The sequence below is a fragment of the Apium graveolens genome, chromosome 4 (genome assembly GCF_009905375.1).
Source record: "Apium graveolens cultivar Ventura chromosome 4, ASM990537v1, whole genome shotgun sequence".
Lineage (NCBI taxonomy): Eukaryota > Viridiplantae > Streptophyta > Magnoliopsida > Apiales > Apiaceae > Apium > Apium graveolens.
The window spans coordinates 241,611,084-241,683,172 of NC_133650.1; the positions used below are offsets into that span (position 1 = coordinate 241,611,084).

Below are 72,089 nucleotides of genomic sequence, written 5' to 3' on the forward strand. Positions count from 1 at the left end.
GCCATATAGTTTTTATATATAGCTTTATTTGTTTGTCATATCATATAGCTCATGCATATACCATGATCCCTTTTGCAATGATTTATCGACTGAATTGTGATATTGATGCGAGTGTAGTGATAGCATTAAAGTGATATTAAGTTGTGTAGGTTGATATGCATGCTAGGAGCACTTGTATTTTCACTAAGTCTTAGAGAATGCTTAAGGACTAGATTGTTGTTATGATCTGATTATTTTCGAGGATAATCTATTTATTATGCTTAGAATTTGATAATAGGTTCTTAGTGGTAAAGGCATGAAAAAGAAAAAAAAATGGAGTAAAAATGGAATTTGTTGCTAGTTGTGGCTAGGCGTCAAATGGCTAGTAGTCGGCTCGCATGTTATGCGAGTAGTCTAGGGTTGAGCAAGATGGAGCGAAACGCACTTGCTCAGAGAAAAAAAAAAGAGTTAAAAAAAAAAAAAAAAAATTGCGTAATTGATCAAGATTGGGCTCTTTGGTATTCGAGTTATTAAGTTCTTAGGGGACTTTGTGCCTAGTGACCTAAGGCTTTTAGAGTCTGGGATCCGCTAACCTAACGCTCGTTACATGGATACCATTGTATAAGTCTTTTGTGGACCTCACTCATTGCACGGTCAAATAAGCATTTGAGTTGTAAATAAAAAGCACGATTCCGTAGTAAGCTCCAGAGTTCTTGTAATGTTGTATATTACTTTGTGCCTAGAATTTTTATTCTTTGTATAATCGTAGGATTGCCTTGAGGATAGTCTAGTCATAGTAATTGGTCTAGTTTCGAAGCATATCTGTTAAGCATTTGCACACACCACGTTTCTGGCGGTATGTCCGTTTGCATGAGTTTCTTGATCTTTAGTGTCTAACTGCATTCGTTGAGACGTGACAATTTGGTTGGTTAATTGTAGTAAGGGGGATCGTTGCATTTTCATATAGATTACATTCATGCATATTTTTATTTGTTTTTGAGTCTGTGACGCTTGAGGACAAGCATCGATTTAAGTTTGGGGGTGTGATAAGTGGCATTTTATACCACTTAGAACGTCTTAAAATGGCTTAAATTGGTGTCTTGAAATCAAGTATTTTGTGTATTTGATGCGTTTTTCTAGTGTTTATGCATTTCAGGGTATTAGTTGCATTTCGGAGGAGGAATCATCAAGAATAAGCCTTGGCATGTGTTCACCATTGCGAGAGGAAAAGAACGGGCAGATTACAGCGAAGAAACGGAGCAAACCTGGAAATTTTCCAGTAGGGTCCTGCGCGCCCGCGCAGCAATGCTGAGCGGCCGCGCAGCAGCCTTGCGCGCCCGCACAGAAATGCTGAGCGGCCGCGCAGGGTCGGGGAAAAAGATATATTATTTTAGACTTCTACTTATGTTTGGCTTCCAACTTCTATGTAATCTGAGTTTTATGGGACTATTATATAAGTAGATTTGAGACGTTTTTCACAGAGAATTAAGAGGGGATTATGTTTTAGATTGTGTTTTGCAAGAAGCGAAGGAGATAAGGAAGAAGACCGATTTAGCACACAGCAACGAAGAGGAAGCATATATTCTTGTGATTCTTGTTTCTTTGTAACGTTGGATGCTAGTTTTCTCGCTTTGACTTATTACTCTTGTGACGTACTCTGTTTTAATATAATTAGTTTAGTTGTTATTTTCTTGTGTTTGTTTATCATGATTTCATATGAACCCATGATGGCGATAAGTTCTATTATGGGCTAATCGTGATCATGGGGTTGCAACGGATTTATTATGAAATTCTTTAGTTAATTTTTTAATACTTTAGTATGTGATGATTGCATGATATCTAGTATTGGTTGTGCGTATTCGTCTTATGTGCGTCGCGAACATATAAGATAAGGTGTTAATCTCTTGTGAAGCAACGGTGGATCTTGAGATTTAGAACTTGCCATGCTAGCATAGGTTCATGTACGTTGTGCATGATTAGTGGGTAACTCTAACAGTTTTATTTGCCCTATGTAATCAAAAGGAATAACTTGTGCTTAAATCGTTGTGTTGTCAATTTCTGTAGACATATAGGAACTCAACATAATTGATGACTATTCAACTTCTATCTTAATTGTGGATGTTTGATAGAATGGTATTAGTACAATGAAAGTTGGCTTTTATCAGTTTTGTGTTATTCGATTAATATCATCACTGTTACATGCTAAAGGTAATAACAATGGCTATAGAAGGAAGTAATAATGAAGTTGTGATCTCATGAGTGTTTTATTATTGATAAATTGAAGTGTTAGTTAAGTGGTTAATTAAGTAATTAATTATAGTTAATATTTAATCAATAATTTTAAGTATTATTATCTTAACATTGAGAAGTAATCATACATTGGTGAGTGAGTTTAATTAGACAATAACTTAGTCTGAGTCTCTGAGGGAACGAACTAGAAAGTATTCTATATTACTTGCGAACGCATATACTTGCGTGAATATTAGTGCGTGATTTCGCCCTAACAGCAGGTGGGTAAGACAGGTGAGGGAAGGGGTGAACATAAAAGAAACCCTAAGGATAAGGATGAAAAGGTGAGTGGTTCACAGCCTAGCCACACTGCAATTTCCCAACAAACTGCAGTGCTTAAAAAGGATAATAGCTCATTTCTAGCTGCATCCTCCCAAAAGGATGTAGTTATTGAACAAAGCTTTCAACCAAGAGCACAGGCCAAGAGGGTTAGGGACACAAGCTCACCCCAAACTTATGCCAGAAAGAAGAAATCTAAAACTCTTGGGGATGCACAGGGTACACACACTGTGCAAACTGGTGCTAAAGACACAGTCACTGCACCTTCACAAATTCAGCTTGATATGACTCCAATAAATGTGGAGTCATAGCCAAAATCTCTAGTATTAGAAGCACCTCAAACACCAAACTCACCCACAAACTCACTTGATGTGGATATGATAAACACATCAATTCCTGATTCCCCTTGTTTAACTTTGTTGGGGAAGCCAAAATCTAGTGCAAGTGAGCATCATCTTTTAGATGATTAGTTGGCTCACTTGCCAATTCTTTTAGGAACTGTTGAATCATCTGTGCCCAAAATATCTTCAATCAGCACAGAGTCCACAATAGTTTCTATTCCTAGTTCATTGATTTCTACTATCTCGATGGATATTGTTCATCCGTCGAGTAGTGATTGTATCCCGACGGATAAGCTTAACAGTAGTTATCCGTCGAATAGCCAAACCACTCACCCGATGGATATCACTCATCCGTCGAGTACCTCTGCACAGCTTCAAACTTCATTTATCTCTAGTGCAGAAGATTTAGTGGTTGCACAGTCACTATTAGGATTGAGAGAGAAGAGTGTTTTGAGTGAGAGTCTGGGTTGCTCCCAGGAAAAAGGAGAGGAAATGAGTGAAATTATGCAATCCACTTCTTCAGGATTGGCAAAAAAAAGTGAGAGGAGTCCCACCTTAGATGGTGAAGGTGAGGGTATGAGGGTGGGGAGCCAGGGAGAGACCCTGATACAACAAAAGAGAGAAAACGAGAGAAATGCAGGTACTGGAGCTATAAGGATGGATGTCATTGTTAGTGAATCAATGAATGTCCAGGATGTAGACAGGGAGGGACTATCTCAGCAACCTCAAGCTGTTATAGATTCCATCTCCCTTGATGCTGAGGCATTTACTCATCATGTCCCAGCTTATCAACTTCTAGCTGAACAGGGCAATGACAATGCAGAAAGGATGCTCAATTTGGTGCATACCACACAGTCTATGCTAAGAGCTAAGGATGCCATCATAGCTTTTCCCTCTACAGCCGGTGATGTGGATTATGAGACTGGTGGTTCAGCTGATTTCTTTGGTAATGGAAGTGGGGATAGTGAAGATGAAGCAATGGACATAGGGGGAGAAGTAGGTTCCAGTTCAAGATCAGGTATGCCATCATGGGCATTTTCAAAGCACTGTGATGAGCACTACTTTAAGACAACCCTAATCCAACTAATCAATCAAACAAACACTGCTCTTCAAACCACTACAAATGCCAGCACCAAGAAGCTCCTTCAGGCACATCTAGCCTCCCTACAACTTCAACAAATTCAAGGCTTCCAACATGCTAGGGATGTAAACACCATCAAGGGTGATATTGATGAGATGAAGAAGGCCACTTCAGACAAGATGGATTCTAAGCTTCCAGAAGCCACAATGCTTGATATCAAAAGGAAATTAAGGAAAAATTCTGATCTTGCAACCAAGATAGATGCCTTGGATACAAGAATGTCAGCCATGGAAGCACCTTTAACAGCCATCCATCTTCATCAATCCCAACAGACATATTTACTTCAAAAATTGGTGGCTGCTCAAACCCCCTCCTCTATTCAACTTGATGATAACAAAAAGGGGGAGAAAGGACCAAGTGAGGGGGAGAAGCTTCAAATTCATATCAGTAAAGTAATTGTGCCTTCAATTACTATCTCAAATCCACTAGTTACAAACAGTATAGATCTGATAAATGCAGCAGCAGCCAACTTTTGAGCAGCTGAAAAGAAGAAGTTGAGTCCACTCAACTGGGAGAAGACTGATGAGGATATACAAAAGAAGTCTGAACTAGTCAAGGAGTCAGTAAAGTCAGCCATCCATCATTCTCAAGTCAAGCAAATTTCTGTGAATGAGATGAGCATGAACTATCTGGAAAGAGGACAGTCATCCTGCATCAAATCTCCAAAGGCTGAAATAATTCTGAAAACAAGGGTGAATTATCCAAAATCATCATTGAAGAACCCTTTAGATACTATGTATGAGACACCTAAGCCTGATGAAATGAAGCTTCTGTCAATGTCAATTACTTTCTACAAAGATCCAGCTGATTCAGCTTTGAAAAAGAGAATTGCTAAAGTTTTCAGGAATGGGAAAGAAATTTGTGTGGTGGCTGGTCATCCTCAATTTGCTCAAGCAAAGAGAGAAGAAAAGGCTAGATTGAAACAGGAAAAGAAGCAAGTTGTTCTAGATGCCAAAAAGGCTAAACAAAAGAAAGAGCATATTTCTATCTTGGCCAAGCTACATGCTGTAAATTCATCACAACAAATCTCTGCTCAGCCATCTGAAATTATTGAATCTCAAGCTCCAAAAAAGCAAGTTGAACAACAGAAGAAAGCTCCAAAAATCAAGGAATTGGCTAAAAGAACCAAAAGGAAACTAGACATTATTGATAAGGAATTGGAGAATCAGTTTTCCAAGAAATCCACTCCAACTACAACTCAAGCATCAAAGCCCTCTGTGGTATTTGAAGATATCAAGGTGGTGGATCCCTACAGGAACATTCATGGTGAACCTATTGTGCCCAAGGATGAGCCAATAGAATGGGAGAACTTACCAATTCCTGACTTCAATTTACCAATCCTTAGCAAGCCAAAAAGGATAAAGTCGAGAGCAGTCAAGAAAGTGAAGCTGTCACCTCTCAAATCCAAATCTCTAGTCAAAGCTCAATCTAAAGCCAATAAGGGAGATTACCTGTACTTATGTGATATCAAGGAGTTTTCTGATTTAAACCTCTATCTGGATGAACTAGATGATGTGAGAGGAATTGATGCATACAGAATCCTACCTGAAAGGTTAGTGTTCAAGTACAAGGGAGGAAGGGAGATTTAGTGGCCACTTCACAGGATCCTTCAAGAAAGCCAAGCTGTACTGATCAAGGTTTATTCATCTTTCAAAAAGAACTTTGGGTTCAATGTTACTGCAAGAAGATTGGTACTGAAGAAGATTGAAGAACTAAGGAGTGTTAGAGCTAAAGATGCACTCCCAAAGACTCTAATTATCCCCTACACAGGGAGAAGAGTGCATCTAAGGCCCTACTGGCTGATGGAGTTCATGGATGACAAATGAGTGAGAAGATTTTTCAGATTAGAAGACCAATTGAGCATCTCTAGCAATGAGACTCTCTTGGAAATGCAAGAAAAGCTAGATCTCTCAGAATCTGATGAACTGGAATTCCACAGGCAGCTCCAAAATCATATTGAAGAAAATAACAGAAAGCTTGGAAAGAGATCCAGACCTTCAAGGAAGTAGATAAATCTGCTCAGGCTAGAGGAGCATCTTGAAAATGACTGTGAGCTAAACTTTATACATTTTGTTATTTGAAGCACTTTTCAGTATTATCTACTTTCCCTCAAAGTTGTATTTTTAGGGTGTTTTGTTATCATCAAGTTTCTCTTAATTTATGGCTACAATTCCAGTAGACATAAATTGGGGGAGATTGTTGTGTATATGTTGTGTACTTGATAATTTCATGAACAAAACACCTTGGTAGATTTTACTTAGTGAAAATGTAGCACTCGACGGATAAGGTTAATAGTCCCGACGGATAACTCATTTTAGTCCCGACGGATGATGATTTATTATCCATCGAGTGAGTAGCTTATGTAACAATAAGTCTGTAGCACATTTCTGCATACACATTGTTTAGAATCTGTATTAGTACTTAAGTCATGTTGACTGTAACTAGATATGCAGAATAAGTTGATTAATTGTACATAGATGATGTCTTGTAATTCTGCATAAATGAAATGGAGTCAAGTGTCTGATTGCTACCCGACGAATGAACAATAATTGATTCGACGGATGATCAACAACTCGACGGATGATCATAAACCCGACGGATAAAGAATTCAAATATCTGTTGACAGTGACAACACAGTCATATGTGTCGAGTGTATGCAAATGAAATGTGGTAGCCTATTCAACTGGGTTTTCGAAACAAAGAAGCATTGTCATATCCCTGCTATTATAAAGATATTCAAAGATGCTGGAATAGAGTAATGAAGTAGCATTATATTAGACTTGATAGTTTTTGTTTTATTATCTTGTTTAATTACTTTGTAATCTTGATGATATATAAACCAAGAAGCAGCAAATAGAATAGTAACTAAGAAACCTAGCAACCAAGAGAGAAACATTTGTAAGATGTATTCTTAGCATTTCTCTCGTTCTTAGTTGTTATCATTTTATAAGCAGCTGTGAGCTTTTTGCACACAGAATTCTCTCGATATATATTATATATCTCTGGTGGAATCATTCAAATCCACTAGAAAGTTTTTAAAGACTCTTGTTTTTAATTACTTGTGTTTTGATTCATTTCAAGTAATTATTCCGCATTCTGCTAATCAATTCACACATATATATATATATATAATTGAGTCAGAACAATTTTTATTCAAGAAAAAATTTCAAGAATTTCATTCAACCCCCCTTCTTAATTCTTGTTACATTGGTAAGGGACTAACAATATTGATTTTGGGTTAAAATAAAATTAAAGTCTACTAATTCATTGATAGGTATTATCTAGGTTTTGAAGAGTGGCATAACTAAGATCCGAATCTAATAGCCAAAATATTAATGTTTGACAGTTGATTTGTATGTACAATATTTGGGTTTATATAATTACTGGTTTTCTAAATTTTTATAATATACATAATATGTTAATAAAACGAAAATAGAGATGATTCCTTAGCCTTTATAATAAAGTCGGACTAAAATAAATTAATATATACTATTCATTTGAGGTAAAAAAATTATATAATTGATTCATGATAAATTAAAATTAAAATTGAATATTATGGAAATTGAAAAAAACCATAATTATATGAACCCAAACATTTTACACAAGATATGCAATCAAACTCTTGGGTCGGATCCCAGTTATCACACAATCCTAAATCTACATTATACCTAACAACCCTTTAGTTTGAATTTAATTTCAGTTTTAGCATAGATCAATAATATACATTTTGTTTCAGCCTTAGACCCGTTATATTAACCATCTAATTACATTTAGTATGTTTTTAATATTATTTTAGCTCTGGTTAAATATTATTTTGTTTTAAATCAAATAGATAATATATTTTGTTTTATTCTGATAACATTATATCGACAAACACATAATGTTGTAGCCCGGTTTAATAAAATATTTTTTTAGCTAGATCAGTAGTATTTATTATATTGTTTTTTTCGTTAGCAAATCTTGGTTTTAGTCTTAAACCAGTTATGTCAACCAAATCCAGCTAATTATATTTAGTTTTTTGTTTAATTTCATTTTTAGCCCGGAATGAATATTATTATATTTTACACCGAATTGATAATATGTATAATTTTATTTTAATCTGATGACATTATATTTTCCAATTGAATTTACTTTTAATTTATTTTGTTTGAGCTCGTTAATTTTTTTGTTTTAGCATGATGACATTATATCGACCAAACGAATTTGCTTTCAAATTTTTATCAGTATTTATTATTTTATTTTAATCTAAGACTGCATATCCAACTAATTGTACGTAATTTATTTTTATTTTTTATTTAGGATTGGATCAATAGTATAATTTTATTTAATGTTATATATTATTTTGATTAAATCAAAACCGCTAGACATATTACAATTCTATTTGTATTTATATAATTATATTGTGAATAGTAATCTATTTATGAACGAATTTAATTTTAATTTATTTTGTTTGAGCTCGTTTATTTTTATCAGTCTTTATTATTTTATTTTAATCCGAAACTGCAAATCCAACTAGTTGCACGTAATTTATTTTTATTTTTTATTTGGCATTGGATCAATAGTATAATTTTATTTAATATTATATATTAATTTGTTTAAATCAAAACCGTTAGATATATACAATTTTATTTGTATTTATATAATTATATTGTTTCATTTTTAATATAATAGTATAGATTATCAAATCTTGTTATTAAAATTTCAAATAAATAAGTTTTATTGCAAAATTTTCACTTAAAATTAAATTTAAAAAATTATTTAAAATTTCAAATAAATAAGTTTCATTCCAATTTTAGGACTAGTATAATATATAATTAGTATTATACAAGTTGATGTCACATACGTATCACCAAATTAACAAGTGCAAAGATATATTTGCAGTATTAAATAACATGCTACATAACGTACAGTGTTTTATTGACAAATTTATATGCGGATTAGATAACATAAATAACACGAACAAATAAGGAAGCAGATGTATATTGAGAAGCATTTTTTCATCACCAGTCGAAACTGATGGATTCAAACTGCAGATTCTTTGTCAAACCAGACGAACATATTTTGGCAACTTCATGCCTCATCTTTCTCGGCCCGCACACCAACACCCCCACATCTGATTCTTTACATCCGAACAATATACCTATACACATTCATAATTTTTCATGCAATAAATTTAGTTAAGCAACACAAGTCGAAAAAACAAGATTTTGGTATTACTATATGTTACTACTTACTTTTGAGATCAGGCCTTGCACCGAAATGCACTTGAGTAGCTTCAACAATGGACTGATGGGAAAGGCTTTCAACCTCTATACCTTCATCATTTATACATGATCCTCCAGGTGATGTTGGACTGGACATCTCCAAGCTCTGGATTTGCTTCCCTTCCTTGGCATTTCGTCTCTTCTGCAACACGAAAAATACACTGCTGCATACTAACACACTCACGCATACCAAAAACATGTCCCACAATATTCTGTAACTGTAATGGTACACCACTAGATCAGCGTAATGATCAAATGGGTAAATGTAGTATCTAGTAACAAAGGCCAGGAGAAGAAGGAACATGATAAAAGAAGACGTAATGATGGCGCTAAGCCAGAGCCAGCTGTTTGGGCCAAGCACTGCAGTGACTGGGGTGGCGGATGGATTAGGCTTAAAACTTATGGTTTGGAGGAGATTTTGGGATTCTTCTCTGGTATTCTCGTTCTCCTGAGTGATGTAAGCTTCTATTTGTAGCTGGATTTTTGAAGTGTCTAATGGGGTTGCAGATAATGGCAGTAAAAGGTTTAGCATGCTGAGTTGAGATGAGTGCTTGAATGCACAAACAAGGATAAGCTTTGGGACTCTGCTGTTGTGTGTGCTTTGATAAATCACTTCCCGGATAATGGAAATAAAAGGAGTGATCCCACTACCTCCACTGATCATCACTAGAGCCTCACGCCTATAACAACAGCACAACTCTAACTCTAAGCTTGGAACAAGAAATTATAATCTTATCTACAAAATTTTGACAATGATTTTGTAATTGATCCAAAGGTTCAAAGCAAGCCTGGAGCTGATAATTTTTCATTTATCTTCTAAAAATAAAAGAATTACCTAAGAAAATGAGATGAAGTAGGACCATATGGTCCTTCCACGGATATGTCGAGATGCTCTAGTGGAGAAGAAAGCTCTCGATAAAGCTTCTGAGACCAACTTCCTTCGCTTTTGATAACAATACTGAGAGTATTAGGCTCCAGATTGGAGTTGGAAGTGATAGTAAACGGGTGCCACTGCAGCTTCGAAATGCTAGGCACATTCACGGACATTATGCTAGTGGGCTTATAATCCAATCCTGGGTAAGCACAAATAACGAAAAATGTTAGAAAGACATACCCGTAGTGAAGGGAGAGTATAATTTGCAAGTGTAATTTGACATAACTGCAAAGCTGGTTGAAAGGCAATGTAGTCGGTTATGTTTTGATTATTACCTGGGCTCTTGCAGAAGTTGAGTTCAATGGTGTCGCAAGGTAATAGGCGTGCTGAAATCAACATAGCATTATCTCGTGACTGTAAGTATCTTAAATATCGATCAATGAGGAATAGGAAAATTCCGGGTAGAATCAAGCAGAGGTAGGCAACTCCAACATGTAGCATGTAGAAGATGAGGTAGATGATGTAAAGATGGTGCGAGTAATAGAATATCTCATACATCTTCCTCCTATAATGCGGAAAGCTTAATACCCACATGACTAGGGACACTACAAATGCAATCACTCCGGCAACATTGGATAGGTAAGTCCTGCTCCATTCTAGTGCCTGGATTATAAGTAAACTGTATTTAATAATTTTACATTTAGGAAACAAGAGAGTACTTATTATGATCTTTTCTTTTTCTTTTTTTTCCCCATTAATATTTAAAGCTTTTGATATAATCAAACAAAAAATTTAATCAACACTGTCTTTCATCAACAAAGACAACCATTTGCAAAGAAAGATTGGTGGTGACATGAATCATGGCATACCTCAACCATTTGATTAGTCATGGCCCAGAAGATGAAGAACCCAACGCTATGTGCAAAGAACAAGATATTGGAGAGATGACCAAGCCAAATATGGTATTTGATACTAGACTCTGATGTGAGGCCAACAAGAGGCAGAATAGAAGAACCCCGAGTGACTGGAAAGAACAAGAACGCCCAGCACGTATTACCTATGTATCCAAGTCTCAACGACACACTACGAAACTTGGCTTCCCAACTGCCAGTTACAAGGAAAACAGGCAGCTTAGAACAAACATATGAAAGTAGAAACAAGATATGCATAGAACTATTGTAACAGCCCGCACTTCCGGACTATTAGTTCTAAATCGAAAACTAAAAATAAAATATATTATTACTCGATAATTCTAATAGATCACGAAATTCAAAGCAGCGGTCAAACTCAATAATCAAAATCATAAAAATAGAGACGCAGCTCCACAAATCCGATAATAATTGTCTAACAGATAATTAAATTTATTCTCTAAAAACAAAATATTTATTCTAATTCAAATAGCACAAAACGAAGCAGCACAGATCTCCACATAGTTCTCATTCCTTAATCTTAATATGCTCCAAATTCCGAACCTGAAATGTTAAAAGGGGTGAGCTACACAGCTCAGCAAGTACAAATTGACTAACTTTTAAACAGAAAAACAATGGGTGTTTTGATAAAACGATTTTTCTTAAAACAATAATAATTTTGTAAAACATTTTCTAAAATAAATCCAACCCAAAGTTTTATATTTTATAAGTCAGAGTTTAAAACAGAACAGAGCAGAATTTATAACAATACAGATTTTATAACAGATCTGAACAGAATAAAACAGAACGAAACGATAATTCTTATAAATACCACAGTCTTGATCTACGGCCACACTTTGCCAGTAGCCGGCATCTAATTCTTATTCTTATTCTTTATACCACACTTTGCCAGTGGTCGGCATCTAAAGTTCAATAATTACGCGCCCTTAATAGGTATCTAAAGTTGCACACTTGTGCGACTACTAAGGGTATCTAAGGCTAGTTCCGGAACTATAGCGTAAATTACGAACGGGTTCGAAAACGTAGAGACTGGGTTCTAAAATTCACAAATACTTATATCTTATAATTTCAAAATCAAAATTCTTATATCTTATACGAAATTAAAAACAGAACTGAAATATTTTTTTCGAAAATTAAAAGTAAGTCAAAAGTACTTACCTCAAAGCCTGACCAGATCTGAATTTACTATTTTTGACCCTCTAAACGATATTTTCTTGAAAAACACGAAACACGAAAGCTGAAGATAACGAAAAGACCTTTCTGAAAAGTCCAGAATCACTGAATTCTGACTTACGATGAATTTTCTACGAATTTTACAAGACAGCTGATTTTTGCTGAGAAAGTCTTACGAATTTTAATGATAAAAACAAGGAATACGAATATGGTGTATTTATAACGATACAAAACCCTATATCTCAACTAGGAAATAATAATATTTCCTCCTAAAGATTTACAACCTCTCCAAGTAAATTCCATAAATAAAATATTTGATACACACAATTACCTAAACTAAAAAATTTCGATTTTCTAAATTATTCTTACACTTATTTCCACAAATAACAAATCTTTTCACAAATCAACTACCTTGCACAAAATGTTTTCAGAATATTCTAATTTTAAAATATTTATCTAGACAAATTAATATCTAATTTCTAATAAATAAATTAAAAATAAAATTACGAATTTTACAACTATCTTCATACATTTGCGAGATACTACAAAGCAGCAGCATAAGCAGTAACAGATGCAAAGACTTACACTTTCACCCCAGCTCCACTCATATGAAGGTGACCAAAGCTGGTATACAAATAATTTGCAAGAGACCAGATCAAAAGCACAACAAACATGAGTGCAAATATGAGCTCCGTCATGCTGACTATCCCAATAGGAGCCATCACAAGTACTGGACGTTTCAAGAAGGCCAGACGGCTGTTGTTCTGGGCACTGCGTGTCAGTAGAAAACAGTGTATAATTAAAAACACAATTACTAAGCATGTCAGACACAGAGGCAACTCGACTTCTTGAGTCCTATACTAACCTTTCATGGCTATATTTCTTAGATATCTTGTTATAATGAATAAAAATTCCTCCAAAAGCAGCCAAGAACATTACCGGGAATGTGAACAGCAGAAGATTTCTACCTGAAACATATTTGAGATTGTCCCTGACTTAAAAACTAACAACAATTAAAAATAACAATATAAAATGCTAGTAAATAGATGCAAGACAGAGTAGTAACCTTGCTCTCTAAAGTATGTAGAGTTAAGGTTGGTGTTAAGCTTGGGAGTCCATGTGTTTTTGTAAAGCTTAGTTGGAAGCATAACCCAAGCAAAGAGCCATCCCAGAAACATAAGAAAGAACAACATCCTCATCGTTGATGTTGCAAGTTTCAACATTATTCTTTGTTTTAGAAATTATAAACAAGCTCTTCCAACACTTGCAAAATCAAAAGCATCAAGTTTTCCAAATGCTGTTGATACCCGCAACTGTTTCCTATATTTATAACATGAAAAATCATGATACCACAACTTACCCACTTCATTTACTTGATTATTATTTAGCTTACCAAAATTTATTATGCGACTCCTACTTAATTACAAGTTACTCTGCCACCACTACATTTTGTATTTAATTTAATTCCGTCAATAGCTACTTTGTACATCTTCATTTACAAATACATTTGCTTGCATTTTTCAACTTACATTAGAATGCAAGTTGTATTTTAGCATCAGAACATAATAACAAATAAGTCATATAATAACAAATTAACAATTTGTTGTAAGCTTGTAACCACTTTACATTAAACATTGGACTTACCCGTAGATTATGTTTGTTTCTCGGGAATTTTAATCTTTGGATAATTTAGTGTAGTTATATATTGGCTTGATACTCCCAAGTTAACTTAGAATGATTGGTTAGTTTTTTTACATGAATGCATGTGAGCAAGGACCGAGCCAGAAATCGGTAATTGGGGTGGCAAAATTTTTTTCGGAATAACTGATATATATTTTTTATTTTTTATATATTAAATAAATTAATAAATAATATTTTTTAACAACTTTGATGTGGATAATATGCTTCAATTCGTATATCTAAATTCATAACTATTGTAAACATCATTAATTTTAGTACTATATTCATAAAATTTATATATTTTTGAGGGGGATAAAATTAAAAATAATTTTTTTTTACTATTAAAATATAAATATATAATTTTTTTCATAAATTATAATACTAATTTCACGATTATATCGGAGTTTGGGGTGCGCACCCGCTGGCCACCCCTGCCTCAATCCCTGCATGTGAGGTATTGTTGTAATTAAATAATTTATTTAAAAGATTACAACTCTTCCATCAAAATATACTATACACTCAAATAAGTCTCCTAAATAGGCATTTTAATCTTAAATATTTATTTTTGTTAGAAAGAATTAATAAATTAAACATGACATTCAAAAATTTAAAGGGTTATAATTGTTTTTCTATATGTGATATCATGAAACAAAAATGGTTCAGGAAAAAATTATATAATGCCCATTTGAGAAATCTTAAAATAAGTAAATTATAACTTAAATTGAATAAATGACTTATAAGTGGTAATTATTTATAAGTTATATAAATGTTTAGATAATTTTACTTATAATTCAGATTTTTTAATTTAAATGAACTAAAATAAATAATTTTTAAATATAATTATCTTAATTCATGAATTTTAAATTGAATTAATATTTTAAAACATATTTTTTAAACTAAATTTAATAAAAAAAAATCAAAAAGTCAAAATAAGTTCAAAAAAAAAGTAAATCTTTGTTAACATTCAACTTATCAGTTTATAAATTATAAATTCGAATTATAAATTCGATCAACAAACACTCCCTCGTAAATTGTTATGGGCTTACTAATATCAACTTATAACTTATAACTTATAAGTTATAAATTTTACTTATAAATTGGATCGACAAAAGCTGTTCACCACTGCCAAATAGGCCCATAAAATCAGTGACCCGTAACTGCACATAGAGATGTACAAAAGAGCCGGCCCGATCCGGTCAAGCCTAGCTCGGTCCAGTCCCGGGTTTCGGGCCTGACCCGGGTTTCGGGCCTTGATGGGCCTTATATTTTTAGGCAAAGCCCGGTTAAAAGCCCGGGTTTCGACCAGACCCGGTTAAAAGCCCGAAAAAACTCGGTTATAATCTGATTATTCTAATATATTTTCTTATATATTTATAAATTCACATTTACTATAAATATAAATAATACTTTAAACACATATATATATTTACATATTTGTGATTAGTAATATTATTTATATATTTCGTTGCATAAATAATAAAAAAAGATATAATAAGTATGTATATATTTGGATATTATTGTTATCATAACAATGATAAAACATATTATTCTATAAATATGTTTATTTTTTGCCGAATTTAAATGTTTTCAACGAAATAATGTTTTAATAAAATATTACATGTAAACTAATACATTTTTACGATAATCTAGTTGCTAACACATGCATTCTTCGAAATCTCTAATAATACTCGATCCGATTTAAATTAAAAAAAAAACCCGGTCCGATCCGATCCGGCCCGAAAAAAAACCCGATTAGGCCCGCCTCGAGTACACAAACGGGCTCTGATATTTTCGGAAAGTCCGGGCCAGCCCAGCCCGGTAAAAGTCAAAACCCGAAAAATCCGGCCCGATGGGCCTTTTGTGCTTCTCTAACTGCACATGAAGCAGCATATTTTATTACAGAAATATCATAATTCACATGATAAATCTGTATAGTAAAAAGTACTAGGTAAAAAGATATCCGAATGTAGTACAGAAATTGCAAAGGCTTACAATACCAGTACAGTTGACCTCTAGTTTAAAAAGTCAAGTACACTACACAATGAAGTACATTTTACATAGTACAGTACAAACTGCATTCCATAGACTCTAAGCTACTATGTTGTTTGAGTTCTTCGATTGTATATGTTCACAATAATTTATCCCCCCCCCCTTCCCGCAGAACATAACTCCTGGACCCCCTTGAAAATCTTAATATAATACATATCATAAAATTATCCAAGCGAAATATTATACATATTGTTTCATCATTTACATGTAGTACCAAAAACTCCAAAGATTCCAACCAGAACTTCTGGGACAACTAAAGATCCCTACCCTTTTGGAGCCATTCTGCATTCTGTTGCAGAGCCAACGCTTTTAGCGTTGGATGCCGACAGTAATAGTTGTAGGTCCAACCTGAAGTACTTTCTTAATCCAGCGACAACAAGTTCGTGAACATACTTGAATAAATGCAGACGAAGATGCATTCCAGATGAACATACTTGAATAAATGCAGACAGAGATGCTAGGTGCTGTGTTGATGACATTCCAGATGCTACCACACGCACCAACCACAGCCAAAAAAAACTACTTGTGAACAAATGAGGCTTATGAATCAATGTGCATTAACAACAAACAAAATGCAATCTAATTAATTTCAAATGTTTCGACTTAATCCAGTCAAGATTCTAATGTCAGAACTAATCTCAGAATTTTACTCTGGCACGGAAGTTTGTACAGAAAAATCATCTAAGGAATAGAATTCCTAAACGTTCTTTCAGTATAAGTCACAGAGTGATAAAAGTTTAATGTACACAGAATGGTACAGTAAAAATAAAACTTTTCTGATCATTAGCAATGAGTTGCAAGCTTTGATGGATGTATTCATAGAATGAGAGGGTAATATCAATATGCTAATACCAAATGCCTCTTGGTCTAGCATCGCTCCCTTAATGAAAGGTCGAGTATTCAAACCTAAGAAAAAGGATATGCTAAAGAATGACTGTGAACAACTCATCACACTAAAACAAAAACAAATAATGAAAGATATGAAAGTCGTCGCCAAATAAAAAATTAAAATAATGTGCTACATAAACATTCTGAGCTCACATAGCTAGTGTGCATGTTCATTGCTAGTAAAAGTATTAGCTTATGTCAGTAATAAAGTTGACATCTCATTAGGTGCATAAATAATATACAGATAACTATTAAAAAGATAATGATCAGAGTAAACTGCCGCAAGAATGTCAAAATCATATTGCTGACATCCAGCTTTTAGTCATACTAATTTTAATTCAAAGAATGTGATTAATAAATCAAATAATGGAAACAAATTGATAAACATTCAGGAATCTCTCCAAGTTCCTAATCATTAATACTTAACGTATAACTGTAAGGCTGTAACGTCATCTAACAGCCTGTGGAAAGAGGTTAGTGGGAAAGAGAATATAGATTGTTTATTATTAGACCTATAACAACTATTTTTTTCAAATAGTATGAACAAATGTATTGATAGAAATACACAATTGCATTTATGTCAGTAGTCTAAAAAACCAAATTAAGTAAAAGGTTTGAACAATCAGGGAAAGATACATAATATATAATAATCCCTCCATTCTAATAAAATGATCTCTGGTGTATTTAGTGCAATTCATTAGCAAAATTTAAATGGGTTAAATATCATAGTGGTCATTCAACTGAACGCCATATATCATTTTAATCATCAAAGTTAACGGGGTATCATTTGAATCACTAAAGTCATAATAAATATCATACGTATACCTCAAAATATGTGTTCGAGAATTAAATTTTATTTTATGGAGTTTTATATATTTTTCTTGAATCCTATTACAACCAAATGAAAATGTATGAATTCTAGTATTTTCTATAATATAATAAGATTTTTTAAAATTTATCTACTATTTATTTTTAATTTTATAGTCATTTGCTTTATTTAAATAAAAATAATTAGTAGATAAATTTTAAAAATCTCAAAAAATCATCTAAAATACTATGAATTCATAACTTTTCATTTGGTTGTAATAAGATTTTAAAAAAATGTTTAGAACTCCATAAAATAAATTTTAATTCTTGAGCACAAATTTTGAGGTATCTGTTTGATATTTATTATTACTTTAGTGATCCAAATGATACCCCGTTAAGTTTGATGATTAAACTGATATATGACCTTCGGTTGAGTGACCACTTTGATATTTAACCCAAATTTAAATTGAGATGTATATAAATTTTATCAGTCCGTTGAGCAGAAAAATTGCAACCAGGAATAAATTTTGCTAATTTGCAAAGTTGATGTATGCATGTCAGAATAAAGATTTCTTGAGAAAATGTTTATTGAACCAACAAATGGTAATAGTTGAACAAAGGAAATAAAAAACAGTACCTGCATCAACAGCATCACAGGTGCAATGTAAGCAAATTTGTAGGACACAAAGTTGCGAGAATCACAAGCAATAGTTTTTTGGTCCATCAGAAGAGCTTTCCTAATTCAAGGATTACAAGCTGTTGATCAGTTACTTTAACAAAAGCAAACACGAAGATGATAGGTGCTGCGTTCATGACATTCCAGATTCTTCCACTTACACGTACCAAATATTATTCTTCCTAATGCACCAGTGAGGCATATGAACCAGCATGCAAAAACACCAGAAAAAATGCCATCAAATTTAGCTACAAAAATAACTTCCTCCAGCAAGAATTCTAATTTTAGAAATTTAATCTAGCAGAGAAATCATTTAATTCAATCATTAGGTAGATAGTAGCAGTTAAATAATGGGGCGACGACAAAAGCCATTTCGAACAAAGTTAGAAGTAATTTTCATTGTAAAAACATGAAGGTTGTGAAGGCATAAGTCATAGGGTAATACAAAAATTAAATGTAAACGTAATGGTCAGGTACAGAAAAAACTTTTCTGATTTTATTGATTCAGGCAGCAAGCTTAAATGGATCTGTTCATGGAATGAGAGGGTAAATATGCTCAAACCAAATACCTCTTGGTCTAGTGTTATCTCTCCCGCTCCCAAAACGGGAGGTTGAGTTTTAAAACATAAAACAAAAGGATATGATAATGCCTACAACAAAAATACCTTGTGCCTATATAATGACTTTTAAAACCCATCACGCTGAAACAAAAACAAAAAAATGATATGAAAGTCGTTGGCTAATAGAAAATTAAGACAATGTGCTACCTAAATATTATGAGCTCATATAGCTGTTGTGCATGTCCATTGCTGGTGAAGTTTTTTGCTCTTGATAGTCCCTAGATAAAGTTGACATCTCATTAGGTGCACTGCTTTTCTGATATACAAAAATAACTACCAAAGATTTAATGATTAAATAAAATTGTGGCAACAATGTCATAATCATATCAGCTCAGTCAAACAAGCAAATTGATAACAACGTTCAAAGTTCTCCATGAGTTCCTAATCATTAATACTTTACCTATAATGCTGTAAAACTCATCAAACATCCTGTATTCATAGAATGAGAGGGTAATATCAATATGCTAATACCAAATGCCTCTTGGTCTAGCGATATATCTCTCGCTCCCTTTATGGAAGGTCGAGTATTTAAACCTAAGAAAAAGGTTATGCTAAAGATTGACTGTGAACAACTCATCACACTAAAACAAAAACAAATAATGAAAGATATGAAAGTCGTCGCCAAATAAAAAATTATAATAATGTGCTACATAAACATTATGAGCTCACATAGCTAGTGTGCATGTTCATTGCTAGTGAAAGTATTAGCTTATGTCAGTAATAAAGTTGACATCTCATTAGGTGCATAATTATTTACAGATAACTATTAAAAAGATAATGATCAAAGTAAACTGCCGCAAGAATGTCAAAATCATATTGCTGACATCCAGCTTTTAGTCATACTAATTTCAAATTCAAAGAATGTGATTAATAAATCAAATAATGGAAACAAATTGATAAACGTTCAAGAATCTCTCCAAGTTCCTAATCATTAATACTTAACGTGTAACTGTAAAGCTGTAACGTCCTCTAACAGCCCGTGGAAAGAGGTTAGCGGGGAAGAGAATATAGATTGTTTATTATTAGACGGATAACAACTATTTTTTTCAAATACTATGAACAAATGTATTGAAAGACAAACACAATTGCATTTATGTCAGAAGTCTAAAAATTCATATTAAGTAAAAGGTTTAAACAATAAGGGAAAGACACATAATATATAATAATCCCTCCATTCTACTAAAATGATATCTGGTGTATTTAGTGCAATTCATTAGCAAAATTTAAATTGAGATGTATAAAAATTTCATCAGTCTGTTGAGTAGGAAAATTGCAACCAGGAATAACTTTTGCTAATTTGCAAAGTTGATGTATGCATGTCAGAATAAAGATTTCTTGAGAACATTTTTATTAAAAACTCCAACAAATGGTACTAGTTGAACAAAGGAAATAAAAAATAGTACCTGCATCAACACTGCAACAATAGCATCACAGGTGCAATGTAAGCAAAATTTGTAGGCCACAAAGTTGCGAGCTATGTTACTCTGACTCGGGTACAGACAAACTCGGGTACGGAGTGTCGGATATGACAAATATCCAAGTGTCGGACTTTAGAAGTCTAAAAATTGGGGACACGGGGACACTGTCCTATTTTTGGACACGGGTACGGGGACACAGCATATTTTACTAATAAACAAGTATGTTAAGTCAGACATCTAAGAATAAAGTAACAACATAACTTAGATTAAAGTTAATTTTCTAAAGGACTTTAAGAATTTGGGATCCTCAACTTTTATCTCATTATAGCTTCTTTCATTCTTCTTACATATTTATTTTGAATATTAAGTGTGACTAATATTTGCTCAATAAATTGGTCAAAGTGTCCATGTTTCAGTCAAAGGATCCGACAGAGAATAAGTGTCGTGTCCGAGTGTCCAAGTGACCGACACGGTTACGGAAATCTAAACAGAAGAGTCGGAGTAACTTAGGTTGCGAGAATCACAAGCAATAGTTTTTTGGTCCAATCAGAAGAGCTTTCCTAATTCAAGGATTACAAGCTGTTGATCAGTTACTTTAACAAAAGCAAACACGAAGATGCTAGGTGCTGCGTTCATGACATTCCAGATTCTTCCACTTACACGTACCACAAATTATTTTTCCTAATGTACAAGTGAGGCATATGAACCAGCATGCAAAAACACCAGAAAAAATGCCATCAAATTAGCTACAGAAATAACTTCCTCCAGCAAGAATTCTAATTTCAGAAATTTAATCTAGCAGAAAAATCTAATTCAATCATTAGGTAGATAGCAGCAGTTAAATAATGGGGCGACGACAAAAGCCATTTCGAACAAATTTAGAAGTTTTCATTGTAAAAACATGAAGGTTGTGAAGGCATAAGTCATAGGGTAATAAAAAAATTAAATGTAAACATAATGGTCAGGTACAGAAAAAACTTTTCTGATTTTATTGATTCAGGCAACAAGCTTAAATGGATCTGTTTATGGAATGAGAGGGTAAATATGCTCAAACCAAATGCCTCTTGGTTTAGTGGTATCTCTCCCACTCCCGAAATGGGAGATTGAGTTTTAAAACATAAAACAAAAGGTTATGCCAATGCCTACAAGAAAAATACCTTGTGCCTATATAATGACTTTTAAAACCCATCACGCTGAAACAAAAACAAAAAATGATATGAAAGTCGTTGGCTAATAGAAAATTAAGAAAATGTGCTACCTAAATATTATGAGCTCATATAGCTGGTGTGCATGTCCATTGCTGGTGAAGTTATTTGCTCTTGATAGTCCCTAGATAAAGTTGACATCTCATTAGGTGCACTGCTTTTCTGATATACAAAAATAACTATCACAGATTTAATGATTAAATAAAAATGCGGCAAGAATGTCATAATCATATTGCTGACATCCACAGCTCAGTCAAACAAGCAAATTGATAACAACGTTCAAAGTTCTCCATGAGTTCCTAATCATTAATACTTTACCTATAATGCTGTAAAACTCATCAACCATCCTGTAAAGCCTAATGAAAGCTTTCCTACTCCAAGGATTACAAGCTGTTGAACAGCTACTTCAATCAATGCAAACAAGAAGATGGTAGGTGCTGTGTTGATTTCATTCTAGATGCTACCACTTGCGCCGAATACGGAAAAAAATACCAACTTGTGTAAAAATGAGGCATATACAGTTGGAGAAAAAAATGAGGCATACGCACCAATGTGCATAAACATCAGACATACTGCCATCCAATTAGCTACCAAGAAATTAAATTCATCTAGTCAAAATTCTAATATCAGAATTTTAATCGTGCAAAGATATCACTTTAATTAATCATACAGTACATGGCGGCAGTTAATAGAGCGGTGACGACAAAAGCCATTTAGAACAAACTTTGAAGTAATTTCTTATGTAAAAACATAAAGTTTGTTCAGAAAAATTCCTCCAGGAAATATAATTCCCAAAAGTTCATTTGGCAGTAGTCATAGGGTAATAAGAAGTTTAATGTACACATAACGGTCAGGCACAATACAAATAAAACTATACTAATCTAATATTTTATTAAGCAATAGGTAGCAAGCATTCATGGATCTATTCATAGAATGAGAGGGTAAATATGTTAATACCAAATGACACTTGGTGAAGCGTATCTCTCTTACTCCATTTATGGGAGGTCAAGTTTCCAACATAAAGAAAAAGGATACAATAATGCTTACACCATAATTACCCTTTACGTCAATAGAATGACTTTCAACAACCCACTACACTGAAACAAAAACACATTATTCGATAACTTATGATGTAAAAGTTGCCACTCGCCACATAATAGAAAATTAGAATTATGTGGTACGTAAACTATATGGGCTCATATAACTGTAGTGCATGTTCATTGCTAGTGAGATTATTTGCTCTTGACAATCCCTACAAACTTGACATCTCATTAGGTGCACTGTTTCCCCGACAAAACACACATACAACTATCAAAGAGATAATGTTTAAAGTAAATTGCGGCAAGAATGTTGTAATCATATTGCTGACATCCATTGCTTAGTTATACTAATATTTAAATGCTATAATAAATCAAACAATGGAAACAGAGTGATACGAAGGTTCAAGGTTCTCCGTAAGTTCGTAATCATTACTACTTTACCTGTAAAGCTGTAATGGTCATCTAACAGCCTGTGAAAAGGGGTTGGGGGAAGAGGATATAAAATTGTTTATTCTAGACCCATAACAACTATTTTGTTAAAACAAAATTAACAACTATTTTGATAGCAATCACAACTACCAATTATACCAAAATATAAAAAAAATAGTGAAAGATTTGAATAATCAGGAAAGACATATACTATAAAACCCGCTCTGTTCCAAGAAAATGATCGCATACATATGTAGTACAATTCATTCGAATATCTTTAAATTGAGATGTATGATAATTTTATCGGTCTGAGAAACGGAAAAATTGCAATCAAAAATAAATTTTGTTTATTTGCAAATTTGATATATGCATGTCATAAATCAAGATTTCAGGAAAACATATTTAATGACAACTTAAACAAATGGTACTAGTTGAACAGAGGGAATGAAAATGGTAGTTGCATCAACACGACAGCAATAGCATCACTGGCAGGTGCAATGTAAGCAAAATGTTGTTAGTATTCTAACAATTTTCTTATTTTTATTGTTGTCCTACATCAAAGTGGTATCAAGAGGTTAGATTTTTACATCGATTACTTAATTGGTAAGAGATCAAGGGTTTTGCAAAAAAAAGTTGTTCATCAGCACTATTCACCGAGACTATTCACATTAATATTCATCTTGAAAAAAGCCATACATGTTCTTGATGATATGACGGTAACCGCCTCTAGAATTTAGGGGGATCTTAAGAGTAGACTTGCTATAGTTGATGACTTCGTAGTAAATGGGGTGGAGAAAAAGTGCCAAGAGAACCTAGAAATAGTAGACACCAGAAGGATATAAAATCACATATTGAACATGTAATGGTTAAAGAAAATCATATAGTTAAACCTCCTAAGATGCAGTATTTTAACATAACAAGAGAAGAGGCAGTGAAGACATTTTTTAGGGTTTTAACATTAAGAAGGTAGAGGTAGAGGAGGCGTCTAAACTTAAAGAAGGAAGTTTTGAAGGAGAACGTCATCATAGTGGAACATATTGAATATTTAGGCGTTGACAATATAGAATCAAAACATACTGTTCTTTTGATGTTGCGTTTGAAGACATTGTTAATGGGTTTGAAATTTGAGCCTTCGAGTTCAGCATCATACTTATATTTCTATAACAAAAGCATTGTTCCTCACACATCATACTACACCGGTGAATCAGCCTACATCACCCATTAAATCTTTACCCTATTATTTTCTCTCAGAATTTACATCAAACACTTGGCAAACGTATACAATAAATCTCCATCTGATCTCTGTTCCAGCCCACTTATTTCAACACCGTAGCCCTGGCCTCATTTTGACATTCCTGCCTATATAAAAACCATAGATCTGCGAACTTGGTGCCTCTTTTTACCCTGATGGTCTTGGTCTTCTCCTCAGTTACTATACCTCTAGCTCTTTCAGTTTTTGCCTAAGATTTTCGCCTAAGATAAGGGCTACATACAGTTCTCGCTACCGTGACCTAGCAGCGCTTCCCTCGCCAAATAGCATATCTCTTGTTTGTATTCTCATTTAGCCGAGAGTGTTTGCATTAAGGTAGTAAATTTTGAAAGCTGCAGAAGTTAATGCAATACTCAAAGAACATATTCAAGAATAATAGGAGAAGAATGCAAAGTTTAAACTCTCAACCGATGAGTTAAAAGAGCATATTAGTACTATGATTAGGCAAGGAAAGTCATGAATCAATTACTTGGTCGTGAACGAGAAAAAGAGCCGCCTAAACAACAAAGGATTCCCGCAAATGAGCCTTTGGATCAAGTTAGAGGTTCCTGAATTTAATGGAGATACTCGTGAGATGTTTTCCTTAATTGGATACATAGTAAGGAAAGTTTCTTTCATTGGCACAACATGAGTGATTCAGGAAAAACTTATTTTGGTGAGGCTAAACTACGAGGTACAACTCGCATGTGGTGGGAACAATCATCGTGTTGCTAGAGGAGAAATATTGTTGTCGAACGAGAAGAAAGCTTCCAACATCATTTTTTGCCGGCTAACTACAAGCAACAAAATTATATCAGGTTCATCCAATTGAGGCAAGATGATCTTCTGTGGCTGATTATACTAGTAAGTTTTATCACTTTTCCACTCGTTTAGATTTCAATCTTGATGAAAGTAGCTTAGTTAGCATGTATCGATCTGGCTTGAATAATTGTTAAGAGAATGTTTGGCAATCTTTATAACTCTCTTACTGATATAATGCAAACTGCTCAATAAATTGAGAAAGAGTTGTTTAGTAATTTCAGGGAAAATCTTGTCTCGAGTTATAAGCCGCCTGGCCCATTCAGTGGCCCGTTTAGTATTATTCAGAAACGAGTTTCGCCACCGCCCCAGAATTCGTATAACAAAATCAACAAAGCTCAGCCTTAAAAGGATCTTAAATGCTTAAACTGCAACGGGACATGTCATAATTATTTTGAGTGTCCTCCAAGAACGCCAAACCTAGGGAAAAGAGCAACAATTGTTGAAAAGGAAGAAGAATGCCCTCCAAATGGTTATAACGAAAACAAAGAGTGTGTGATGAGTTGAAAAATTGTCTTGGAGCTTTACATTCATCACCCTTTGCAACAACACCAAACTTGTCCGAGCACATGAACGTCAACGGATATTTCAGAATAGAGCTACATGTTTTGGTAAAATTTTCTCTGTGATCGTTGGCACTGGTATTTGTGCGAATGTGGTATCTAGTGATGTAGTTCAACGGTTGGGTTCAAAGGTGGAGCCTCATCTTCAGCCTTATGACATTGCATGGGTTGATAATAGAAAGCTGCTAGAAGAATTCTAGAATTATTTAATTATATTAATAATGATTTATTAAATTAAAAATATCAATCTTTTATAGTTCTATTCATATTAGGGAATATTGTATTACCCGAATGGTTTAAAAAAACTAAATGAACAAAATTTAATTATCATAATATTTATGATTAATTTTTATTACATTTATTTAACATAATATGATTTGTTCAAAAAATTAAATCAACTTGTTTAAACAATTATATTAGATGTTAAATATTATACAATTATATCTAAAAAATATAATTATGACTAAACATGTTATAATAATTCTAAAATTCTACAACAAACGGGAGATCATAATCATATAAAAAGATTACAACACTAGAATAAAAGCATTTAAAAATGATATGAATGGCAGAATAACTCGCTCAATAATTTCCGACCGGTGTTGAATGAAAGTAATTATCAAGTAGTGTATGAGCTATTAGGTTTAGATAAGGTCATTGAAAATAATCTAGTTTCTCACTTGAATGGCCTATACAGCCTTTGTTAGATATGTGATATAAATAACCAATAAGTACATATAGAAGTGCAAAGTAAAGGGTATAAATTCATACAGCATAGTCTTCTTCAGTGCTGACAAAGGAGAAAGTGAGGGGGGGGGGGGGGGACGTACGTACCCAAAACATACTTGAAAGTGAGAAGGCAGATCACCGGTTTTCATCTTCATCTATGATAACCAAAGAGGCCGCCGGAGGAATTCACGAGAGACGAGAAGGAAAAGACTACAAACTGCTTGTAGATAATAAGCCCAAATACTGGATTTTTGTTTACACTACAACTCTCTTTTTGTCTGAGAAGTGAGAACTGAGAAATCAACCAAAATGTAGCCATCTCACTAAAAAAAAATGTTCAAAATATCACTCTTTGAAAAAGGGCTAAAAACTCTCTTTTTTTTATTATAAATAACCCAAGACCATGTAGTGTTGCCGTAGTTTATGATTTATTTTTATTTTTAATTATTTTTTGCTTGTTATGGTGTCTCATTTTGAGGTTTTAAAATATTATTTAATATAACGGTTTTAATATTTATTTTTAAATTAAAATTTTTAAATTTAATGATGTACTCTAATTTAATAAATTTTAATTTTTTAGGGTTCAATAGTTCCCTTTTGTGTTTTAAAAATATTGAAAAATTGAATAAAAGATACATTTAATTTAATAATTTTTAAAATTTTAGAGTTCAACAATTCATTTTTGGGTTTTAAAAATATTTAAAATTAAAACTAAATTTTTAATAATGAATTCTAAATTAAACAATTTACTTTTTTAGAATTCAATAATTTCTTATTTGGGTTTAAAAATATTTTTTATAAATAAATAATATGTGCAAAACGCTAAATGGACCAAAACACTACTTGATACAGATGTTTTGCACATTTTAATTTTTTTTTAAAAAGAAGTAAAAAGTGTATAAATCTACACGATGTAGTGTTTTGGACATTTTACCTAAACATATTTATTGAATAAATAGTGATATATATATATAAACTAAACTCTTTTTAATAAATATGTTGGGTATATGTACTTACGGTATAAATCTTTTAATCCTTTCTAATACATTAATTTATTTGGAGTAGAATATGATTTAACTAATATAATTTATTTTTAATTATAAATATATTTAAATTCGAATTGTTAATTAAAATATTATATATTTAAATAAAAACATATTTGCATATCATTATTTATTAAATTATTTTTATTAAATTAGCATTAACAATATCTAAACTTTTTTTGATAAAAAATATTGAAAACCCCGATTACAAACAGGATTTCTATTTCCCGTTTGGGGTGGAATTGGTAATTGCCATAATCTCCTTTATGGGATCGGGGTGGGTTCACGGAATGGGGTCGGGTTGACGGATCGGGGGTGGGGATAACACTCCCCGATCTCGATATCGGGGGTGGGGGTAACACTCCCCGATCTCGATATCAGGGGTGGGTTTCAAGGAATGCACAAAATCAAAATGTTGGATCACGATGGCTGAGAAATGGGGTGGATGTAGGACATAGCTGGTCGTCGAAAGCTGAAGAAACGTCGTCGACCACCGTGCAAGGGGATCAACAGAATGCAGCTAAGTTCATGGAGATTGATGGTAGAGTGAGCGAGATTTTAGACAATGATGGAATTGTTTGTTATAACCAGCGACATCAAAGGGATAGGGTACAAGCTGAAATGGCAGAAAACAAGGGAGAGGATTTGATGGGCGGGAAACAATTTGAAATCTTATCAGTAGTGACAGATACGAAACGCAAAAGATTAAATGAGGAGATAAATATGAAAGGGGGATAAAGATATGGCAAATCATGGGCTGGAGGATGTAACAGAATCTTCAAAAAATGTTGGGCCAAAAAACTTGATAGAGGCGGGACCTGTGATACAGGCCCGCCTAACCCAATAAGTCTGTTAGCTTGGAATTGTCGTGGGTTGGGTAGACCACGTACAATTCGTTTTATTAGAGAACTTACCCAGCAAATAAAACCTAATATAATATTTTTGTCCGAAACTTTAGTTAAGAAAAATAAAGCGGTTGAGTTATGTAAGGTATTGAATTTTGCAGATTGTTTTGTTATTGAGGCTCAGGGGCATAGTGGGGGCTTAGCACTTTTATGAAAGTACGATGGGGGATGTGATATTAAAGGGAGTGGGAATCATTATATAGATTTTGAAGTGGAAAATGAACAGGTAGGGAGGTGGAGATACACGGGGTTCTATGGGTGCCCGGAGAGGGGGAGGAGACGTGAATCTTGGGGTATATTGAGAGAGTTGGCAGCGAGATCGAGTATGCCGTGGTGTGTAATTGGGGATTTTAATGATATGATGTGCTCAACGGAGAAAAGAGGGGGTAGGGATCAGCCTAGTAGTCTGCTACGAGGCTTCTCAGTAACGGTCTTGGAGTGTGGGTTGAAGGATTTGGGTTATATAGGGGAGAAGTATACATGGGAGAAGTCGAGGGGAAAATATAATTGGGTTCAAGAAAGGTTGGATAGAGGCCTAGCGAATCAAGGTTGGTGTCAGTTGTTCCCTTTAGCAGAAGTAAAGGTGCTCGAGGTAGCCACGTCTGACCATCTTCCTTTGTTTTTACAAATTAATAAGCAAGTTTATAGGCCTAAAGAGAAGAGGTTCAGGTTTGAGAATGTTTGGTTAAGAGAGAAGGAGTGTATGCAGGTGGTGAAGAATGGGTGGGAGGAGGCGGGGGATAGGAGTCTATTAGAAAAGATTGAATTTTGTGGGGTTAAACTGCAAGAGTGGGGAGGTGGTTTGAGTAATGAGTATAAGAAGCAGAGTTTGGAGCTTAGAACAAGATTGAGGAAGCTACGTTCAAGAAGGGATGTTCAGGGTGTTCAACTGTATAATGAAGTTAGGTGGAAATACTTAAATTTATTGGAGAAGCAGGAGATCTACTGGAAGCAAAGATCTAAGAATTTTTGGCTGCGTGAAGGGGATAGGAACACACGTTTCTTCCACAATTATGCATCAACTAGACGAAAAAATAATTTGTTGCAGCGTATTCAGAATCATGATGGTGAATGGAAAGATACGCCTGGAGAGATTCAAGAGGTGATTGAAAGGTACTTCACACAGCTTTTTAGCTCAACAAATATGAATGGAAGTTTGTCTGGGAGGGATACGGTGAAACAAGTGTCAGATGAGGATAATATTGAACTTGTTAAAGACGTTACTGAGGTTGAAGTAAAAGAGGCCGTGTTCTCAATGCATCCGGATAAATCACCACGTCCGGATGAATTGAATCCTGCGTTTTTTCAGTCCTTTTAGAGTGTGGTGAGGCATGATGTGATTTTATTTTGCCAAATGTTTCTGAGTACAGGTGCGCTGCCTGAGGGTGTTAATAAAGCTCTAGTATGTCTAATACCTAAAGTTAAGGAGCCTGTAACAATGGCTGATCTTAGGCCAATATCCCTGTGTAATGTGTTGGTACGTATTCTCTCAAAGGTCATGACGAATAGACTAAAAATGTGTTTGAAGTCAATTATTTCAGAAAATCAGAGTGCGTTTATTGAAGGACGTTTGCTTACTGATAATGCAATGGTGGCGTTCGAGATAAACCACTATATGAAGATGCATACTCAGGGGAATAAGGGGATAGCAGCTTTGAAAATTGACATATCGAAAGCCTATGATAGGTTGGAGTGGAGTTTCATTCGTAATATGATGGAGAGATTTGGGTTTAATGGGATTTGGATTGATAGAGTGATGAAGTTTATTACCTCTGTTTCGTACACTTTTCTACATAATGGTGAGGAGTTTGGTAGGGTTGTGCCCCAACGTGGTGTGCGACAAGGCGACCCTATATCACCATATATATATATTATGTGTGTTTGAGCGCCATAATTCGGAGGAATGAGGAAGTGGGTCTGTTACATGGATGCAGGATAGCTAAAGGAGCTCCTATCATTTCACATCTGTTGTTCGCGGACGATTGTTACCTGTTTTTTCATGCAACAGAGGCAGAAGCAAGTGTGATGAAGAGAGTGCTTAATCGTTATGAGGATATATTTGGGCAGATGGTTAATTATAATAAGTCGTTGGTTACTTTCTCTCCTAATACGGCTACAGATGCTAGAATAAATGTGTGTGCTCAGCTGGGAGTGAAAGAGGCTAATGCACCTGGTCGTTACTTGGGTTTACCAATGTCTATAGGGAGGAATAAGGCTGCGCAGTTTGGTTTCTTACTTGAACGAATTGAACAAAAGTTGGATGGATGGACTAATCATACAATATCGAAGGCGGGTAAGGTTACGTTGCTTAAATCAGCAGCTCAATCTATACCTAATTTTTGGATGAACTTGATGCTAATCCCTAATGTGATTTGTGAGAAGATTGAGAGGAAGATGAACTCCTTTTGGTGGGGTAATGGTAGGCCAAATAACGGAGGTATAAGGTGGATGTCGGGGGAGCGTTTGTGCAATGTTAAGGAGGCGGGAGGATTGGGTTTTAAAAGATTGAAGGAGTTTAATATTGCCATGTAGGCTAAGCAGGCTTGGCGTCTGATTAATGGTAGTAATCAACTGGTTACTAAATTAATAAAAGCCATGTATTACCCTGATTCAGATTTCCTGAGTGCAAAATTAGGTCATAATCCGAGTTATGTATGGCGGAGTATACTCGAAGCTCAGGCTGTGATGAAGCAAGGGTGTCGAAAACGTATTGGCAATGGGGAGGATACTAAGGTATGGAAGGTCCCTTGGCTACCTTGTGTGGAGAACGGTTTCTTGACGTCTACAATGTATCACGAGTTAGAGAATGTAAATGTGCAGAGTCTCATGGATGAGAGTAAAAGTAAGTGGGATGAGGAGATTTTAGCTGATTTGTGTAATGAACGGGATAGTGGCCTGATTAAACAAATTCCAATTCCATTACATCATAAAAAGGACTCATGGTATTGGATGTTGGAAGATAGAGGTGACTTCTCGGTTAAGAGCTGCTACAGATTTTTAAGAGGGGAAGTGGAGTGTTTAGATAAAGTTTTCTGGAAAAAGTTATGGGCAATGAAACTGCCAGGTAAAGTTATTAATCTGGTATGGCGTGCAGCAAGGGATGTGCTTCCTACAGCAGTAGCGTTGCGGTATAAACAGGTTGATATTGATGCCAATTGTACGTGGTGTAAACATGAGCCTGAAACTGCAGTTCATGTGCTTTTCGAATGTGTTTTTGCAACTGAAGTATGGGGGATGCTAGGGATGCTCTCTTTTGTGCAGGGAGGGGAGAATGAGTCTGTCAATGCTGTTCTAAAACGGGCTTTCAGTGTAGCTAGTAAGGAGAAGAGTTTGATTATAGTGCTGTTATGTTGGTGTCTGTGGTCCAGGAGAAACAAATGGGTTTGGGAGAAGGTGGTCATGTCAGCACTTGGGGTTAAATTGATGGCGATGAATATGCTAAATGACTTGAGGAAGGCATGTGAAGAGGGTCGTATTCAGCAGAGTGTGAGTCAAAGTCATAATCATCAGTGGTCCAAACCACCGGAGGGGTGGGTGAAAGTGAACCTGGATGCAGCATGTAGACAAGGGGAGGAGTTTGTTGGCGTAGGATGTGTGGCTCGAGATGACAGAGGAGATTTTATATGTGCTCGAACAAACGTTGTGCGTGGCCGTGGGTATGCAAAAGAGGCCGAAGCTTTGAGTCTTAAGGAGGCCTTGTCGTGGGTGAAAAGTTGGAGAAATAATAAGTGTATTTTTGAATCAGATGCAAAGATTCTGGTAGATGCAATTCGGAATAATCAGGGGAGATCTTTTTTTGACACGATTGTGGAAGATTGTAGGGATTTACTTAAACACTTTGAGGAAGTGTTAGTTGTTTTTGTATCTCGATCTGCGAATTATGTAGCCCATTCATTAGCACAGGCTGCTTATTCAGTGTCTGTCCTTAGGAGTGGTATGCTACCGCGCCTGATTTTATTCTATGTAACCTTGCCCTTGAGGGTATTTGATTAATGCAAGTACGATTTTTTCAAAAAAAAAATCATATTCCATTCTATTATTACTAAATCAGATTCTCAGTTTATTTTATATTTATTATCTTATTTTAGAAATACAGATTTAGGTGTATGAAGTAATATAATTCAATCTCATTTAATTAACTAAGATTAATTTCTTATCTGAATCGGAATGGGGAATTTATTTTATAAGTTTCTCCTTACAAATGTCATTGAGAATGTTATGATCTCATAACTGCATATGGCATATGGTGGTTTAATTGGACGATTTCCCTGTGTAAAAGAAGTATTGAGTACTTCTCTATGAAGTAAAAAGAACATAATTTCATTCTGATTCTCCCTAGAACTTCATATATATATATATATATACACTGTATTCTCAATCCTGTAACATTCTGTACATCATGAGCTATTAACATACAGTGCTATTTTGACATAAGGATCAGAATATGTAGATGACACTAGGTGTTTATGCACAACCGAACAAATAAGGAAGCAGATGTATATTGAGAACTGAGAAGCATTTCCTCATCACCAGTTAAAACTGATGGACTCAAACTGCAGATTCTTTGCCAAACCAGACGAACATATTTTTGCAACTTCATGCCTCATCTTCCTCGGCCCGCACACTAACACCCCCACATCTGATTCTTTACATCCCAACAATATACCTATACACATTCATAATTTTTCATGCAATAAATTTAGTTAAGCAACACAAGTCGAAAAAACAAGATTTTGGTATTACTATATGTTACTACTTACTTTTGAGATCAGGCCTTGCACCGAAATGCACTTGAGTAGCTTCAACAATGGACTGATGGGAAAGGCTTTCAACCTCTATACCTTCATCATTTATACATGATCCTCCAGGTGATGTTGGACTGGACATCTCCAAGCTCTGGATTTGCTTCCCTTCCTTGGCATTTCGTCTCTTCTGCAACACGAAAAATACACTGCTGCATACTAACACACTCACGCATACCAAAAACATGTCCCACAATATTCTGTAACTGTAATGGTACACCACTAGATCAGCGTAATGATCAAATGGGTAAATGTAGTATCTAGTAACAAAGGCCAGGAGAAGAAGGAACATGATAAAAGAAGACGTAATGATGGCGCTAAGCCAGAGCCAGCTGTTTGGGCCAAGCACTGCAGTGACTGGGGTGGCGGATGGATTAGGCTTAAAACTTATGGTTTGGAGGAGATTTTGGGATTCTTCTCTGGTATTCTCGTTCTCCTGAGTGATGTAAGCTTCTATTTGTAGCTGGATTTTTGAAGTGTCTAATGGGGTTGCAGATAATGGCAGTAAAAGGTTTAGCATGCTGAGTTGAGATGAGTGCTTGAATGCACAAACAAGGATAAGCTTTGGGACTCTGCTGTTGTGTGTGCTTTGATAAATCACTTCCCGGATAATGGAAATAAAAGGAGTGATCCCACTACCTCCACTGATCATCACTAGAGCCTCACGCCTATAACAACAGCACAACTCTAACTCTAAGCTTGGAACAAGAAATTATAATCTTATCTACAAAATTTTGACAATGATTTTGTAATTGATCCAAAGGTTCAAAGCAAGCCTGGAGCTGATAATTTTTCATTTATCTTCTAAAAATAAAAGAATTACCTAAGAAAATGAGATGAAGTAGGACCATATGGTCCTTCCACGGATATGTCGAGATGCTCTAGTGGAGAAGAAAGCTCTCGATAAAGCTTCTGAGACCAACTTCCTTCGCTTTTGATAACAATACTGAGAGTATTAGGCTCCAGATTGGAGTTGGAAGTGATAGTAAACGGGTGCCACTGCAGCTTCGAAATGCTAGGCACATTCACGGACATTATGCTAGTGGGCTTATAATCCAATCCTGGGTAAGCACAAATAACGAAAAATGTTAGAAAGACATACCCGTAGTGAAGGGAGAGTATAATTTGCAAGTGTAATTTGACATAACTGCAAAGCTGGTTGAAAGGCAATGTAGTCGGTTATGTTTTGATTATTACCTGGGCTCTTGCAGAAGTTGAGTTCAATGGTGTCGCAAGGTAATAGGCGTGCTGAAATCAACATAGCATTATCTCGTGACTGTAAGTATCTTAAATATCGATCAATGAGGAATAGGAAAATTCCGGGTAGAATCAAGCAGAGGTAGGCAACTCCAACATGTAGCATGTAGAAGATGAGGTAGATGATGTAAAGATGGTGCGAGTAATAGAATATCTCATACATCTTCCTCCTATAATGCGGAAAGCTTAATACCCACATGACTAGGGACACTACAAATGCAATCACTCCGGCAACATTGGATAGGTAAGTCCTGCTCCATTCTAGTGCCTGGATTATATGTGATAGTTGTATTTATGTACAAACACAGAAACTGAGAAACAGATGTTAAATTATGCCGACAGAAAGAAACAAAGATGATTGATGTGGCCGTGCAAGAACAACAATTAAAAAAGTAACTGCAACTCTAGATTGATGACATGAATTATTGCATACCTCAACCATTTGATTAGTCATGGCCCAATAGATGAAGAAACCCACGCTATGTGCGAGGAACAAGACATTGGAGAGATGACCAAGCCATATATGGTATTTGATACTAGACTCTGACGTGAGGCCAACAAGAGGCAAAATAGAAGAACCCCGAGTGACTGGAAAGAATAAGAATGCCCAGCATGTATTACCTATGTATCCAAGTCTCAACGACACACTACGGAACTTGGCTTCCCAACTGTCAATTACAATGAAAACAGACAGCTCATCGCTATGAACAAGTTGAGCTTTTGATTGAAATGAGAAACAATATCTCAAACCTGTGAGCCAGTGTTTATTTAAACTTGTAGTATTCAGAAACAAGATTTGAAATTTTATTTAAACGATTACACATATATGCATAATTAATATGTAAAGAACCATCTGCAGTATGTAGGCATTAGCGAGATGCAAGAACTAGTCTTTTCCAGTGCTAAAGCAGCATAAATTGGATTCTGTTAACAAAATATGCAAAGACTTACACTTTCTCCCCCGCTTTATGCATATGAAGGTTACCAAAGCTGACATACAAATAATTTGCAAGAGACCAGATTAGAAGCACGACAAACATGAGTGCAAAAATGAGCTCCATCATACTGACTATCCCCATAGGAGCCATCACGAGTACTGGACGTTTCAAGAAGGCCAGACGGCTGCTTTTCTTGACACTGCAGTCATTTAGAAAACATAGTGTTAGTAACACAACTTCTTGCTTGTTAGACATATCCGACAAGCACCTTCAGTCCATACACACTAACCTTTCAGAGCTAGACTTTTCAGATATCTTCTGGTAATAAATATAAAATCCTCCAAAAGCAGCTATAAACATCATGGGGAATGTGAATAACAGAAGATTTGTACCTGGAACATGTTTGAGATTATTTCAAGTTAGAAACTGGTAACAATTAGAAAGATTAAAACTGCGCGCGCACAGAGAGCAAGTAACCTTGCTCTCTAAAGTATGTAGAGTTAAGCTCGGATTTTAGCTTGGGAGTCCATGTGTTTTTGTAAAGCTTCGTTGGTAGCATAACCCAAGCAAAGAGCCACCCAAGAAACACTAGAAAGAACAACATCCTCATTGTTGCTGTTGCAAGTTTCAACATTATTCTTGGAAATTAGAAAGAACCTGTTCAGAGGGTTGGAAGATCAAAAGCACTAAGTTTTCAAATGCAGTTGATAACTTAACACCCTATATTCGCGTATGCTATTTATAACATTAAAAATGTAAACTGCTTATGCATCATCATTGGTAAGGAGTGAAAAGGACCAACCGCAAATATATTTTTCTTGCATTGTAAAATTTAAGTGTTACAGCAAGATGTTTATAAGAAAGGTCAAAATTACTGTAACTTAATGTTGCTCTTCATGATCAAGAAAGGTCAGTGATATGAATTTAGAGTTAATAGAATCTTTACACGAAAAATCTAATCCTAAAAGATTTAAATATGCACACAAGAATACCCTCCCTTGGGCCGAGCTAGTATGTTTGCGTCGAGATACATTATACACGTACATAGAAGCATCCTGCAAGAGGGACAAAAGTTCAACCACTGTCATGGTTTAAAAAATTTAGATGTTCACAAATGAAGGATGTTCTAACCTCTAATTACATACAACATAATATGAAAAAGAATATACTCCCTGTGAACTCTAATTACTCACTTTTAAGCTGAAAAACACGTATGCATTTTTAAGCTATTTTTTAGCTTATAACCTACGAGATATATCAAAATCGAACTCTTTTGTCTCAGCCATTAAGTACGATTTGGCAGCCCTCTTAAAACATAGCTACTCAGCCAGATGCATCATAACAGCAACAAGCAAAGGCATAAGGGAAAAATTATTAAAACTTAGTGACCTCATGCATAGTGTACAAGAAGTAAGCGGCATATTTTATTACATAAATATCGTAATTCACATCCTCATCCTGGTTAATAAAAAGTACAACGTAGAAGATATCAGAATGTAGTACAGAAATTGCCATGGCTACAATACAAGTACAGTTGACTTTTGGTTTAGAAAGTCAAGTACACTACACAATGAAGTACAGTTTACATAGTACAGTACATACTCCATTGCTTATACTATCAGTTGGTAATGCCTGCATTACATTGACTCTTAATTACTCCAAGGTTGTACGAGTTCTAGCGTTTTATATATAGACAATAATTGTTATGAATATATACATGTGAATTAATATACATATTGTTTTATCATTTACATGCGTTTAAGCACCAATAATCCAAAACTAATGCCAAACAATGTGGCAAACGAAACTCCAAATATTCCAACCAGAATTCCAGGGACAACTAAAGATCCCCAACCTTTGGCTGTAGCCATTCCGAATGCTGTTGTAGGACCTCCGATGTTAGCATTTGATGCCAACAGTAATAGTTTTCGGTCCAATTGGAAGAGCTTTCCTAATCCAAGGATTACAAGCAGATGAACAGTTACCTGAATTAATGCAAACACGAAGATACTGGGTGCTGTGTTGACGACATTCCAGACGCTGCCACTAGCGCCAACCACAGCAAAAAATACCTACTTGTGCTCAAATGAAGCATATGAACCAACGTGCATAAACATCAGTCAAAAAGCCATACAATTAGCAACAAAAATTTCAAATTTATCCAAATAAAAGTCTAATGTCGAAATTTCAGGATTGCATAGTAATCGTTTTAATTAATTGCTCAGGAAACAACAGCAGCTAAACAGAATGGAGCAATGACAAAAGCTATGTAGAACAAAGTTAAAAATATATTTGATGTATAACATGAAGTTTGTAAACAAACATTCTTCCAAAAAATATAATGCCTAAAAGTTCGTTTGACATAGGTCATAGGTTATCATAGGGTAATGAAAAGTTGAATGTACACATTATGGTCCGGTACAAATAAAGCTTATCTGATCATTAAGAAATAAGTACAAAGCTTCCATGGATTTATTCATAAAGTTAAGAGAGTGGACATGCTAATATTAAAGGCCTCCTGATCTAGCGGTATCTCTCTCGCTCCCGGGTTGGATATGCTAATACTAAGGGCCTGATCTATCATGTCTATCTCGCTCCAGCGTGCTAGAGGGTTTAAACCTTTTTAAAGACAAGATGGGCATGTGAGTGTGCTCAATCATCTCGGAAAAAAAAAAGGAATATGCTAATGCCTACAACAGAGATACCTTAATGTCAATAGAATGACTTTCAACAACCCACCACACTGAAACAAAAGACAAATAATGGAAGATATGAAAGGCGCAACTTAATAGAAAATCGAGATAATATGGTAAATAAACATTATATTCTTATTCTCATATAATGTGAGAGCTGTTGTGTTCGCGCACATTCATTCCTAGTTAAATAATTTGCTCCTGACAGTTTCTAGATAAGGTTGACATCTCATTAGGTGCACTGTATCCCTAATAATAAATAAATATAATTAATAAAGAGAAAATGATTAAAAGTAAACTGTGGCAAGAATGTCAATATCATATTCCTGACGTCCATCGCTAGTAATGCTAACATTAACTAAAAGAATGTGATTTAAAAATCAAACAATGGAAACAAATTGATATGAAAGTTCAAGGTTCTAAATGAGTTTCTAATCAGTAATAATTTACCAGTAAGGCTGCAGTCACCTAACAGCCTGTGAAAGGGGTTGGGGGAGAGGATAGAAAACTGCTAATAACTAGACTAATAACAACCATTCTTTTTAAACAGTGTTAACAACCATATAGATAGGCAAACACAATTACCAACTATATCAAATTCAGAAGTCAAAATAATAACTTAGTGAAAGATTTGAACAATCAGGGAAAGAGTTGCATAATGCGTATAATACTCCCTATGTTTCATGAAAAGATCTCAGTCGTATTATAGTACAATTTATTGCAATCTGCCTTACAGAAAATTCGCAAATTAGAACAAGTTTTGTTAAATTGCAAATTTGATGTATGCATTTCACAATCAAGTTTTAATGAAATTATGTTTAAAAAAGAAATAAGGGAACCTGAGATACATCTTAGGCTCCTCTCCTCAAATTTTACCAAAACAACACTGTTTATCCTCTAAAAAAGAATAGTTCTATTTTAATACCATTTCTCTCCCCTATTATAACTTCGTTTTCCTTCTAAATTGATTTTATATTTTTTACCCATGAAAATCAAGAAGAAAACTCTCCTAAACGATTTAGAAGCATTCACTTCTTATGATGTTTGAGTAACATTCTGATGAAATTAGATAAGGAGTGACACTGATAGCTGATGCTTTGGAGTTTTGAGAGCAATTCTAAATCAAGTGGTGGAAGTGGGAGAGAAAGTGAATGATGAAGGTGACTGACCGGAGGATCTTGAGTTTGGACAGAATGGTGATGTGATTTGTAGAAAGGGGAACAAAAGATATTGGGTGTCTTGTTGTGTCCACTATCAACTGCTGCTGCTTCTATATGTATACACTATGTCTATTTAGAGAATAGAGTGGCGACGTTTTAATAAAATATCAGGAAAGGAGCCTGAGATGTATCTCAGGTTCCCTTTTCTCTGAAAAAATAGGACTAATCGTATAATTGGTACCTGCATCAACACTGCAGCAATAGCGTCACCAGCAGGTGCAATGTAAGCAAAATGTGTAGGCAGCAAAGTTGCAAGAATCACAACAAGTGCTGTAACTACTGGTAAAATGCCTCCTTGTATACCAAGTAATTTGGACATCCACATAGCAGATTTGCAGATAGCCATAGAAATAGCAATTGCAGCAGCTGTTTGAAGAACAGGGAGGTTGCTTCCAGAATTCCACTCAGTGGCAGCACCGTCTGACATTTTATGATGCTGTATGTCAGTGACGGGCCCAGGATTTATGCAAGTACGTTGGGTTTTGAAGAATACAGAGAAGGATTTGCATTCACCAAAATTTCTTATTAAATCATATATGATCCAAGGTAGAATAGTTTTTCCAAATATTCAGATTTTACTCACTTAAGTCATAAAATATATATATTAGAAGATTTGTTTGACTCTAAGCTGGTGTTACTGATAATTGTTAGATGATTGTCATTAATATAAGTACATAACCATTCGACGATGTCAAATTTGAAAGAGACAAGATGGATGGAAAGCTTTCTAACATCTGTAAACTAAGAAGCCAAGAAAGCATTACTTGGAAGATCTCATTTGATCAAATTCTCAGCCAGGCTATGGCCTCATAAATGTGGATGGTCAGGGACTATAGTCAAAGACAAACATACAGAGACATAAATATCAAAGACATATAATGAGTTCTTTAATTCGCTTGGATAGAAAAAGGAAATGAGCCACTAATATACTACAGTAAATGTCAGTACTTAAGTTAACGAGAAGCTATGGAATGTTTAAAATAAAAGCTTTTTATGCTAAAAATAAGATGATAGATACAGTATACTTATAGCAACCAAACCTAAAGCGTCAAACTTGTGAAAAGCTATTAGGTCAATGCAGATTTCTACAAGGGTTTAATATACATGAGTATGCGTGAATGTATAACCTTTTTAATACCCAACAAAATCCACCATCAGATAATATCTTGAAATTTGATATAATTTTTGAATATCAAAGGATTTGTGTGTGTGTGTGTGAGAGAGAGAGAGAGAGGTAGGGAGAGAGAGAGAGAGAGAGAGAGTATTTAAATGACTTAAATTGGCGATTACCCAATAAAAAAATACATTAGACAAGGGCCATAGTGGCACTGAAATCGTACATATTTTAGTGAGAGAGTGCAAGAATTATCCTGTAAAAACCATTCAGGTAAGTACAAATTAAATCTCATTATCTGTATGGTGTGCACAAGCATATGTCAGATCCATCAAAAGGTCACATGATTCAATGGGTGAATTAACGTACCATTGGATGAAGGAGGCTCTGCAGGTATTTTGGAGGCTAACGTAAATAGTATAACAAAATATATAGCACAGATTACATTATCAGCAGCTACACCAGCTGCCAGCACTGAAGGTGAAACGGCAAGTGCTTCTCCGATTGCAACATAATTAACCGCTGCAACCATCAAAAGGACATACGATGTTAAAATGGTAACGAATTGAAAAACATATGTGAAAAAAGAAATTAACAATTGCAAACTATATAAAATGTAAAGAAATTAAGGAACATTTGCTTTTTCTTCAACTGCGTATTCTCCCCTTTGGCTTTCTAGTTATAAAGGAGGGGACAGGCGAGGTAGGTAGCCGAGGGGAGTCCTCCCTGGCATCATAGATAACTGTTACCTAATCTAATTAGCTATATAAATACACCCAGTGTTACTATAGTCTTTAATCTATTGGAAAACATTTAATATTGGTCATCATTTATCAACAAATACCTCCACCAATGTAACTACCCATCAGACAGGCAGCTATTTTCCAAGAATCTTGACCTAGTGACCGCATAGGCACCAACAGGAATGCCACTAGAGTTCCAATCACTGTCGCTACTGTTACAGTAATAATATGCAAAACAATGAGGATAAATATAATACTCCCTCCGAAGAAGACAACTAATATCAAGCAATTTGCCTTTAAACCAAAAAAGAAAAGACAAGGTTATGCAGGGAAAAAATTATTGAGGTACGTTACCATGAATTTAAGCTGTTGAAAAAAGTAATTAAAGTCACCTGTATATGGTACGCCATTAATATTACTGGGTAACTAACTAACTAACGGTGGTAATTAGATGAAATTACTTTCATGCAATAAAGAAACTGCTTCATTATACATATATGCAACTGCTTGGGACGGCTGAATGACTTCAATTAAAGCTTTTGAAGTACATATGGAGTCATATGGGTTACCATTGCCACACAGATCCATATATCAGCATTATATTGAAGTTGGATGACTTGGATCTCAGTCTGCATTTTGAGATTGATATATGATTAGTCTATATACATTGTCTACTTGTGTTTGTTCATATGCTAGAGAGAGATCAGACAATGAAACTTAGTATATTTCTTTCGCCACTTGTAGCATTTCTATGGAATTAGATCTAGCGCCTAAATGCAATCAGAATTAGAAACATTTATGTTATATAGTTGCGTCACTTGTTCTTTATGCATGTTGGAGTAACATGTTTAGTTGAAGTAAAAAAAAGAGTAGTTTCACATCTTTCATTAAAATTAGAGTTGCTTACAAAATTCAAAATGATCAAACTTTCACTATTTACTTCATCATAAAAACCATGAATCTAACATACCTCAACTCATAATCTGTAAGACCTTCCAATTAATTAACTAGCCTAAAAAATGACACGGAGACATGCTAATGTGAAACTAACCTGTAACTTAATAGGTTGGAAACAGCACAAAGCTCCGTTTATCGTAAATTATAAATTATAAATATCCAAAACAACCGAGCTTATTTCTTATTATAAATTTGGAATAAAGTTCCCAAACAAGTTATAGAACATAGATTATCAAGGTTTTGTACTTTCTATCTTAATAATAAATTACTTTACTTTTTTCTCCTTGGTGTTTTCCCCTAAGAGCATACTACATGAACCTAAAGACTTCTTTATATCTTAATTAGCCAAACAAGCACAACTAAGCTAAAGAAAAAAGTAATTACTGATCATGAAGTATGACGAGTTTCCAGTACAGAGAAAGAGACCGGATACAGCTTTCTGGAAGCTTGAGCAATTCAAGTATGAGACTATGACCTGATCCAAGTAGGAAGGCAAAAAACAGTGTCCCCGTCGAGTGTATCACATTCCACATATCTGCTCTAAACAACAGCAAAGGAATTGTCAACGGTAGAAGATACTGAAACACAACGGAGTATGCAGGTGCCTCGTAAGGTATAATTCCCAGATTACTTGCAGTAATTCCAACCATGATGGTCACCAATGCAGCACTAATCATACTCCCAAACTTGGTTCTCTCTAACCTTTGATCCCAAAATCACAAATCAAACTTTGAACTTATCAGTTTGCTGGCAATACAAAAGAAGAAAATAATGTACTCCCTCGGTTTCACAATACTTGTCCACTTCTCGAGAAAAAAGTTTTTCAAATTAGTTGTCCAACTTGTCAAACACTACTTTCTAGTTTATATTTCCAAAATCTAACTCTATTTCACATATGATTTTATATTTCCAAGATCAACCTTACTCAACATACTACATTCCATTGATGCAATTAATATTGATATAATACAAATTCTTTATTAACATTCACTTTTCTTAACATTAATATTTTGAAAGTGGACAACTATTTTGAAATGGAGGGAGTAATAAATAGGAGAATATTGTACTATTATAGCTATTCATAGCAATCTTAACATCCCCTTAGGAAAGAGCAAACTTTAGGGATTAGAGCTTCAACTATTTGCACTTATTTTTAAGCTAAATGGAAAAAAAATTATTTTGAGTAAAAGATAGTTTGTGAACTACTTTTTTTCAAAAATAATTATGGGACAAGTAATTTGGGAGCAAAAAAGACTTGGAATGCTTTAGCATTTCTCTTTTTTTTTTTAAAAAAAAATTATTAGTTCAATATATTAAAAAAATTCGAAAAACATTTTGGGTTGATAAACATACTAATTTAAAAATGTGAGTTATTATAAACTAGCTTACGGTCTTGATTAATATTTATATAATTTTTTTTGTATTTTTTATAATTTTATTAAAATTCTATATAATTAATAAATACTAAATAATGATTATATAATTATAATTTTATTGTGCATTATCTCAAGTTAGGTTCAAATAGTATAAATAGTATATGATTGATGAGATCTTATTCATAAATAATAATGTAACTATTTGTTGTTGGTAAGATTTGAACCTTATAACTTATATGTATCTTTATAAATAATAATATAAATGTTTGTTGTTGACGGGATTCGAACCTGAGAACTTGTGGAGTGTAATTTTTTAGTATTTGAATCTAACGGCTTTGATTATTTGATGAGAAATAACCGTTAACTAAACTACAAATTATACCCCATTGTTATTATAGTATAGCATAGTATAGTATAGCATAGTATAGGTGTTAATGAAAAACTAAAATATTTATAGTGTGGTCAGGGACACATGTACACTAAATTTTATAAATTAATCACGAACACATTTTGATTGGCTTTTATTTGTTAATAATGATGAACCATGGACCTTTTTTCCCATAAAAATTGCGCCAATTAAAATAAAACTAAAATTTTAAAATTTAGCGCTTTAGAATGGCATACCTGGGACAATCCATAAATTCATAATTAAAGGAAAAATGACCAAAAATACTAAATTTTTTAAGTTTTTTTGCGATTTTATTACTTTCTTATTTTTTTTTGCAGAAATACGGAATTAACCAAAATCAAGCAGACATGCAACTAGTTAAATCGACTTTTTTTATTGCATTTGAGATTGTACAAGGTTCTATGGAGTTGCAAAAACTCGTCGAAGGTTGCATGGAGGGGCAGAAAACCGTATTTTTGCAAAAGAAATAAAAGAATAGTATTTTTTTAAAATAAAAAGATATTTTTGCAAATTTTTAATACATGCAAAAATGGATTTAAAACAAATGACAGTATTTTTGTAAAAATATTTTTGAGCTAGGATATTTTTTTAAAAAACTTCAAATAAAACACAGTAGAAAGTTGAAAGGGATTAAAGCTCAGAGGTAGGGGGGGATAGGAAATAGTACCATAAGCCAAAAGCAGCGGAGGCAAAGAGAGCAGTCCAAATAGCCCAATGATCTTGGGGTGAAATTAATGGACCCCCCGAATTTATATTCCATATAGCACTAGTTAAGACTACTTTTCTTCTTCTTGTTGTGGTTGTTGTTGTTACTGTATTAAATCTAAACCCCCCTACTAGTCGTACTTGCAGTTGGCGTACATCCTCTTGTTGTTTTCCAGGTGGAAATGACGGCGGAATGTTGTTGTTGTTGATGTTTGATGTCAAACATATTGGTGGAGAGGAAGGTGTTAGCAGTAACGGCGGTGGAGATAGTAGCCACGTTGAAGTTAACGATGCCACCCCCATCGGTGTTTACACTCGTCTAGCTCGTCTGACTTCCCTGCTCACCCTCTTTTTCAAGAAAATTTATACTACTAAAATTATTTTATTATTACAATATTTGTAAACATGTAATATTATATAATAAATTACATTTATTATGCTAACTGTTTTAAATTACATTTCCGCTTGTAACTTATGGTCTATTTTAAGTTACAAATTATGTTATAAATATATTTACAAATTTGGAGAAAATATTTTCATAAATATTTTTTAAAATTAAAATTACAAATATATTTTCAATATGATTTTAAAATTACGAAATATATTTTTGTAAATAATATTAAAAAGTAATACTATTTTTGTAAAAATATTACAAAATTTGAGTATATTATTGAAAAATCCCTATTTTTTAATCTCTTCCCGGGAGTAGGTTCAGTTGCACTTAAATGGACCAAACGAGTATCGATAGTGTTTGGGTAGAAGTGTGAAATGAATTATATTTCGAAGTACGAGGTTAAGTTGAAAGTTAGGGGGTAAATACTTTCATCATTTAACTTTCACCATTCCTAATAAAACCTGCGGGTTTATTTTTCTTTTTAATCTGTTTATGCTTTGTATGTTTTAAGCAATCTTTTTTATTTTTTGTTCTATTTAGTTTAACCCAGTACTTTAAACCAAATTCTTGATTTAATTAAATAATCCCGAATTAATCCTATATATGACGTTTGATCCATTTAATTTTTTGAAATGCAATTAGTGGTTATAAGTTTTTATGTATCGGATTATATGTAATAATATATATCAAAATTAAATAGAGTTAATTGCACTTTGTAACCCCTACCTTTCATTGAATAACAAAACTATATACTTACTTTCAAAAATACAGTTTGCAACCCCTAACTTTAGACATCAAATACAATATGCATCCCTATAACCATTTTGTTAAAAATATTTATATTGTGCAGGGTAAAATGAAATTCAACAAAATATTTAAATAATAATTTTAATTTTTTTTTAAATTAAACTAAAATTTAGAATTTCAAATTATAAAAATTATATTAATGTCAATTATTTTATTACTCGGTATAATTTTTAAAATTTTAAAATTTAGATATATTTAGAAACTTTATGATTATATATATAAACATATATCTTGCTTAATAAATATATTTTAAGTATTTAATATTATGATTAATTTAGAGTATTACTGATAGAATATAACTATAATTTTTTTCATGTAAAAAATGCATTAAAACAAATATTTTAACTAATTTGAAATTTTAATTATTAATATTAACATCTTAATTTCAATTTTATAAGCGCAAGGGATGCATGTTGTAGTTGATATTGAAAGTTAAGGGTTGCAAACTCTATTTTGCAAAGTATGTATACTGTTTTGATTTTAAATGAAAGGTGGGGGTTGTAAAGTGCAATTAACTCAAATTAAATATTATATTTATTTTAATATGAATAATATATAGTTATAAATCATTTAAATAAGAAGATCAGACAATCGTGAGAGATAACCAAAATGGAGGTTGAACCAATTCCGGCTATTATAGTTTAATATAGATTATAGTTAGATTACTTAAGAATCAAATAAGTATTTTAATTTTTTTTAAAAAAATTTAGTCTTTTTAATTTTATAATAATGTATTAAATTATTATTTTTTAACAAATTTATCTATTACTATTATATAAAATACGAAATATTAAATGTTTTGGTACAGTACCTGTTTTTTGGTACACGTTGAATTTACCTAATTACTCTTATTAATAACCTTTATATTAATCATAATAGAATAATAATAACTTATTAAATTTATTAGTCAAACATGATTATACATTATTATTAAATCTATGTTATATCTATGTTATATTAACATATCCCTTCTCAGCACAATTTTCTCTTCCTCAAAACCTCTCTTCCAAATACAGACTATCCCGATATTGTTCATCATTTCGTTAGGAATATGTTGTGTACTTGATGATAAGTTAAATAAAACAACTTAGTAGATTTAATATAGTATTTTTGTAGTTTTCAATGGATGATCACTTCAACATCCGTTGAGAGAGTAGCTTATGTATCAATAAGTCTTGTAACACATTTCTGCATTCTACTATACTTTAAAAATCTAGAAGTTGTAGGATATTCAAAGTCATGTTGACTACTAGTTTGATATGCAAAATAGGTTGGTTAATTATAAATATTAGATGTCTTGTAATTTTGCATAAGTGAAATAAAGTTAACTGATATGGAAGACTTTCAACAGATGATTCTACAAGGTTTCGACGGATGACCCAAGTCACACTCAACAGATGATCTAATGAAGTGTAATATATAATAGATGATATAAAAGATTACTGGAGCTAACAATGTCATTAGCATCTATGATCTGAGTAGAAGATTAATGAACAGTTATTTTCAGTAATCAGTTAAGCTTGGGGTCAACCCTAAGTAAGTTGAATTGTTATCTAAATTTGTATTCTGTACTTATAACACTTAAAGTCTGTAAAATTGCAAAGGAGCAGACTGGAATCTTTCTCCTAAAATAGTATCAAGCCTAAGGATTCTATATGGAAGAAGATCAAGAAGATCATGCCTCAGAAGAATTTTGAAGAAGCTTGGAGTTGAATAAATCTGTTTGGAGAAAAATGTTCTAAGTCAAGATCTCTACAAGTCACAGATTTAATGTTATAGAGAAGTCATTCGAGAACTCCAGAATGACTTATCGAGAAGTCATTCAAACTCTAGAGAGTACCGACGGATAAGCAATATCTACTCGACGGATGAACAATATCTACTCGACGGATGAGCTATATATCCACTTGATGGATGAACAACATCTACTCGACGGATGAGTAATATCTACTCGACGGATGATCTATATATCTACTCAACGGATAAGCAATATCCACCGGGAGTGGAGAAGTCAGGAAAGCTACTCGAGAACTCAAGAAGATATTGACAAGTCATTCCTTCACTAGAGAACTCAGAGTTATCGACAAGTCTATATTCATTCGAGAACTCGGAGATATGTACAAGTCAAAGTGAAGTTATGAAGACTAGAGATCTCAACAAGCTGAAGACCTCTACAAGCCAAACTTATTATGGAGTGCTAGAGATCTCGATAAGCCTATGTACTTATCGAGATGTCAAGTGTTCTATTAATTCAAACTGGAGATCTTGAAGTACAGTCTCAAAGTATAGAATTGCAGATCAGTTCAATATCCAAGATAAATAATCAACAAACAATCCAACAACTGGATTGACAAGTCTACAAAAAATAGCTTGAAGAGTGTGCAAGATCAATGACAAAGATTAACTGACAGAAGAAGATAAAAGTGAACACGGGATAAAGATATGCTAAGCCAGAAATGGAAGATTTGATTTTCTATAAATAGAAATGACAAGTGACAGTTTAGAAAAGTTAATAGCATGTTTATTATCCACTGTGTAAACAGCAGTTAACTGAGATATAAAGTTAACACTGGTCCTCTAGTTAGATGTAACAATTTTAGATCAAAATTCTTGTAACACTCTCGAGAAGAAGCTGAGCTCTTTAACTTCGAAGAGCTTAGAAATTTTGTAGCAAAACATCTTAATTTTTAATTCAAAAATTAAGTGAGTTTTGAAGATCTGTGTTTTTTATTTTGTGCAAGTTTAATTTTTGCATGAACACTTTTCTATACAAGATTTAATTTACTTTGTTCAACCATTATCTTTCAAGAAAAGCCTAAAATCAGAAAAACACATTCACCCCCCCTCTATGTGTGATTCATTACCTAACAAGTGGTATCAGAGCTAAATCTGAAAGAAAACAGATTCAAGATCGTGGAAGAATGAATACACAGAAAATCGGTAGCATCAAAATTACTACCTTTGACAAAGCTAACTACACTCTTTGGAAAAAGAAAATGATGCTGTTTATCAGGATGGCCAATCCATTCTACATTCAGATCCTCAAGAATGGACCCTTCATTCCTGTGGTAAGGATTGAGGAGTCTACAGATGGAGACATTGTCATACCAGCTCATTATGCTTCAAAAGATCCTGCTGAGTATACTGATCCTGAAAAGGAGAAGGTTTCCCTAGATAACAGCTTGCAAATGATATTGATTGAGTCACTTGACAATGTGATGTACAACAATATTATCAACCGTGACACTGCCAATCAGATATGGGAAAAGATTGAGATACTATGTGAAGGAACTGAGGAGGTTAGATCTAATCAAAGAAGGATACTGATTTCACAGTATGAAGGCTTCATGGCTCAACCTAAGAAAAGCATTAATGATGTGTTTGAAAGATTCAACAAGCTGATAAATGACTTGCAGCTTCATGACAAATACTATGAAGTTGAAGAAGTGAATCTAAAGTTCTTGCTTACTCTCCCTGACCATTTGGAACAGAAAATCTCAGTTATCAGGGAAGGAAGAGACTTGAGCAGAATAACTCTGGAAGTTCTATATGGGATTCTCAAAATATATGAGCTAGAGATGATTCAGAGGCAATCGCCGAGGTCTGGTCAAGGACATATTGTGGATGGCTCAAGTGCTTTAATTGTTAATGAAAGCCACTCATTCAATAATGAACTAAGATTCCAAACTTCAGTTGCCTCAACAAGTGAGCAGAGAACAAATGATCCACAGGAGCAAGTCATATTAGAATTGGAAAAGGATGAGTTTTACACTCTTGAAGAACTGGATGAGCTAGATCAGTCTATAGCCTATCTAGCTAGAAAATTCTCTAACATTAGAGTAAAGAAGCCAAGGTACTTCAGGAATAAAGGACAATCCTTCAATAAAGACAACAGCTGGAAAGAGAAAGGGAAGTACAATTCTGACAGCAAGAGTGGTTACAAAATTGGATCTGTTGACAGATCTAATATAAGGTGCTTCAATTGTGATGAACTAGGCCACTTTGCTACAGAATGCAGGAAACCCAAGAAGGCAAAGAAAGACAAAGCTTATCTTGAACTGGAATCAAAGTATGAAGCTCTTCTGAAAAAGTAACAGAGCAAAGCTTATATTGCAGAGGGAAAAAGTCGGGACGACTTAGATAATGATGAAGATGAGGAAGTTGGAAACTATGCTCTAATGGCCTTGGAGAAAGATGAATCATCCTCATCAAAAGGACAAACAATACAAGGAAACTGTTGAAAAGATGAGCACAGAAATATTTCACATTCACATAAGCATGGTTGCTGCTAATGAAGAAGTTAGCAGATTAACAAAGATAAATAAGAAGCTTGAGAGTGAGAAGCTAGAAACTGAATTATTATTGGTTGAGCTTGAAGCTTTAAAACAAGAAAATGCTTATCTCAAGAACAAGCTCAAGTGTGCAAATGAAATTGAAGCAGTGTTAAGGGAGAAGCTAGAAAAGAATGAAGTAAAAATGAAATCTTTCAGAAATGCATCTGAACTGGTTGAACAGTATCATGAGAAGAATAAGCCATGTGCAAACATTGCTATTGGCCTTGACTATGAAGACATGAGTGATAAAAAGATGACTGTAGGTGACAAAGGGAAAGCCAAGAAGACTGATAATGCTCCAACCTTTTTGAAAGAGGTTAATGCACCTATATTCACAACATGTGTAGTCAACTTCAGTGAAGAAGAATTGATAATCAAGCAAGAAATTGCTGATGTAGATAAAGAAAAGAAAACTGAAGAATCAGTTCAGTCTTCAAAAACTGAAGAGAAGCTCATGAACAAACACAGTCCCAAGACTCCTGTTCAAGAAACCAAAGCTGAAGATGCAAGAAAGAAAAAGAGAAATAGAAATGGAAAAATAGGGATAAACAAAAGTAATAATTTTACATATGTTGCAAATGCTCCTAGAAAGAAGTGTGAAAAATGTGGCTCTTCAAATCATCTAACTTACCTTTGTAAAAGGTTGTTAGCAAGCCAGCTGAAGGAGCTTGCAAATACAATGAAGCTAATTCTAATGATCCATATTCATTCCGTGACAAGTTTGACTGCATTCCTTTTAACATAAAGGTAATGAAGAGTTGTCATAAACTGAGAGTAGATCTTAAAGAATCAAGAAATGAGTCTACATCAGAAGGAAAATATGCACAACAATCACTGAATTCTGTCTCTTGTAAAATTACTCATTCTACTTCTCCTGAAAGAGTTACCAAGAAGAAACTACCCAACACTGCTTGGGTTTCCAAACACACTTGAATCTCATTGTGTGCAGGGAAAAGTGAAGAAAGTCATATGGATCATTGATAGTAGATGTTCCAGACATATGACAGGTGATAAGAACCTGCTATCACAATTTGAGAAGAAAGCTGGCCCATTTGTGATCTTTGGAGATAACAGCAAATGATTCAAAATGGGATATGGCAAGAATGTTTTGAAAATGTTTTCTTTGATTAATATAGCACTGGTAGCCGATCTTGAAGTGAGTCTTTTCAGAATTAGCATATTGTAGACAATGGTCTCAAGTCTTATTCTACAAGGAGAATGCACTATTATCAGTAAGAAAACTGGTGAAGTTGCTCTTAAGAGAGCAAGGAAAGGAAGCTTGTTTGTTGAAGATTTTTGACTCAACAAATAAGGATGGTATTTGTTGCTTCTACACCAAGGTATCAGGAAATGAAGAAACTACTCAACAAGAGAATCATGGCAATGGAAGCTCATCTCATACACCTGAGTTTGATTGCCCAACCTCAGGGGGAGAAAGAGGATCTTCAGATACTGGAAGGAAGCTCAACTTGGGATTATGACATTCCAAGGGAATCAGTTTTGGAGTTGTTGATTTCACAGATACAGATTCTATTGGATGGAGAATTGACAGAAAGAGTTCTAGTGGAAAATGTCAATTCTGTCTTTCTAAGACCTGTATCCTGATTTAACATTAAACTTATTTTGTACCATCAAAAAAACAAATAGCTGACATTTTTACTAAACCTTTGGATGAAGTATCTTTCACTAGATCTGTAAGTGAAATTGGAATGCTCGATTCTTCATCCTAAGGCAAGAACTCAGCTAATGTTTTGTAGCAGATTAATCTCCAGTAAATCAAAATTAATTTGATTAAATTGGAAATTAACTGAAATATAAATTATGAATATTTCAGAAATCTCTGTATATTTATTTTTCAAATTCATTTAACTTGGAATTTCTCAAATTCTGAGTAAACTGCTTAGTTGTTAATTTACATCCTTAATATATAAAATTAATACAAGGCAGGATTACACTAACCAAAAGTATCTAGAGAACTGAGTTCTCGATAAGTATAAATTGACTTCTCGACAAGTCATTTTAGGACTTCTCGAGTGAGTCTTCGATAAGTCAACTTACTGACTTCTCGAGTGACTTCTCGAGTGACTTCCCGATAGGTTTAAAATGACTTATCGATAAGTCCTTGTAAAGTTCTCTAATAATGTTCATTCACAGAGTTCTCTACAAGTACAATTCTCGACTTATCAATAACTCAGAACTGAGATAATTTAAACTGATAAATCATTTTGGTAAATTACTTTTGGAAAATTTATTCTAATTTTATTTTGAATTTATTCAAATAAAAATTGGAATTAATTCAGTCCTCTTTTTTGGACAAACTGGGTATTTATTTGACATTTCGATAAGTCAAGTTTGAGTTCTCTATAAGAGTAATTTAAAATGACTTATCGATATGTACTTCATTTTTCTAAATGACTTCTCGATAGTCAAACTCCAAATGTCCATTTTTGAGTTCTCGACAAGTCATCTGTTTTACTATAAATACCCAGACTTATCGATACATACTTATACTTACAGCTTTCGAGATCTAAAGTGACCTAGCATTCAATCCATAAGCATTTTCTCTCTCATTTTTCATCCTTTCTCATATATTTTTCCTACCCATTCATTTTCATCAATCAACTATGGCTCAAAATATTGCTAGGGCATCTATCCCGGAGAAAGGAACTAACTATCTTGTTTTCACTGATGCAAACCAAGCTCCTGATAGTTTCAAGGGGTTTGTAAAACTGCTGTCTGAATCCTATCTTGTAGGTGCTTTGACTGCAAATCCAGTACTGTATCTAGATGTGCTGCATGATTTATGGACTACAGCTGTAGTGAGGACTGATGTTAACAACAACTCTTTCTCTCTGGTGGTGAGATGCACAATTGGAGGCCAACAAATAGAATTCAATGATCAAGATGTGAATAGAGCTTTGGGGCTGCCAACTGAGAATCTGGTGGAGGTACCAACTCCTGATGAGCTGACTGAGTTTATGGACTTCATCAATTATGGTGGGAGAATCAACCTGTCAAGCTTAAACATAACCAATCTAAGGAAGGAGTGGTCATTCATCTTTGACTCTGTAGTAAGGGCATTTACTTGCAGAAAAACTGGATATGACAATATCTCAAGTGTTGTGCAAAAGCTGGTGTATTCAATTACCCACAACAGACACCTGAATGTTGGTCTACTGATCCTGGAAGAACTTGCAACCAGGCTGGTAATGCCCCTAACAGCTAGAGGTAAGGAAATATTCTTTCCTAGATTTATTATGTCCACTTTAAATAATAAAGTAGCTGACATACATCTGTTGAATGGCATAGATAGTACTAAGATAGGCAATTATAAGTAAGTGTCCAAGATAATATTTGGCTCACTTACTACAAAGAATAAGGTCAATGTAATCTGAAAATCACTCCATTTATGTTGGAAAGATTTAAGACTTATCTTTATCATATGCCTGACATGAGATCTAATGCACAATCTAGTACATCTATGATTCCTGAACCTGTGGAAGTACAAACACAGGATTACCTACAGGGATCTTCCCAAACTGCAACCATTATTTCACAACCCTTAGAAGCTAGGAAACCCATTACCTCATCTTCTCAAAAAGATGAGGTCAGTGAAAAGAAGAGAAAGAGGATAAACCTGGTTATGTTAAATGAGAATGGTGAGGAGAAAGCTGAAAGAGTTCCACCTCTGGTCAAAAGATCCAAAAGAAGTAAATAAACTGAGCTGACCACTCTATCTTCCTGTACATCCTCCCAACAGGATGCAGTTGTAAAAACAACCAGGAGTGAGTCTGCACAGCCTGCACAAGAAGCAATTCAAGTGTATGGTAGGAGAAACAAGGAAGACACTCACTGTGAGAGCACATCTCTTGAAGCTCCCTCATTTATTCAGGGGGAGCTGCCAACACTCACAACTGAGCAACAATCTCTTTTATCTAATATTTCTTTAATTTCAACTCCACTTGAATCCATTTCTCAAGTGCACCAAAAATCAAGTGACTTAGCTCAAGAAGCTTTGCTCACCACCCAAACACCTTATTTAGATGGTGAGAGGCTACATGATGGGGTAGACCTTGATGACACCATCACAAACATGGGGGATTCACCAGTCTTTACTGAAGACCCCATGGTTACCTTTAATGCACCTTCATGTGCAAAACAGTCTTCACAGACTGAAAGGTTTGAGGGTAGTACTTCTGAGGGGGAGCTATCTAAATCCTCTCCAATTCAATTGGAGGTTCCTCAAGAAGGAACAACTCCCCTCATAACTCTAGCAAAAAATTCCTCTACAGTTGAAGCTAGAAGTACAATTGCCCATGATCCTATCATAAGAAAGGCAAGCATAGCACATTCAAGTGCTAGTATGTTGCAAGAAATACAAAGGTTTGAGGCTGGTGCACATGGCAGTAACCCAGTCAAATCCCCTCCAATTCAATTGGAGGTTCCCACTATAAGTGGAGGACAACACTCTGTCAAAACCACAGAGTAATTTGTGAGTCAAACTGTGACCCTAGTCACAGATGTTTATGAACTCACTCTTCTGGTGAAATGAGTATGATTAGACCTATATGGATTTCCCCTACTCATATGATCACAGATAAACTCTTCTTAGCCACCTCTTATTTCTGTATGACAAACAATAATTGAGCCTCTTATGTGAGAATGTGAGAAAAGATTGAGAGAATAACAGAAAATAAGAGAGGCTAGATCCTTCCTGGCAAAAGGAGAGGTAGATGAGTGTCTGGATTTAGCAATCCTTGTGAGGTTACTCTGACTCTTAAAAGTCATGAGACTAGTGCAGTGAGAAGTAGTGAGACTACTTATTCAAAAGAACAGAGAGCTTAGGAATTTCCTATTCTATTCTACTTGATGAACTCATCACTACAGACTTCACTAAAGGTTGAAGCTGTTGATAGTGTTCTAAATGGACATTGACAAAAACTTGAACAATGTGCATCTAGCTGGATCTTTCTTCCTGAAGATAATGTCAAAAAGGGGGGAGAATATATCTAAATGCCAAAATAGCTAATGGATGTTGCCAGATAATAATATTCTTTTCTTGATAGGGGGAGCAGGAAGAGTAAATTTAAATGCAACTCACAAAAGAAGATCAAATGGAAAGATTGGTTTCTACATTTAGATAAAGTTTTGACATCATCAATCAGAACTTGTGCATAATTTCATAATGAACAAGTTGGGGGGGGGGAGATTGTAATATATCATAGATGATGTCAAAGATTACTGGAGCTAACAATGTCATTAGCATCTATGATCTGAGTAGAAGATTAATGAACAATTATTTTCAGTAATCAGTTAAGCTTGGGGTCAACCCTAAGTAAGTTGCATTGTTATCTAAATTTGTATTTTGTACTTGTAACATTTAAAGTCTGTAAAATTGCAAAGGAGCAGACTGGAATCTTTTTCCTAAAATAGTATCAAGCCTAAGGATTTTATCTGGAAGAAGATCAAGAAGATCATGCCTCAGAAGAATTTTGAAGAAGCTTGGAGTTGAATAAATCTGTTTGGAGAAAAATGTTCTAAGTCAAGATCTCTACAAGTCACAGATTTAATGTTATAGAGAAGTCATTCGAGAACTCCAGAATGACTTATCGAGAAGTCATTCAAACTCTAGAGAGTACCGACGGATAAGCAATATCTACTCGACGGATGAGCAATATCTACTCGACGGATGAGCTATATATCCACTCGATGGATGAACAACAACTACTCGACGGATGAGCAATATCTACTCGACGGATGAGCTATATATCTACTCAACGGATAAGCAATATCCACCGGGAGTGGAGAAGTCAGGAAAACTACTCGAGAACTCAAGAAGATATTGACAAGTCATTCCTTCACTAGAGAACTCAGAGTTATCGATAAGTCTATATTCATTCGAGAACTCAGAGATATCTACAAGTCAAAGTGAAGTTATGAAGACTAGAGATCTCGACAAGCTGAAGACCTCTACAAGCCAAACTTATTATGGAGTGCTAGAGATCTCGATAAGCCTATGTACTTATCGAGATGTCAAGTGTTCTATTAATTCAAACTGGAGATCTTGAAGTACAGTCTCAAAGTACAGAATTGCAGATCAGTTCAATATCCAAGATAAATAATCAACAAACAATCCAACAGCTGGATTGACAAGTCTACAAAAAGCAGCTTGAAGAGTGTGCAAGATCAATGGCAAAGATTAACTGACAGAGGAAGATAAAAGTAAACACAGGATAAAGATATGCTAAGCCAGAAATGGAAGATTTGATTTTCTATAAATAAAAATGACAAGTGACAGTTTAGAAAAGTTAATTGCATGTTTATTATCCACTGTGTAAACAGCAGTTAACTAAGATATAAAATTAACACTGGTCCTCTAGTTAGATGTAACAATTTAGATCAAAATTCTTGTAACACTCTCGAGAAGAAGCTGAGCTCTTTAACTTCGAAGAGCTTAGAAATTTTGTAGCAAAACATCTTAATTTTTAATACAAAATTAAGTGAGTTTTGAAGATCTGTGTTCTTTATTTTGTGCAAGTTTAATTTCTGCATGAACACTTTTCATTACAAGATTTAATTTACTTTGTTCAACCATTATCTTTCAAGAAAAGCCTAAAATCAAAAAAACACATTCACCCCCCCCTTGTGTGTGATTCATTAACTAACATGAAGCTTCGACCGATGTTTGAACAAAGTTTCAATGGATGATCCAATGAAGTTTCAACGGATGTTCTAATTCAAATTACAGTTGATAGTGACTTGACAGTCAAATGGATTGTTTAGATGCAAATGGAATGTGGCAGCCTATTTACAGGTTTTAAAGAACAAAGGCGTATTTCCATGCTAACTTGAAGATATTCAAAGATGCTGGATTTTAAATAAATAATAAAATAATATCTAGTGTAAAAATTTAATTTCTCGGAATGAGCAATTTGTTATATTATATCGAAGTTAGATTTATAAATAGGATTGTGAAGTGTGATTGTAATTGCGAAATTGACTGGTTTGGATTGAGGTTGTTGATTATTGAGACGTCAATTGTGTTCGACGGGTAGTCCGATAAATAAAGGAGACGCTGCCCAATTTTCGGAAGCGTATTCTGTAAAATATCAGAAATACCAGTCGAATGTATATAGCTATATAATTATAAATAAAATATTTTGTAAAATATAACTGACAACCTGTTTCCTAAAGCGATGAGTATATGTGTTTTCCGAAAATGAATATCGAGTCGAGTTTTGAGTACGTGAACCTTGATTGCTATGTGTATTGTATTCAGAGGTACAATTACGAGTTGGGTTTTGTTAACGTACTGGTAGATTTTTAGTGAGGATATGTCAAGCATAATCGAATGTCTAAATTAGGGTACTTCGACTGTGTAGGTTATAGTCGGAAGGCCCGAGAGTGGCGTTGGACTAAAGATAATCTATTGATCAGTCGACAAACTCAGCAAGGTTCCAAGTGAAGGACCTGAGTATTGAAGTCAGATCCAGGATAATCTGATAATAAGGCGATAAAGTCGAGCATCCAAGTCAGTCCAAAATCAGTCATTGATAGTCATAAGCTCTGCAAGGCAAGTACCCCTGTACATTCTTTTATGGTTCAGTATATGTGAATAGCTAAGGTTTTAATATCGTAATGGAACAGAATCGTTTTAAGTTACGTATCCCCTGTATTTAAAAATGTTGTTTAAATATGTTTTTAGGAAAAGTAACTTCTGAAAGTACCTATCTCTAAAATGTGATTAAAATGAAAGGAAGTTTTGAATAGTGTGTTGTGACAAAATTGTTTTAGCAAGATATAGGTAAAAGTAATTTTGAAAACTGGATAAAAATGAATCAGATATTGGATAACGTTGCGTAAGTGGCTAATTCGGTTGCGCACCCTATCTTCGCCGATTAGTCCAGCATAGTTAATCAGAGACCTAGCTAGTCTCTGCGGATCCGATTAATTTGTGTGAAAGCCCGATCAGCTTTCCTAGACATTTTGTGTGATAGCCCGGCCAACTATCCTAGAAAATTTATGTGGAGGCCTGATCAGCCGTCCCTAGATAACATCCAATACATATCTGATTGTGATTGTGGTTCCAGTAACGAAATAAATGGTTTTGTGGTCCTCGTAACGGGATAGGTGGTTTTATGGTTCCTGTAATGGAATAGTGGTTTTGGAAAGGAAAATAGCATGCCAAAATTGGACTCTGGTATTTATACACAGCACACGACCGATGTTATTATTTTACAGAGCATGCTAGTTTTGAATATCCGGTTTATACATGTTTTACTTATTTTCTAGCAAGTTATGAATTCTGTTCCTATAACTACTTTACTTTAAATTATTTTACTTGTTATTCATATAGTGGTACTGCTTAGCAATTGATTGCTCACCCTTGCAGAATGTTTTATATATATATATTGCAAATGCTTAGAAGATTCTTTCATCATAGTCGGGGCAGAGTTCTAGTTCCATCCGTACCAGGCTCCTCTGAGGTAGTTGTGTTGGACCAAAGATGGTTTGTTGAGTTGTTGTATTAAGTTAGTTACGTTAAGATGGTTTGTTGTAAGTCGGTTTTGTAATAGTTATAACCTAAATCATACTTAAACCTGGAAAAGGTCTTAGTAAAAGGGGTCATGGTTATGTATTATTAATGGTTTGGATCATATTATGTATATTATTATTGTTGTGGGTGACGTCAACTCCTGACCCCGGAGTTGAGGCCGTCACAGTTGGTATCAGAGCTACAAGTTTGAGTCCCTGATTTAGGTTAAGAGTAGAGTCATAAGAGTGTAGGAAGGTTTATATGAAGCGGTGATTCAGCAACTCAATCTGAGGAGCGAATCTATGAATTCAGTCAAGGGTTTCAGAGACGTAACCCTGACGTCTATTGAGGGTTGGCTGGAACTGCCCTAGCCTATAGTACGTCTCCTTTGTATACGTATTATTGGTAATGTCCGATAGAGATTTCTAGTTTTCCTCTCGAGAAAACGAGTCTGATTGAGAGAATTCAGCTTCTGAGGGACCCTTGATATGTCAGCTGAAGAGACATAAATGTTATTTCTAAATATCGCATTTTTTATGTCAAGTGATTTTGCTGGACCCAGTATGCGACATCGGTGAGTTCAGATGGAATGATAATAGTGAGCGGCTGCTATGACAACCAAGTCTCATGGTGAATATGGACCAGTACTGTGGTTTATATCTTGAATCCTTATATTTCTTCCTTGAGTCGTATTTTGTTCCCAGAATAATTGTTTACTATCCCATAAGTTGCTTATTTTTCCTGTGAGAAAGTTAAGAACGCAAAGTAAGCAGCTTAGGGTTCTGTTGATCTCATTATAAATCAGATTCTCCCCTTCTTATTTATGAATTTCTATGTAAACATTGTTTCCTTCCTTGGTGATTCTGTAAGTTGATTGAGGGCAGACAATGCATATGATTTGACTGTTTGTCTGTGTGACAAAGGGTATGGTGGGACGCCACTGAATTATGTATTATACACTATGCGGTACTAAGACTGGCCATCTTACGTACCTGTATGGTTGCTCTCATTTGTATTTATGTCTTCTTCACTTTTCTTCCTTGTACTCTTGATTCCTTGATTTTGAAATTTCATTTGAAGTTCTGAGGCAATGAATCGTCAGTAGCTTTTATAAATAGACAGCCCTGGTTATTGAAAGTAAATAAGAGTTGATTATCCGGAGGGATAGAAGTTTTACATCTGGTTGCTACTTCAGAAATGAAAATAGTAGAGAGGATTCATGATTCGATATTGAAGGTTGCAGCTTTAGAAAAGTTAACTCCGTGGAAGATGGGTTATTTGCAAGAGATAAGAAATTGCCTTGGGAGGGATGGTTGACTGAAACTCAGACTAGTGCGTCAGCCAAGTCCGGTATTCCTTAAGTTTGACTTGACCTACCAGTTTACCCTTTTTTGATTGGTGACTATTATAGTCCGTCTAGTTTTGTGGTATATCAAATTGTTAATGATGTATTCTTAATGGTGCTGGGAGGTTGATCAGTTGTTGTTAGATTGAGAAGTCATGCTACAGTGTTTAGTATCTTTATATTTCAGTTTCTCTGCACTGTTGTTGATTCTGCTACTGTTATCATTGCTATTATTGCTAGTGTTGTTAATCTAGATATCTTTTATAAATGGTACCTGATAATAAAGACATGGGTGCTTTGATTGGGCAGCATTTTCCTAACACAAGTGCACCATTTGAACGGTGATATTTTTGTTATACATCCTCGTTATGTTTTTGAATAAATTCCCTGTTATATTTCAGGAAAATGCCACCCAAGAAAGCTACCCAGTCTAAAGAAAATAGTAATAGTTTTGTTGAGGGTCCAGCTATAAATGAAATTCTAGATTTGTTGCGCCAGTAGCAGCAACAGCAGTTGTAGTTAATCCAACAGATTCAGCAGCAACAATATCAACAAAGAGAGCCCAACCAAACTACTAGTTTTAAGTCCTTCTAGTCTGTTAAGCCCCCGGAGTTTAAAGGCGAAGTAGACCCTGTTACTGCCAGAAATTGGCTTAAGAAAGTGGAAAGGCATTTACCCTCACTCAAGTGAATGACGATCTTAAAATGGATTATGCGACTTACTTTCTTAAGAACAAAGCAAATTATTGGTGGGAATCCACTCGTGCGTTGGAAGGAGAAGGCCCTGTTTCTTGGACGAGATTTACAGAATTGTTCTTGGAGAAGTATTTTCCAGATTGTCGAAGGAATCAGTTGGAAGTCGAGTTTTTAGAACTGAAACAAGGTAAAAGAAGCGTGTTGGAGTATGAGGCCAAGTTTACAGAATTGGCCCGATTAATTCCTGAATATGTAAGTACGGAGACCCAAAAGGCAAGGAGGTTTCAACAAGGGCTGAAGCCTAAAATTCGCAGAGGAGTTATGGCATTGCAACTTAAGATATACTCTTCCGTAGTTCAGGCCGCCCTAGTAATGGAAAGTGATCAAAAGTTGGATGTTAAGGAAGAGGGTGGTAAGAAAAGGAAGTATGAAGGTGTTATAGACGGGGCAGACCAAGGAGAATCCAGTCAGGAGTTTCAGAATCAGTTGTCTGAAACAGGAGTAAAAGATTCCAGAGACAGAGTTTCTCTCAGGCTAGGTCTAGTGCTACTTCAGTTGCTTCCACTCCAACCCAGTCAGTCAAGTCAACAGTAGATTGCAAGTCCTGTGACACGAAATACAGTGGTTCGTGCAAAAAGAATGTTCAATGTTTCAAATGTGGTCATACGGGTCATTATGCATCAGAATGCAATCCAGAAAATCCAGGAGTTATGTGTTACAATTGTGGGAAAGTTGGGCATATTGCAAGGAGTTGTGGAACGGTTACTCAAAATACTATATCCCAACGGCCAACATCCAGCATAGCTAGAGGCAGAACTTTCAAAATGACCAAGAGATCTGTGTGAGTAAAACAAATTTGATATTAGAAGACTTAGCCGAGCCCTTAACCATAAGGGTGGTCAATCAAGATAGACTTTCGGTGAGTCACCTCTGTCTTAACTGTCCGTTAGAACCCACGAGTATTCTTTTTCAACTGATTTGACACCCTTCGAGCTAGAAGAGTTCAATGCGATTTTAGGAACGAATTGGTTATCCTGTCATGAGGCAAAGACTGATTTCCAAAAGAAGCAAATTGCAAAAGGTACGGAAGCCAATATTAAGGTAAGTTTTTTTAAGGGGCAGAAATAAGATAAGAAGTTCTTCCAATCATGCGAAAGAAGGAATTAATGAGCCAAGGATATAAGGTATATTCACCATATATAGAGATATGAAGAAAACAAAAGTATTTAAGTTGGAAGAAGTTCGAGTAATGAATAAATGCCCTGGAGTCTCTCCAGAGGCCAATGGGAATGAAGTAATTAATTAAGTAATTATAGAAATTATCGGAAAGGGAGGGGATCATACCAGATATATCCCTGTGGGGCGCACCAGTGATGCTATAGGAGAAGAGGAATGAAATTATAAGATTATGTACTGTTAATGAGAGATTAAAAAAATGGTGAATACGTATCAAAGACTGCGGTTAGAACGAAATTTGGGCAGTACAATTTCTGGTAATGTTATTTGGATTAACAAGTGTATCCGTCAGTGAACATGGTGTATAAGGAGTACTTGGGTAAGTCGGTCGTATTTATTAATAACATCCTCAGCTATTCAAAGATTAAGAAATTTTGTGCAGAACGCCCAAGGATTTCCTTACGAAGATTAGCAGGGAAGTAACTATACGTTAAGTTTTTAAGTATGAATTTTGGGCTGAGATTAACAAAAGATTCCGATTATTCCACTAACGACCATTTAAGCCGGCCGGTATAGTAACAGATGCCTTGTACAGAAGGGAAGGATTGAATGTGACTAAGATCACTGAGGAAAAAGAATTGGAAAGAGTGAAAATTGAAGTTCAAATACCTGAAGGTGATGAGAAGTGAATATACGAGGTTGCTTTCCAGCCTTAACTGATGGAAAGGAGTAAAGAGGTGTTCGAATGTTTGGAAACTAAGTTAAAAATGAGTACCGCCTATCATCCTTAGATGAAGGGTCAAAGTGATAAGACGATTCAGATATGTTGAGAGTATATATTTTAAATTTAACTGGAATGATCCTTGTTATTGATAAAGTTCCGTAATAATGGTTAACATGCTAATATAGGGTTGCTATCCTACGAAGCTCTGTCGGGGCATAAGCCTGGGTCCCCACTTTATTAAGATGAAGTGGGAGGAAAGGAAGTTGTCTAGTCCTAAGTTAAGTCGACATCAAGGACGAAGTGGTGTTAATTTGGGAAAGAGTTGAAGCAGCTCAGAATAAGCAGAGAAAGAACGCGGACTTGTATTGAAAGGGTATGAAGAATATAATTAGGATCGATTGTATTGTTAAAGGTGATACCTTGAAAAGGGTTGATTAGGTTTGAACCAAAAGGCAGCTGAGTCCTAGATATAGTGGACCGTTTGAGATACTGAGAAAATCAGGTAAAGTTGCCTATGAGTTAGCGTTATTGTCATAGCTGCAACATACTCATAGCATGTTTTAATGTTAGTATATCAGAAGAATATATGTCCAATTGAATCAAGATAGGGTATACGAACCAATTTAGATTCCTAGATCGTGAAAGCGGGGTCTCAGAAATGAGTTTATATCTATAGTGAGTATGCTTTGAATAATCCTCGAGTAGAAGAGTCTACTTGGGAGTTAGAGTCAAATATACTTGACAAATATCCTCATTGGTTTAGTTAGTTAAGATTCTGAGGACAAAATCTTTTTAAGGGGGAATGATATAATGACTCGTATATTTGGTATTATTTTAAGAGTGTAATTGCTGAATAAATAATTAAATGAAATATATATATGGGTTTTGACAGATGTGTGTTGTTTATTATTAGTATGTGTGAATTATGATGTGCAGGATTTATTTGCGTGATTAATTATCGAGTTATATTAAAAAAAATTCACTTTTAAAAGAGGATTTAATGCAAATTTATTTGCATAAATATTTAGATTATCTTTAAAATTATTTTTATGATTTTAAAATTTCAATAATTATTTTTAGGATTTTATAAAATTAAGAAATCAATATTTCATTAATTATTTATTTTAAATGATTTTCTGATTATATTTATTTGTAAAATCAGTATTTAATTCCAGGTTCTTCAAAAATTACGAAACTCATATTTTACTAAGTTTGGATTATTCCGAGAATTTTAAAATTATTTTGGAAATTTTTGGGATTAAATTCACCCGCAAGTTGGTTCGATTAATCGTTAAATGCGGGTATAAGTTGCATCCCAAAAATGATTTAAAAATTTTGAAATTCAAGTTTTATTAACTTCGGGATATTTATAACATTTTAAAACTATTTTGGTAATTTTTGGGTTATTTTCACCCGAGCACTGGTTCGTTAAAACGCGAAATACGGAATAAAAATTTGGGCTTGATAAGGATACATATTAATTTTTGGACACGTGTCTTATTCCTATTAATTTTCAGCAACATGGCAGTTTTTTAGCATCTCGGTTGCTACCCATTGTTATAATTAAAAAAAAAAGAAAATCATATCCTACCCATTCTTTTCCCCCACCCGCTGCTTTCTTTTATACCCAACAATCTCTCTTTGTTCTCCTTTCTTCCCTGTATTGTTCTCCACAGTGGTGAGTTCAGGCGTTGTTGCCCTGTTTTCTTTTATGTTTGTTTCGGCCGCCTTGCTCCTGTCTTGCTTGATTTTCTCTGTTGCCGCGTGTCTCCTCCGGTGAGGATGACTGCCGGCTGCTTTCTGGTCATGCGTGGCTTAATATTACTTATAAATTTATATGTACACATGTGTGTATGTATGTAATTTGTGGTGGGCTGTGCTTGATTCCTCCGGTTGCCGCCGAAATTTCCGGCATGGCGGCCAGTTGTATATATCTGTGCGCATACACGCGTGTATGTTTTGTGTTTGGATGTCTTAAACTGTTCTGTGTAAATTCTTATTTTATTAAATTATATTTATCAATTTTTCTGCAAAGAGTAATTGATGGCAATTCGTGAAATGAAATGATTTTGGTGTGGTAATTGTTTAGTTAATCGGTGTAGTACGCGTTGAAAACCTGAAATTAATCGGGTACCCGCGAATTTCGCTGCCGTTAGTGATGAACATTTGTGAGCTGACGGTGGACTGTGATGATGCAATTCTGAGTCCTAATATAAATAAATAATAAAATAATATCTAGTGTAAAAATTTAATTTCTCAGAATGAGTAATTTGTTATATTATATCAAAATTGGATTTATAAATGGGACTGTGAAGTGTGATTGTAATTGCGAAATTGACTAGTTTGGATTGAGGTTGTTGATTATTGAGACGTCGACTCTGTTCGACCGGTAGTCCGATAAATAAAGGAGATGCTGCCCGATTTTCGGAATCGTATCCAGTAAAATATCGAAAATACCAGTCGAATGTATATAGATATATAATTATAAATAAAATATTTTGTAAAATATAACTGACAATCTGTTTCCTAAAGTAACGAGTACATGTGTTTTCCGAAAAAGAATATCAAGTCGAGTTTTGAGTACGTGAACCATGATTGCTATGTGTATTGTATTAAGAGGTACAATTACGAGTCGGGTTTTGTTAACGTACAGGTAGATTGTTAGTGAGGATATGTCAAGCATAATCGAATGTCTAAATTAGGTTATTTTGACTCTGTAGGTTATAGTCGGAAGGCCCGAGAGTGGCGTTGGACTAAAGATAATCTATTGATTAGTCGACAAACTCAGCAAGGTTCCAAGCGAAGGACCTGAGTATTGAATTCGGATCCAGGATAGTCTGATAATAAGGCGATAAAGCCGAACGTCCAAGTCAGTCCAAAATCAGTCAGTGATAGTTATAAGCTCTGCAAGGCAAGTACCCCTGACCATCCTTTTATGGTTTAGTATATGTGAATAGCTAAGGTTTTAATCTCGTAATGGAACAGAAATATTTTAAGTTACGTATCCCCTGTATTTGAAAATGTTGTTTGAATATGTTTTTGGGGAAAAGTAACTTCTAAAAGTACCTGTCTCTAAAATGTGATTAAAATGAAAGGAAGTTTTGAATAGTGTGCTGTGACATAACTATTTTAACAAGAGATAGGTCAAAGTGATTTTAAAAACTGGATAAAACGAATCATATATTGGATAATATTGCATAAGTGGCTAATTCGGTTGCACACCCTATCTTCACCGATTAGTCCAACATAGTTAATCAGAGACCTAGCTAGTCTCTGCGGATCCGGTTAATTTGTGTGAAAGCCCGATCAACTTTAGACATTTTGTGTGATAGCCCGACCAACTATCCTAGATAATATGTGTGGAGGCCTGATCAGCCGTCCCTAGATAACATCCAATACATATTTGATTGTGATTGTGGTTCTAATAACGGAACAAATGGTTTTATGGTCCTCGTAACGGGACAAGTGGTTTTATGGTTCCTGTAATGAAACAGTGGTTTTGGAAAGGAAAATGGCATGCTAAAATTGGACTCTGGTATTTATACACAGCACATGACCAATGTTATTGTTTTATAGAGCATGCTAGTTTTGAATATCCAGTTTATACATGTTTTACTTGTTTTCTAGCAAGTTATGAATTATGTTCCTATAACTGCTTTACTTTAAATCGTTTTACTTGTTATTCATATAGTGGTACTGCTGAGCAATTGATTGCTCACAGTTGCAGAATATTTTGTATATATATATATTACAAATGCTTAAAAGATTCTTTCGTCATAGTCGGGGCAGAGTTCCTGTTCCATCCGTACCAGGCTCCTCTGAGGTAGTTGTGTTGGACCAAAGATGGTCTGTTGAGTTGTTGTATTAAGTTAGTTACGTCAGGATGGTTTTTTGTAAGTCGATTTTGTAATAGTTGTAACCTAAATCATACTCAAACCTGGAAAAGGTCTTGGTAAAATGGGTCGTAGTTATGTATTATTAATGGTTTTGATCATATTATGCATATTATTATTGTTGTGGATGACGTCAACTCCTGATCCCGAAGTTGAGGCCGTCACACTTCATATCGGATAATGTTATGATACACTATTTAAAAATAAAGTGAAGAGGGAAAGATGAGTATATGGCAATTAAACTTGACATAAGTATGGCATATAAATGGATTGAATAAAATTATTTGAGAGTTGTGCTAAGTCAATTTTTGTTCTATGAATGGTGGGTGCATATGATTTTACTGTGTGTTTCCTTATTTTATTTATCAAATTAATCATGACAGGAGAGAAATTGGGCCAATAATTTCGAGTTATGGGCTCCGAGAACGATACCCACTATCGTCATAATTATCCATATTATGTGCGGGAGGAATGTCAACTTTTTTCCTTAAATATGAAGCTCAAAAGTGGATTCAAGGAATAAAGAATCGTAGAAAGGCTCTGAATATGACCCATATGCTATTTGCAGAGGATAGCTATCGCTATTGTAAATAAAATATAGAAGAAGTCCTGAAGATGTTGGACATGTTGCAGTCTTTCGAGGTAGCTTCAGGATAAAAGGTGAATCTTGCGAAGTCAACGGTGTTTTTTAGTTTGTGAAGTCATCGATATTTTTTATTTCAAATATTATGCCATCCAATAGGGTGGATATGTCATACATAACAGATGGCGCAAGCATGTGATGGGAGTACATACAATGGTTGAGGTATAGTCAACCCAGAGTAGGTTTAGGCCCTCCCTAAAATTTAGCCCTATATATAAAAGTCCAAGTCTAGTTCTTCAAATCTCTCAAACTTGTGCACTCCACAATTTAAAGTAAAATTTCATTAAAACAACAAAAATATGGTAAAATTCAGCTTCTCATCATTAGAAAAACACTTCTCATTTCCTCTTGATTGTTCCTAAAAGAACTCAAACTAATCTATCTTGTACATTCTTAAATTTTCTTTTTCCAGCTAATTTCATAACTTTGATTAATTATTTCGACATATATGTATAATTTGAACATGTGAGTGATCATAGGGTGAACTCTAGATAGATTATTATTAGAATTATGAAAAATAATTATTATATAATTTTGGCATCCCTTAAGTTTAATCTTGCCTCTGCCACTGAGTACATATCTTGGATTACCTAATATGCTGGGGAGAAACAATTCAAGTTTAATAGGTCTTCTAAAAGATAAAGTGAATAAAAGAGTGCAAGGGTGGAAAGCAAGTTGTATCTCACATGCATGATGAAAGTTTTGATTAGATTGGTTGCTCAAACTTTGTTAAACCATGTAAAGCGTATACTTAATACTACTGGAAGTTATAAAGGACTTGAAAAAAGTTTTAGTAAAGTTTTGGAGGGGTTCAATGTTAGATATAATTGATGATATCAACAGAAACTATCAGAAGTTCCTATCATGACTTATATCAACAGTTACTGAAGAGTGACGTCATCAGTATTTATATCAATACTTGATGATCATCAGATGATGTCATCAAAACTTGTCACTTCAGTAAAGATTCGAAGAGAAGAAGGAAAGGAGGAATTTAAGGTCGTGAAGGACTTTATCTCAGAAGCATTGTAATAGGTTTCCTTGTTGTTAATAGAATAGATTTCCTTATACATTGTGTAGATGTGCTCTATATAAAGCACAAATTAGGTTCATTCTATAAGCATTGCGAACATTGTTATATCATTCGCATAACCTAGAAGCTCTTCGGGGTATTTGTTCATCCTTTCGAGAGAGTACGTTTATAATCAGTTTTTATTTGTTAATATAAAAACTGTTGATTCTGTTGAAGCTTTGTTGAATTGATTGCGTTAACTGTATTCACCCCCCTTTATAGTTGATTACAGGTTTAATAATTGGTATCAGAGCTTGTTGTTAACATAAAAACAGTTTAAGATCTGAAAATAAATCCACAATGTCAGACAAAGAAGAAGAACCACTGAATCCAAAACCACCAACCCCAACCACATCACAGATTAGCTGTAATATGAGTAGGTATGGAGCAATCAAGGTGCCAATCCTGAAGATACACGAATATCCAATATGGAAAGTTAGGATGGCCATGTGTTTGGAAGCCACAGATCCTGAATATCTAAACAGGATTTACGATGGTCCTCATAAACCAATGAAGGTAGCTGTTTTCGTTAGTGGACAACCAGAGAAAATGGTTGACAAAGACAGGAAGGACTATACTCCTGAAGATCTTTCATCTATTATGAAGGATTCTAAAGTCAGACACATTTTGCACCGCAGTCTTGGTAGTGTTATGTCCAATAGGGTTATTGGATGTAAGACAACAAATATGGGATGTTTTAGAGGTAAAGTGTCAAGGTACAACTGCTATCAAGAAGAACACAAGGACAGTACTTACTCAAGAATATGAGCACTTTGACTCAGGAGACAATGAGTCATTAACTGAGATCTATGACAGATTTCATAAACTACTGAATGACTTATCCATTGTCAACAAAGAATATGATTTGGAGGACTCAAACTTGAAGTTCCTAGTTGTTCTCCCTGAAAAGTGGGACTTTAAAGTCACATCAATAAGGGATAACTATCAACTTGATAACACACCTCTAGATGAGATCTATGGAGTTTTGAAAACTCATGAACTAGAGATGGAGCAAAGAAGCAAGAGGAAAGGATCTAAATCTAGACCAGTAGCACTCAAAGTTTAAGAGAAGCCAAAGGATAAAGCTAGGAGAAAAAGCTACTCCAAAGGAAAAGCCATTATTGCAAAGTCAGATACCAAATCATCAAACTCTGATGATGACTCAAATACTGATAATGAATCAAATACTTACAGTAATCATAACAACAATGAAGACATGGATCAAATGGCTGCCCTACTGGTTAAAAGCTTCAAGAAGATGGTCTACAAGAACTTTAATAAAGGGAGAAGATTTTCCAGAAAAGGTTCCAATTCCTCAAACTCTGATAAGAGGAACAATAGAAGAAATACTGATCGGAAGGAATCAAGATCTGGAAAACTTGACAAGTCAAAGGAGAGATGTTACAACTGTGATGGAATTGGACACTTTGCAGCTGACTACAGAAAACCCAGAGCTGAGAAGAAACAAGCCTTGATCTCAAAGAAGAGAAATTGAGATGATTCATCAGATTCAGATGATGCAGTCAATTATGCTCTCATGGAAAATGCTGATGCTGAGGCTGATAATGCTGAATTAAAAGTACCTCGGACTACTTTGCTTTTGATACTGATGATATCTATGAATTAAGATTATTTCTTAAGACTCTGCATGTTAGTTATAGGGATCAAACCTTAGAGAATAATAGAATCAAGAGTGAAAACTCCGAGTTAAAGAAAAGGAATGATCACCTAGAAATTGAGTTGCTTTCCATGCTAGAAATTCAAAAAGAAAGAGATAATGTTGTTTATGTTAAAGAAAAATTGTTAAAAAAACATGATTATCTAGAAAATGAGTTACCTAAAGAAAGAGATGTTATTAAAATTTTGACCAAATGGATGTTGGGGATCAGAATTAGGATATGCTGCTAGATCTAATTCTGATAAGAAAATTGGAAAAGAAACTGAGAAAACAGAACCAATAAAGACGGCCAAACTTAACAAGGTTCAAATAAAGATCATTAAGTTTGATCCAAGTGCTAATACTGTCAAGTCAATCCACGAGGAAGGTTTAACCTCAGCACCTAGATCAAACTTAATTACTGATAAGAGTGAACAGGTTCACACAAAGTCAGTAAATATTGGTTCGATGACTCAAAAATAGCATAAGAAAAAGCTGAAGGATTTACACATGAAAGACAAGAAGAAAAGGCCTAGGAAAAACATGAATGGCAAGGTAGGTCTCAGTAAGAATGGTAATTATGTAACTCCTCCTAATGCACCTAGAAAGGCCTGTTTGAACTGTGGTAGCACTAATCATCTTGCTAATTCTTGCAGGAAGAATAAAAAGATAAATATTGTTCCTTCCAAATCAGAGTTTAGAAAATGAACAGTTAGATATAAAACACAAAGTCCTTGTCTTCATTGTGGTAGTGTTTGGCACTCTATTTATACATGTAAAGAGTATCACAGTTTGTATTATGATTATTATAAACTGAAACCTTCTTTAATTAAAGCAAAATTTGTTTCTGCATGTATAAATACTGAAAGTAAGGATGTTAACATAAACTCTGATAAAAAGTCTTCTGCTGTATATGTTAACAAACTTAAAAAGGCCAAAGGATCCAAGCAAGTATGGGTCCTTAAAAACACTAACTGATTCCAATTACTGATTGCAGGGTAACAGGAGGAACACTATAGTCTTGGACTGTGGATGCTCAGGAAACATGACTGGTTATATAATCCCTTCTATCAGAATTTGAGGAGAAAGCTGGCCCAAGTGTTTCTTATGGAGATGGCAACTTAGGAAAAATCTAGGGATATGGAAAAATCAAAATTGGAAATGTCATCATTGAAAATGTAGCTCTAGTTGCAGGACTCAAACATAATTTGATCAGTGTGAATCCAATCTGTGACAGAGGTTACCATGTCAACTTCTATGAGGAGCATTGTGAAATTGTCAGTAAGTCTGATGGCAAGATTGCAATGATTGGCATAAGACATGGTAGTTTGTATGAATCCAGGGTCTCCACAAACACTGATGAATCAGAAGTTTGTCTATTAAGTAGAGTGCCTATGAAAGACAGCTAGAACTGGCATAATAGACTTTCTCACCTTAATTTCAACAATATCAATGAACTTGTGAGAAAAGATCTGGTGAGAGGATTTTCCAATGCAGTGTTTACTCTTGATGTCTTATGTGACTCATGCTAGAAATCCAAGCAAAGGAAAACATCTTTCAAGAGTAAAACTGAATCCTCAATTCTTGAACCATATCATCTACTTCATATTGATCTCTTTGGTCCAGTGAATGTTTTGTCAATTGCCAAGAAGAGGTATGCACTCGTAATTGTTGATGAATATACAAGATACACATGGGTGTATTTTCTGCACACTAACGATGAATCTCCATCCATTCTTCTTGATCATGTGAGGGAGCTGGAAAAAGGATCAACATACAAAGTGAAGATCATCGGAAGTGATAATGGAACTGAATTCAAGAATAGCCCTATGGAAGAGTTCTGCAAACTCAAGGGGATAAAATAAGATTTTTTAGCTCCTGGAACTCCACAACAAAATGGAGTTGTTGAAAAAAAGAACAGAACTCTTATAGAAGCTGCAAGATCTATGCTAGAAGAAGTAAGATTGCTTACCTACTTTTGGGCTGAGGTTGTGCAAACTGCTTGCTTTACACAAAATGTTACATTGATCAACAGGCATGGAAAAACACCATTTGAGATGGTGAAGGGAAAGAATCTAAATTTGAAGTACTTTTACATTTTTGGTTGTAAGTGTTTTGTTCTCAAAACTTATCCGGAGCAGCTGACCAAATTTGATTTAAAAGCTGATGAAGGAATTTTTGTGGAATATCCATTATCCACAAAAGCCTTC

The 72,089-nt window shown here is 34.6% G+C and overlaps 5 protein-coding genes across 33 annotated transcripts; 1 reads left to right on the forward strand and 4 right to left on the reverse strand.

The window, feature by feature from the left end:
* Positions 1–8,912: 8,912 nt before the first annotated feature.
* LOC141720749 (ferric reduction oxidase 4-like) lies at positions 8,913–13,553 on the reverse strand. Its single transcript, XM_074523360.1, has 8 exons — positions 13,336–13,553; positions 13,135–13,237; positions 12,855–13,040; positions 11,037–11,271; positions 10,503–10,830; positions 10,129–10,366; positions 9,264–9,973; positions 8,913–9,169 (listed from the first exon to the last, which is right to left on the reverse strand). Exons 1-8 carry the CDS (start codon positions 13,490–13,492, stop codon positions 9,030–9,032), a joined length of 2,097 nt encoding a protein of 698 aa, XP_074379461.1. The 5' UTR covers positions 13,493–13,553; the 3' UTR covers positions 8,913–9,029.
* Positions 13,554–16,137: 2,584 nt separating this feature from the next.
* Positions 16,138–26,779, reverse strand: LOC141720744 (uncharacterized). 24 transcript variants are annotated; one of them, XM_074523345.1, is made up of 9 exons: positions 26,547–26,779; positions 24,821–25,894; positions 24,159–24,683; positions 21,666–21,736; positions 20,393–21,088; positions 19,137–19,207; positions 18,537–18,551; positions 18,331–18,430; positions 16,138–16,517 (listed from the first exon to the last, which is right to left on the reverse strand). In XM_074523345.1, exons 5-9 carry the CDS (start codon positions 20,396–20,398, stop codon positions 16,308–16,310), a joined length of 402 nt encoding a protein of 133 aa, XP_074379446.1. In that variant the 5' UTR covers positions 20,399–21,088; positions 21,666–21,736; positions 24,159–24,683; positions 24,821–25,894; positions 26,547–26,779; the 3' UTR covers positions 16,138–16,307. The 24 variants fall into 24 exon arrangements, 9 of the variants coding, with proteins under 9 accessions (XP_074379446.1, XP_074379447.1, XP_074379448.1 ...); XM_074523346.1 differs by lacking the exons at positions 24,159–24,683; positions 24,821–25,894 and adding an exon at positions 21,931–22,002; XM_074523347.1 differs by lacking the exons at positions 24,159–24,683; positions 24,821–25,894 and adding an exon at positions 21,931–22,078.
* A 1,447-nt stretch (positions 26,780–28,226) lies between these two features.
* Positions 28,227–29,707, forward strand: LOC141719461 (uncharacterized). The gene is made up of 2 exons (XM_074521843.1): positions 28,227–28,304; positions 28,616–29,707. Exons 1-2 carry the CDS (start codon positions 28,227–28,229, stop codon positions 29,705–29,707), a joined length of 1,170 nt encoding a protein of 389 aa, XP_074377944.1.
* A 2,969-nt stretch (positions 29,708–32,676) lies between these two features.
* On the reverse strand, positions 32,677–36,027 carry LOC141720746 (ferric reduction oxidase 4-like). Its single transcript, XM_074523353.1, has 8 exons — positions 35,864–36,027; positions 35,676–35,778; positions 35,400–35,585; positions 34,882–35,116; positions 34,389–34,716; positions 34,015–34,252; positions 33,150–33,859; positions 32,677–33,055 (listed from the first exon to the last, which is right to left on the reverse strand). Exons 1-8 carry the CDS (start codon positions 36,018–36,020, stop codon positions 32,916–32,918), a joined length of 2,097 nt encoding a protein of 698 aa, XP_074379454.1. The 5' UTR covers positions 36,021–36,027; the 3' UTR covers positions 32,677–32,915.
* A 240-nt stretch (positions 36,028–36,267) lies between these two features.
* LOC141720748 (uncharacterized) lies at positions 36,268–44,962 on the reverse strand. 6 transcript variants are annotated; one of them, XM_074523355.1, is made up of 7 exons: positions 44,566–44,962; positions 42,589–42,815; positions 41,258–41,368; positions 40,783–40,935; positions 39,481–39,719; positions 37,372–37,458; positions 36,268–36,441 (listed from the first exon to the last, which is right to left on the reverse strand). In XM_074523355.1, the coding sequence occupies exons 1-7, from the start codon at positions 44,904–44,906 to the stop codon at positions 36,268–36,270; spliced, it is 1,332 nt and encodes a 443-aa protein (XP_074379456.1). In that variant the 5' UTR covers positions 44,907–44,962. The 6 variants fall into 6 exon arrangements, with proteins under 6 accessions (XP_074379456.1, XP_074379457.1, XP_074379455.1 ...); XM_074523356.1 differs by lacking the exon at positions 36,268–36,441 and adding an exon at positions 36,884–37,265; XM_074523354.1 differs by lacking the exon at positions 36,268–36,441 and having other exon boundaries at positions 36,884–37,458.
* Between the last annotated feature and the right edge of the window lie 27,127 nt (positions 44,963–72,089).

Coding starts and splice junctions, on each gene's coding strand:
- LOC141720746 (XM_074523353.1), bottom strand. CDS start 36,020: ATGTTGAAACTTGCAACAGCAACAATGAGGATGTTGTTCTTTCTAGTG. Junction 34,717..34,881: donor TGACTAATCAAATGGTTGAG/GTATGCAATAAT, acceptor CATATAATCCAG/GCACTAGAATGGAGCAGGAC. Junction 33,056..33,149: donor TGCAAGGCCTGATCTCAAAA/GTAAGTAGTAAC, acceptor GAATGTGTATAG/GTATATTGTTGGGATGTAAA.
- LOC141720748 (XM_074523354.1), bottom strand. CDS start 44,906: ATGGGGGTGGCATCGTTAACTTCAACGTGGCTACTATCTCCACCGCCG. Junction 42,816..44,565: donor TCCGCTGCTTTTGGCTTATG/GTACTATTTCCT, acceptor TTGGGATCAAAG/GTTAGAGAGAACCAAGTTTG. Junction 39,720..40,782: donor AGAGCCTCCTTCATCCAATG/GTACGTTAATTC, acceptor ATAAAATGTCAG/ACGGTGCTGCCACTGAGTGG.
- LOC141720744 (XM_074523343.1), bottom strand. Junction 16,518..18,330: donor CTGTGATGCTGTTGATGCAG/GTACTGTTTTTT, acceptor GTTCACAAGTAG/TTTTTTTTGGCTGTGGTTGG.
- LOC141719461 (XM_074521843.1), top strand. CDS start 28,227: ATGGCAAATCATGGGCTGGAGGATGTAACAGAATCTTCAAAAAATGTT. Junction 28,305..28,615: donor ACTTGATAGAGGCGGGACCT/GTGATACAGGCC, acceptor GAAAATGAACAG/GTAGGGAGGTGGAGATACAC.
- LOC141720749 (XM_074523360.1), bottom strand. CDS start 13,492: ATGTTGAAACTTGCAACATCAACGATGAGGATGTTGTTCTTTCTTATG. Junction 13,238..13,335: donor TACATACTTTAGAGAGCAAG/GTTACTACTCTG, acceptor AATATGTTTCAG/GTAGAAATCTTCTGCTGTTC. Junction 10,831..11,036: donor TGACTAATCAAATGGTTGAG/GTATGCCATGAT, acceptor CTTATAATCCAG/GCACTAGAATGGAGCAGGAC.